At 44.2% G+C, this 71,867-nt stretch overlaps 3 protein-coding genes and 1 long non-coding RNA gene across 20 annotated transcripts; 2 read left to right on the forward strand and 2 right to left on the reverse strand.

The window, feature by feature from the left end:
• The first annotated feature begins 12,637 nt into the window (after positions 1–12,637).
• Positions 12,638–20,122, forward strand: LOC120974064 (uncharacterized). Of its 5 annotated transcripts, none has more exons than XM_073508686.1 (5): positions 12,640–13,920; positions 14,012–14,197; positions 18,543–18,624; positions 18,965–19,134; positions 19,244–20,122. In XM_073508686.1, the coding sequence occupies exons 4-5, from the start codon at positions 18,994–18,996 to the stop codon at positions 20,111–20,113; spliced, it is 1,011 nt and encodes a 336-aa protein (XP_073364787.1). In that variant the 5' UTR covers positions 12,640–13,920; positions 14,012–14,197; positions 18,543–18,624; positions 18,965–18,993; the 3' UTR covers positions 20,114–20,122. The 5 variants fall into 5 exon arrangements, with proteins under 5 accessions (XP_073364791.1, XP_073364790.1, XP_073364788.1 ...); XM_073508688.1 differs by having other exon boundaries at positions 14,031–14,197; XM_073508690.1 differs by lacking the exon at positions 18,543–18,624 and having other exon boundaries at positions 12,638–13,920.
• On the reverse strand, positions 19,800–24,077 carry LOC141041705 (uncharacterized). 8 transcript variants are annotated; one of them, XR_012202898.1, is made up of 6 exons: positions 23,698–24,076; positions 22,411–22,821; positions 22,004–22,086; positions 21,136–21,306; positions 20,753–20,915; positions 19,800–19,997 (listed from the first exon to the last, which is right to left on the reverse strand). It is a non-coding gene; the product is annotated as an uncharacterized lncRNA (long non-coding RNA). The 8 variants fall into 8 exon arrangements; XR_012202894.1 differs by lacking the exon at positions 19,800–19,997 and having other exon boundaries at positions 22,411–22,486; positions 22,572–22,821; XR_012202896.1 differs by lacking the exon at positions 19,800–19,997 and having other exon boundaries at positions 22,411–22,486; positions 22,567–22,821.
• A 16,926-nt stretch (positions 24,078–41,003) lies between these two features.
• Positions 41,004–43,209, forward strand: LOC109761257 (uncharacterized). Its single transcript, XM_073508691.1, has 7 exons — positions 41,004–41,340; positions 41,425–41,503; positions 41,579–41,714; positions 41,783–41,940; positions 42,015–42,309; positions 42,457–42,633; positions 42,707–43,209. Exons 4-7 carry the CDS (start codon positions 41,807–41,809, stop codon positions 43,097–43,099), a joined length of 999 nt encoding a protein of 332 aa, XP_073364792.1. The 5' UTR covers positions 41,004–41,340; positions 41,425–41,503; positions 41,579–41,714; positions 41,783–41,806; the 3' UTR covers positions 43,100–43,209.
• Positions 43,210–43,749: 540 nt separating this feature from the next.
• LOC109761261 (uncharacterized) lies at positions 43,750–50,296 on the reverse strand. Of its 6 annotated transcripts, none has more exons than XM_073508693.1 (9): positions 50,040–50,296; positions 48,935–49,163; positions 48,753–48,828; positions 48,346–48,425; positions 47,082–47,154; positions 44,867–44,976; positions 44,677–44,726; positions 44,531–44,559; positions 43,976–44,266 (listed from the first exon to the last, which is right to left on the reverse strand). In XM_073508693.1, coding segments are annotated over exons 2-6 (291 nt in total). In that variant the 5' UTR covers positions 48,937–49,163; positions 50,040–50,296; the 3' UTR covers positions 43,976–44,266; positions 44,531–44,559; positions 44,677–44,726; positions 44,867–44,916. The 6 variants fall into 6 exon arrangements, 5 of the variants coding, with proteins under 5 accessions (XP_073364797.1, XP_073364794.1, XP_073364795.1 ...); XM_073508694.1 differs by having other exon boundaries at positions 44,531–44,602; XM_073508696.1 differs by lacking the exon at positions 44,531–44,559 and having other exon boundaries at positions 43,750–44,266.
• Between the last annotated feature and the right edge of the window lie 21,571 nt (positions 50,297–71,867).

Consider the following 71,867-nt stretch of genomic DNA (forward strand, 5'->3'; position numbering starts at 1 on the left):
ATATAAGAATTCAGAGAAGATTCAAATAATATTCATAGATAAGCTGATCATAAATCCACAATTCATCAATCTCGACAAACACACCGCAAAAGAAGATTACATCGCATAGATCTCCAAGAACATCGAGGATAACATGGTATTGAGAATCAAAGAGAGAGAGAGAGAAGAAGCCATCTAGCTACTAGCTATGGACCCGTAGATCTGTGGTTAACTACTCACGCTTCATTGGGAGGGCAATAGGGTTGATGTAGATGCCCTCCGTGATAGAATCCCCCTCCGGTAGGATGCCGAAATAGGCCCCAAGATGGGATCTCACGGGAACAGAAGGTTACGGCGGCAGAAAACTATTTTGGTGGACACCTCTAGTGGTTTGGGAATATTTGAGAATTTATAGGCCGAAGAATAGGGTTAGAGGAGCTCCGAGGAACCCACAAGGCAGGGGGCGCACCCTGTGACGGTGTCCTGGAATAGGGGGTACTCACCACGTCGTCCCCCGATCAGGTGGATCGGGCCGAGGACCCCTATGGCGGTTCTGTAACACCCCGGATGTAACTTGCCATATTTGTAACTCCAACTCTTGCCATTTTCGGCTATGTGTTATGATATTCCCTCCGTGGTCGGGTTTTGTTTTTCGTTTTGCATTTTGTTCATGTCATGCATCTCATATCATTGTCATCATGTGCATTGCATTTGCATACGTGTTCGTCTCTTGCATCCGAGCATTTTCCCCGTTGTCCGTTTTGCAATCCGGCACTCCCACCTCCTCCGGCGCACCCCTCTTGTTACGTTTCGTGAGCGGGTGTTGAACGTTCTCGGAATGGACCGAGGCTTGCCAAGTGGCCTTGGTATACCACCGGTAGACCCCCGGTCAAGTTTCATTCCATTTGGAGGTCGTTTCGTACTCCAACGGTTAACCGGATAACCGCAAAGTCCTTTTGTGTGTTGCAGCAAAACCCCCCTCTAAACAGCCCAAAACCCATCTAAGTCTCTTCCATGCTCTAGGTCATTCGATCACGATCGTGTGGGCGAAAACTGCACTCCATTTGGAGTCTCCTAGCTCCCTCTAGCTATATATATGTGAGACCCCCCCCCCAAATTTCCGGATCCCCGAAACCCTAAATTCGCCCGCCGCCACCGGATGTGCCCACCGCCGCCGGACGAAAACCCCGCCGCCGCCGCCGCAGCCAACGGGACGCCACCACGTCAGCGCCCCGCCGCTCGTACGCCCGCGGCCCGGTGAGCCCGCAGCCGGCCCCGCGGCCCGGTCGTGCGCCCCGCCGGCCCGTCTCCTCCTCCGCGCCTCGCCACCTCGGCCGTGTGCGCCGCCGCCGTCCTTCTCTGGCGCCGCTGCGCCGCCATCTTCCTCCGGCGCCACCACGCCGCCGCCCTCCTCCCCGCGGCCGCCCGTCGCCTCCGCCGCCCTCGTCGCCGGTGCCGCCCCTCGCCGGCGTCTCCCTCCTCCTCTCCGGCGCCTCGCCGGTGCCCTCCTCCCGCCACTGCTCCGGCGAGCTTCGGCCCGAGCTCGAGCAGCCCGAGCCGATCCAGATCGGGTCAACGCCGACGGTTGACTATCTCCCCTCACTCAAATCCTCTGTCCCAGTACTTTTGCAATATATGCCCATGTTTATCGCATCATAATTCTCTGCATATAGCTTCGTTTCGTGCGTGTAATATATCGAAGTGTTCGTCTCTAGATACTCTTCATTTTGTTCCATTGCACCATGTTCATTTGAGTCCATCTTGATGCTCAAATCTCTGGTGCAAGAGTGCTAGTTGCTGTTATCTGCTGTTACTTATCAGTACTTAGGGTTTTGTTATTTTTTGTTGTATTTAATCTGTGCATCTTATGGGCATGAGCTCTACATGTGTTTTGATGTATGCCACGCCATCTTTACAGAGGTGTATGCCATGCAGTTTTGTGATCTCTGTGGTGACTAGCACAAGCATGCAAACTAGCCTTCGTGATGTTTCTGATTTCAGGGACTTGGTAAAGTCTGTGACTGCTGTTATTTTGTTGCTATGTATCCATGTGGCTACAGAGAGATCCATGCTCCTTTTGGAGATGTTCAGTAATGTCGTTTTGCAGATATGGTTGTGCTCTATCCATTCATGCTTTTGTTTTAAATTATGGAGTGCCATAGCATGACTCAATCTTGCTCTACTTTTGCTATAAAATATTTCTGACAGATTGTTAACATGATATTCAATTTTGCCAAGCTTGTTGTAGTTGTTTCATACATGATATGTACTTGCTATTGCCATGGATAGCTTCATAAACATGCCATCTTGCTGAAGGTATGCTTGTTTTCTCATGAATTGCTTTGTGGTGAGTGCATCAAGCTCACCAATATGCCTTCATAATGTTTGTTTCTGCCATGCTCTGTTTTCTGCCAAGTCTGAAACCTGTTATCGAAACTTGCTATGTTTACATGGTTGACATCATATCTTCTGATCCTTTTTGGCTTATGGTCAGTAAGGGACTTTTGTTCCATGTTTTTAGTAGATTCATTCCATGTCTTGTTTTACCATGTTAAGTTCCTGTAGCATGTTGATTTCGTGCTCTGAACATTGCTACCTGATGCTGTTTAAGGCATGTCCAGTAATTTCTCCAAGTCTGTGACCCTGATATCTTTTGCACTTTTTCCATGCTTGTTTGAACCTGCTGTGGTGTGATCTAGCCGTAGCTCAGTGTTCATCTTTTGTCAAGCATCTCCTGTAGATTACTGCCATATGCTTTGTTGCTATGGTGGAGTGATGTAGCATAGTTTCTTGATGTATTTTAAGTGCTATCATGTTGTTAATCGCAGATTCGTGTCATTCTTGTTTTGCTTGCCATTTGCAAACCGTGCATCCGTTTCCGGTGATCTTTATATCGATTTCGACCGAAATCATCTCATCTTTCCAGTGGCATGCTTGGTTTGCCAAGTTACTGCCTTGTTCACCATTTTTCTTCCGGAGCACGCATATGCATCGCATACCACATCTCGCATATCATACATGTTTTGCATCATGTTGCTTGTGCATTTCCCGTGATTGATTGTGGTTCCATTGCTTGTGTTCTTGCTGTGGGTAGAGCCGGGAGACGAGTTCGTGAACGAGGAACCTGTTGAGTACGCTTACGAGGATCAAGCTTTCGACAACTCTGAGAACCTTGCAGGCAAGATGACCATACCCTCGAAATCACTTCTATCTTTGGTTTGCTAGTTGTTCACTCTATTGCCATGCTGCGCTACCTACCACTTGCTATATCATGCCTCTCATATTGCCATGTCAAGCCTCTAACCATCCTTTCCTAGCAAACCGTTGTTTGGCTAAGTTGCCGCTTTTGCTCAGCCCTTCTTATAGCGTTGCTAGTTGCAGGTGAAGATGAAGTTTGTTCCATGTTGGAACATGGATATTTTGGAATATCACAATATCTCTTATTTAATTAATACATCTATATATTTGGTAAAGGGTGGAAGGCTCGGCCTTATGCCTGGTGTTTTGTTCCACTCTTGCCGCCCTAGTTTCCGTCATACCGGTATTATGTTCCTTGAGTTTGCGTTCCTTACGCAGTTGGGTGATTTATGGGACCCCCTCGACAGTTCGCTTTGAATAAAACTCCTCCAGCAAGGCCCACCCTTGGTTTTACCATTTGCCACCTAAGCCTTTTTCCCCCGGGTTTTCGCGAGCCCGAGGGTCATCTTTTTTTTAAACCCCCGGACCAGTGCTCCTTCGAGTGCTGGCCCAAACTGGGCGATGTCCGGCGCCCCCTGGGCAACCAGGGTCTATGCCAACTCGACATCTTGCCCATCCGGTGTGCCCTCAGAACGAGATATGTGCAGCTCCTATCGGGATTTGTCGGCACATTCGGGTGGCTTTGCTGGTCTTGTTTTACCTTTTTCGAAATGTCTTGTAAACCGGGATTCCGAGACTGATCGGGTCTTCTCGGGAGAAGGTTTATCCTTCGTTGACCGTGAGAGCTTATGATGGGCTAAGTTGGGACACCCCTGCAGGGTATTATCTTTCGAAAGCCGTGCCCGCGGTTATGAGGCAGATGGGAATTTGTTAATGTCCGGTTGTAGAGAACTTGTCACTTGACTTAATTAAAATACATCAACCGTGTGTGTAGCCGTGATGGTCTCTTCTCGGCGGAGTCCGGGAAGTGAACACGGTTTGAGTTATGCATGATCATAAGTAGTTTCAGGATCACTTCTTGATCATTACTAGCTTCGCGACCGTTGTGTTGCTTCTCTTCTCGCTCTCACTTGCGTATGTTAGCCACCATATATGCTTAGTGCCTGCTGCAGCTCCACCTCATTACACCATCCTTTCCTATAAGCTTAAATAGTCTTGATCTCGCAGGTGTGAGATTGCTGAGTCCTCGTGACTCACAGATTCTACCAAATCAGTTGCAGGTGCCGACGATGCCAGTGCAGATGACGCAACCGAGCTCAAGTGGGAGTTCGATGAGGAACGTGGTCGTTACTATGTGTCTTTTCCTGATGATCAGTAGTGGAGCCCAGTTGGGTCGATCGGGGATCTATCATTTGGGGTTATCTTATTTTCATTTGGATTTTGACCGTAGTCGGTCTATGTGTGGATTTTGGATGATGTATGAATTATATTTATGTATTGTGTGAAGTGGCGATTGTAAGCCAACTCTCGTTATCCCATTCTTGTTCATTACATGGGATTGTGTAAAGATGACCCTTCTTGCGACAAAACCACAATGCGGTTATGCCTCTAAGTCATGCCTCGACACGTGGGAGATATAGCCGCATCGTGGGCGTTACAGGTTCACTCATTGGCCACTTCGGGCGGCCCATGCCGCATACAAGGAGGTTTCCACAACACTTGGCGCACAAGCCGAGGCCTCTTCTAAAACCCTAGGCCTCTGGTTTGTTATATAAGCTGAGGCCAGGCTAGTCGATAGATATATCGTATTCATTACAACAATCTGGTGGTAGATACATGTACTATGTACTGTCCTCATATCAATACAATCAAAAACAGGATGTAGGGTATTATCTCTTCAAGAGAGCCCGAACCTGGGTAAAATCATGTGTCCATGTTACCATCGCTCCAAGACGCCTAGCTTAGGACCCCTACTACGAGATATGCGGGATTTGACACTGACACCCTGCACCCTTGCAGTCGCCTCAGGACTCTTCTGACTTGGTTTCCAAGTCCTACATGTGTCTTCTGGTCCAAGAAAAATCACCCTAAAGTTTTATTCCGTTTGGACTCCGTTTGATATTCCTTTTCTGCAAAACTCAAAAACAAGGAAAAACAAAAACTGGCACTAGGCACTAGGCTCTAGGTTAATAAGTTAGTCCCAAAAATAATATAAAATAGCATATTAATGCATAGAAAACATCCAAAACATATAATATAATAGCATGGAATAATCAAAATTTATAGATATGTTGGAGACGTATCAACCCTCACCATCCCACGTCACAAAAACCCTCACCCCGCCTGCCACCCCTTCCGGTCCCCATTCACAACTGCATGAGCTCGTTTGCGACTCTGCATGGCACCGTCTATTGCAGCGGCAACCACTTAGCTCGACACATGTCGCCGCTGCCAGGCTGCCGACAAACCCCCACCGCATTTTGCCACTTCCGCTTGCCGCCGCCTATCGCCATCGACTTTCTCGACGCTGCTCGCCATCGACCCAGCTCCGCCCGATTGGAGAATCCACGGTATTGAGGGTTTTTTCTCATGGACAACAAGGTAACTAATTTACTGAGATATTCTCTCATCTCTTATCCCAGTTCATCTGCCTCCTTTAATTACCCGTCCGAAATCGTCATGAATTCATTTTTATTCGAGCTGATTTGAGGGTTTTCTTTCATTCATAGAGTGTACAGTGCATGGACACATCAGGACTTTGCGGCCTCGGCCAGACATTCGTGGAGTTCCATCTCACCATACCAGATGACTTCAAGATGCGCACGGTATGTTCAATCTCACCCTACATTGGTTCGCATGGCCTACTTTCCTGAACATGTACTATATATTGCTACATTGGATAAAAGTTGCCACATGCAGCATATACGTCAAAGGGGATTTTTTCCTCTTCTTTCTATATTAGGCAAATTAATGATGTGTTGTTCTTTTGATTACTCTCATATTTCCATGACATCATGGTTACACCCAGTGGCGGAGCTACAGGGAAAAGGTTGGGCGGGCCGTAATAAGGAATTACACATAGTACTTGTACTTAAGGCCCAAATTTCATCTCATCCTTCCCCATTTTTGGCTGGGCTGGGCGGGTCGCGGCCCATTTGGCCTTGCCTAAGCTCCGGAAGTGGTTACACTATCTGTTTAATCATAGATTTTTATCCTTTGATTTGAACTATTGTACTATTGTTTCAATTTCGCCCATATTTGCATGTTACCATATTCTTTAACAATCCTACCATTTTCTGCCGCACGTCCTTTGCTATGCAAGGGCATCTGTAAGACAGAATCTTGCCCTTTACATAACTCAAGACTGCATGGATGTCATACTAAACACAAACCATGGATTTACAATCGTTGCTTCTGTAAGACTTGATGAACATGGTCACTCCTATTTTGGCACGGGCCTTTGGATAGAAATTTCTAAGTTTTATGTACTGAAAGCTGGCACTAAAATTGCACTGCACATAAAAGAGTCTGGTCATGAGATATATGCTAACTTCCTCGATGATATCATCCGTCCAGACTTTGTTCGAAGTAAGTGTTCTTTTCAAGTATCTGCATGTTGACTTACCCAAGAATATCAAAGGAATTGTGTAGTATTTAAGCAACTAATTGTTATTCCATTTTCTTACTCTATTCCTACCTACTAACTTCTAGTTACCAATACACTTTTCTTTTGCCCTGTTTTAACTAAATATTCCCTGTACTCCCACTTCTATCAGAAGGCGGCGCTGACGAAGAGACTCCAGAGGTGGAGAACGAGGCTGCCAACAAGCGGAGGCGGGTCGAGCAAGAACTGCAAGCGACTCTAGTAGGCCTAGACTTCATCAGCAGCCTCCCCGATGTTGTGTTGATAGTCATCGTCTCCCTCTTCCCAATCAAATATGGGGCGCGGACAACCGTCCTTTCCCGGCGGTGGCGCCTCCTATGGCACTCCACCCCTCTCGACCTCATCGATGCCCACGAGCTCTGCCATGGCTATCGCAAAAGCTTGGATGCGTTGTCCCAGATCTCGGCAGTCACCATGGCCCAATCAAAGGCCTTAGCATGGGTAAGTTCTGTTCCAACAGCAAGGACTGAGCCAAGATTAACGAGTGGTTCCGATCCCCCGCCCTAGATTAGCTCGAGGAGCTTAGTTTTAATGATGGGCATATGCGCTCGCTGCCAACGCCCGCACTCCACCTCGCGCCCATGCTGCTCCTCACCAAGTTCATGAACTTCCATTCCCCCTCCCTAAATGACGCGCCCGCTCTTTTTCTACCATGACTTAAGCACCTCGAGCTCGTCGCCGTCTGCATCCCAAAGGATGACATGGAGCGCCTGCTCCGCGGCTGTACCGCACTCGAGTACCTTTGTCTTCAGGCGGTCAATGGGTTGAGTAGCTTCCACATCACCTCCATGACTCTCCAGACTATTTATGTGTGTTGATGGTGCTGCAACAAGACATCACAAAAGGTGTACCACAGTACAGTCACTGAGGACACACCTTCACTTGAGAGATTACTTGTAGTTGATTAAGAAGTTCCAACAAGAACCAATGTCATTTTTGTGCTAAAATTGACAGTGGTGGGCTACTCGTCTGACAAATACTCCAACTTGTTATTGGATCCACACCCGTTCAGGTACAAAAGTCGCCTTCTACCTCTCCTTCTTGAAATTAACATTATTTCTAATTTTGAAGATGTATGTTCGTCTGTCATCCAGAAAATGATTCCGACAAGCTTGACCCCGAATCTGCGTACAGTGAAGGTCTTGGCACTAGAATCTATCAGCCCCAACCTGGACCAAGTTGTCAGTTTCCTGAGATGCTTTCTGCGCCTGGAGAAGCTAAATATCGAGGTGATGTTCCTTTCCTGTTAAATGTTAACCATAAGGGAGTTCAATTTTTGACACCCTTTCCCAAGTTTAAAATGACAATTTACTATGATTTCTGAAGGAACTTTGGAGAATTTCAGTACAAACATGTTCCCCCCCCCCATATTGGTTGCTTGATTCATATGGTTACAATCCATAAGCATTTCTCCTTTGGATTCATCTGTACTAGTTTTGTTAGGGAATTTTCATCCACTCCAACCTCTTGTGAAGAAGGCTACATATTTCTTAAGTGTAATCAAATGCCCATGTTAATCATGTCGGATCGAAGATGGCACGTTAGTGCATTTTACAAATCCTGCAAACCAAATAGGCATGTAGTAGTGTTCAAAACTGCGTGTAGGCACTAACACGTTTTCTTCTTTTGTAGATAATCTTAGGCTCGGTGGTGGATAATGTCATACAATATAACAATCACATCGAATGCCTAGATCTGCATCTCTTAGAAATTACTTTGAACTCCTACCGAGGGACCTTACCGGAGATTGTATTTGCCAGGTTCTTTGTCGTCAGAGCAAGGGTGCTGAAGATAATGAGGTTTGCCCTACATTTATCTCGCAAAAATGAATGGTTTGTTGATCAGCGCCGGCGGCTGCGGTAGAATGGAAAAGGCTCCAAAAAATCTGAATTTCATTTTGGAACTTCAGATGACAGAGTAATCAAAAATCATTGTGTCAACCCCATACATGACTTGTTAGTGGCTGATCCCTTTGCAGAAATGATGAGGTTTCGAAACCATCCTTACAAGTGGTAATATTAGTTTGAACCTCTCTTATATCCATGTTCAGCTGATCAGCGCAAGCGTTTGCAGCTGAATGAGCTGAATTTCATTTCTAATATCAGTTTGAACCTTGTAATCTTCGAATTTGAGCCATATAACTCTAAAATTTGAACCTTGTAATATTTCGGGCTTTTGTGGTACGATCGTTGAAATGGCATCGTATGAGACTCGTATATTGGTAGTACTATTTTGACCTTAATATGCAATGGACTTAGATTTTATTAACCATTCTCGAATGTGTTTCCCTTGTCGATCTCATAGAAAATGATCTGTATAGCTAACTCAACTACAATCTTCGACATTATTGCACATAGTTGGTTTCTTCAACCGTGTGCCTTGTAGAGCGCAAAAATAATTATCGCATTCGAGTGTCCATCATCACCCTTCTGTGTAAGTTTGACCTCATCACCACGGGTAAACTTATGATCGAAGTCATTCCACACACTTTGTTTTTGTAAAGCTTTTTGCCAATAAACGCCCATGATTTGCCCCTCTTCTAGCCGACGCGTGGCCAAACTAGGCGGGCGGAAAGCTTGCACGATTGCGCGCGGTAAACTGCGCAATTGCGCGGGAATAGGCTCACCAACGATACATTTGGCGCCTCTTCGAACCCACGAGTGGTCAAACGAAACACGTGTGGGGTGCTCAAGCATGCACTGGAATCCTCCGCTATGAACGCGGTGACAAGACCTGACGATTACAGGCCGGCCGGCCCCCATTTATTATAGCGGCCATTTAACCCTTGTGTCTCTTCAACCTTTCGATCGCGCCCCAGTATTGCAAGAAGCACACCCACCACGACAAATTCTTAGAGGGTATCCTGCGCGGCTCCAATGGCACTCCGGGCAGTTGCCGACAACGGGTGGCAGTTCACCATGCATGTCGTGGTGGACACCCACAGAAGGTTCACAAAGCTCTCGGTGGTGTACACCAACAACCCGATCTGGGTAGAGCACTCCATCCACAACATGGAGCTGTTGCTAGCTGAGGAGAAGTACAAGGTGATCGGGTTCGACCTCGAGTACACCCGCTCTCGTGTTGGGTCTCGTCTCAAGGTCGTCGTCGCCCAGATGTGCATGCGCAATCACGTCCTCGTCTACCACTACTGCCTGGCCACGCGGCCTTGCGAGCGTTTCGCCAGGTTTGTCAATAGCCCCCACTACATGTTCTCTATGATGGACATCACCAACGATGTATATGTGCTCAAGAGTTCGAGCATCGCCTGCCAGAATCTTGTCGATATCAAGGGCCAATACAAGATCTGGGGTAGCAAGAACCATGAGAAGGACTCGCTGGTTCACCTCGCCGAGGCCATCATCGACCCCTACTACAGAGACATGAAGGATTACTGTAACAAGGACAAGCGTGCCTGGCACTCGGCCTGGATGGAGAAACTTGACAAAGCTCACGTCGTGTATGCGGACAAGGAGGCGTACACGAGATACAAGATGTACGGGCGGATCGTTAACATGAGGAAGTGCCTCCTTCCCCAAAATGGCCAGGGATTCAGCCAGAAGCAAAGCAATGGCAAGCTTTGTCACAACAACATGTAGATGATTAGATGCTCGTTTCTCCTAGTTTAGTATGCACGTAATCGTTTACTTTGGTGTGTGGAAATGTTATGTGTGTAGCCACTTATGTAATTGTATGCTAAATTTGGTTATGTAGTACTATTTTTTTAAGTATATATGTTGATTCTCTGTAGACAGAGCATAGATGTTGTGCGGACAGAGCAAATCATATCGCACACGGACTAAACAATGGAACCCGTCGATGATGATTTCATCAATCACTCACAATTGTATACCAGTAATCATTTGCTCACAACACACACGTCTTGTTAACAAGAATCGTCTATGTTGTTATCGGTCTTCCCACGTATTTCCGGTTACTGACTTGTTTGCCGCGTATCACACACATCTTGTTAAGTTGAACCATTTCTGTTGTGTTGGCTCATAGCAAACAGTTCATCCGAGTGAACTATATGTCGTATATCGCACACACCCTGATCTGCCTAACTGTTTCTGTTGTATTGCCTAATCACAAATAGTTCATCCGAGTGAATTGTATGCTGTATATCGCACACACCTTCATCTGTCTGACCGTTTCTGCTGTTATGCTCATCGCAAATAGTTCATTCGAGTGAACTATATGCCACGCATCGCACACGCAACTACAATCTAAATCGTGTTTGATGTCTCTGCCATCGCAAATGTTTTGTACCTTTTTTGACGGTTTTATTACATCACCGTTTGCGATTAATGCATCGTACACAGTTTTGTCGAAGGTTCTCTGGTTGTAGTGTCGGGTTAGCAGCATCCTGAAGTAGTGTCACATCTAAGCCCCCCCTAAAACCTCCCACAAGTGGTTAGGGCGCTCATCCATGGAACATAATAGCAAGATCACGCACTAGGGTGGTTCAAGTGGAACAAAACACCAAGGCATTAGGACTGGCCTCTCAATGTTACCGTTAGCCTACCAAATTAATTTTCTCTAGAAGAATGTCACAAAGTGACCCATAGTAACAAATTAAACGTAACCCAAGTAAAGCATGGCATAAGATCTGACCTGGCAACAACCTAAGGATGCATACTGAGTAGGTAAGCAAGAGGTAACATAGAAAAACAAGTTTGCTATGAGGTGGAGGTAGAGGTTGTATCATGGCAATATAAATGGCTTGATAGTGGATAGGTAAATAGTTAACCATGAAAGCATCACAAGAAGTATTGCATGTAAAGCTAGTACAAGTATCCAAGGTAATGATCGTCCTTGCCTGACAGACCATCAGCCTAGTGATAGGTCTAATCCTATGAACTTTCCTCGTAGGTAGGCTCATACTTAACATTGGTTCCAGACTCTAGCGGAAAAAAGCAAGTACTAGAAAGACGCAAAGTATGTTAAACATACATTCATGGTTGATGCACAAATATATGCATGCATGACATGTTTAAGAGGATTTAACATGATATAAACATATAGGCAAGTTTCAACAGCATTTGGAAACAAGTGCGATGATTTCCATGTGCAAATCCATAGGCAATATTAAGTTCAAAGTGATTCTGGATAGAACAATATGTTCTAGTAGTTTATCATCCATGAACATGGCATAATCAGATTCCTTGCATTTTTCTAATAGAAATGCATATAAAATTTATTAGAAATAGATGTGTCAAGCTCAAGTTATGGTTGAAATAAGTTTTGAAATGCTTTTAAATAAAACAGAATGGAAAACCAAGAGCATTTCTTGAACCCTTACGCTAAGGTAATCAAAATGGACCTATGGTTGCAATGATTGGATAAAGGATGTTCAAGATATGAATAGAAACATTAAGAGGGTCCTTTTGCAAAAAATAGAACAGAACAGTATTTTGGATTGCCCAAACCTGAAATCCAAGTCCTGGAATGGGCTTCTCATATATTTTTGATTGAAAAAATAATAAAACTCGTTTGAATTAGAGTTATAGAACTCAAGTTATGATTTAACCAAGTTTGAAAGGACACAGAAAGTACAAATTTGAATTTAAAATCTATAGTTTAATTTTGAAAACCAAGGACAGATTTGGAATCCTCACATTTACAGATCAAAATATACCTAAAGTTTGTCAAATTTGATCAAAGGAATTTAAATATGCAAGCATTTGAAGTTTGCAAGAATTTGAAATAATCTAGAATTTGAATTAATTCGAAGAAGATTTAAACATGAAGTTTTATAACTCAGCCTAGCTAGCCATAGATACTGACTAGTGGGATCGAAGGGTGCTGATGCAATGGCAGTGCACAACATGTTTGGCACTGAATAGAGCCTTGCCAAAGTCTTTGACATATAGGGCCATACATCCACGTGTGCACTGTTAGCATTGGGCCCTAGACCCACCTGTCAGTGTCTCGCAGAAACGGAAAAGGGTGCTTATTTGCTATTGTGTCAGCTAGAGCTCAAACCCGATGCGATAGGAACGAGAGGCTCAAGCCATTAGGTTGTGTGCATTTGATCGATAAGAAGAGGGGCTCAACGCGCATTGAAGCAACTCGCAAAGCGGAGAGGGGATTTGGGTCGCAGATCTGCCAATCAGATACGTCCATTTTGCATCATGTTTTGCTACTATCTATCTATACCTATACTAATTAGCGACTCCCAAGAAATTACCACGTTAATCAGCACTTAAGAACCGTTAATCTGGTGGGACCGAGTTATTACGGTGCAGATCAACCATTTTTTTTTTTAGATATAGATCAACCATTTTTTTAGTGGTACATCAACCATATAAATCTATTAGAAATCCCAACCGCATGCTATCACGATTGCACGGTATATTTACTCCGTATATAGCCCTCAAAATTGTGAAAAAAATGCCCTCAAAATCCCTCAAAAAAGTATATCTTCTCCACGTCTCTTACTCTCCCTGTAAAAAAAACAATCGTGCGCCATAGTCTCTGCTCCTCCCCACGGTCTCCTCCTCACGTTCTCACCTCCCCATGGTCTCCTCCTCCCCAGAGAAAGGAAATAAATCATATCTCTCAAATTGGAGCAAGGAAATTAGGAAATTGATCTGGTGCGCTCACGCCATGGAATCTCTCCTCCTCCTCCCATGGAAAAAACAAACAAATCTCTCTCAAATTGGAGCAACCAAGTTGGGGAATAGATCAGTTTCGTCATTTTTTTCCTGATTTAACATTTGAATCGACCTTATCTTTTCAATTGCATTAGGATTCATGTTTTCTACTGCGTCCTTTGACAGTCCTAGGATTCAATCCTAGGTTTGCTGACGTGCGCTCTTTGCGCACTTCGTGGAGATCGCGACGGGGCAGAACCAAGCCCATGCCCTCAAAATCCCTCAAAAAAGTCTATCTTCTCCACGTCTCTTACTCTCCCTGTAAAAAAAAATCGTGCGCCATAGTCTCTCCTCCTCCCCACAGTCTCCTCCTCACGTTCTCTCCTCCCCAGAGAAAGGAAATAAATCATATCTCTCAAATTGGAGCAAGGAAATTAGGAATTTGATCTGCTGCGCTCACGCCATGGAATATCTCCTCCTCCTCCCATGGAAAAAAACAAACAAATCTCTCTCAAATTGGAGCAACCAAGTTGGGGAATAGATCAGGTTCGTCGTTTTTTTCCTGATTTAACATTTGAATCGACCTTATCTTTTCAATTGCATTAGGATTCATGTTTTCTACTGCGTCGTTTGAAAGTCCTAGGATTCAATCCTAGGTTTGCTGACGTATGCTCTTTGGGCACTTCATGGAGATCGCGACGGGGCAGAACCAAGCCCATGCCGCCATCTTATAAATTAACTGCAGCCTGAAACAAACTATCTACACATAAAGGAGGTTCCTGTCGGTCGTGAACATCGTCGCTGGTGAACCTTCTCCTGTTTGGTACGTAAGCTTCGTCGTTGCCCAGTTTTTCAGAGATTGTTTGTTTCGTTGGTTAATTCAAAATTTTCGCGACAGGGCAGAACCAAGCCCATGCCACCTGTAACACCCCGCATGTAACTTGCCATATTTGTAACTCCGACTCTTGCCATTTCCGGCTATGTGATATGTTTTTCCCTCCGTTGTTGGGTTTTGTCTTTCGTTTTGTATTTTGTCATGTCTTGCATTTTCATATCATGTCATCATGTGCATTGCATTCGCATACGTGTTCGTCTCATGCATCCGAGCATTTTCCCCGTTGTCCGTTTTCCAATCCGGCGCTCCTATCTCCTCCGGTGCACCCCTCTAGTTTTCTTTCGTGTGCGTGTGTCAAACTTTCTCGGAATGGACCGAGGCTTGTCTAAGTGACCTTAATATACCACCCGGAGTCTACCGGTCAAGTTTCGTTCCATTCGGAGGTCGTTTGGTACTCCAAGGGTTAACCGGGCATCCGCAAAGTCCATTTGAGTGTCCAGCAAAAACCCCCTCCAAAACCAGCCCAAAGCCCACCAAACTCTCTTCCATGCTCTAGGTCGTTCGATCACGATCGTGTGGGCGAAAACCGCACCTCATTTGGAGTCTCCTAGCTCCCTCTACCTATAAATGAGTGGACATCCCGAAAAACGAAATCTCAGACGAACCCTAACCCTCTCCCTCCGCGCCGCGCCGGACGCGTCCGCCCGCGCCGGACACGTCCGCCGCCGCACCCCGGCGAATCCGCTGTTGCCACGTGTCCCGCCGGCCTCTCCCTCCGCGCCGGCCCGCGAGCCCGCCGCGGGCCCGCCCGAGCCCGCCGCCGCCTCCTCCGCGCCCGCGCGCGCGCCGCCCCGCACCCGCCGGCGGACCCGCGCGCCGCCGGGCCTCCTCGCCGCCGCGCCGGGCGAGCTCGTCGCCGCCCGTCGCCACCTCCGGCGCCGCCGCCTCCCCTCCGGGCCCCGCCGCCGGACCCGCCGCCCCGGGTCCCCTCCTCCTCCGCCGACGCCCGAGACCGTCGCCCCCTCCTCTCCTAGCTCCGGCCACGGCGAGCAACCTCCGGCCAGATCCGATCCAGAGAAATCGTGCGTTGACTTTTCCCGTTCTCAAAAATCCTCCAAGTCATTTTATTTTACATTAAGTGCTCCTATTCGAGATGTCATAACTTTGTGCTTGTAGCTCCGATTCGCGCGTATAATATGTCAAATTGTTCGCCTCGTGATGCTCTTCATTTTGCTCAATTGCACCATTTTCATTAGAGGTCATCTTGATGCCCAAATCTTCGTTGGAAGAGGGCTAGTTGCTGTTAATCTCTGGTTCTTATCAGAACTTGGAGATTTGTCATTTTTGTATCATTTATTCTGTGCATCTTTTGAGCATGAGCTCTACATGTGTTTTGAAGTATGCCATGCCATATTTCCAGTGGTATAGCCCATGTATTTTTGTGATCTTTGTGGTGACTAGTACAAGCATGCAAAGTAGGTCCCGTAATAATTCTGATTTCAGGGACTTAGTGATTTCTCTAAGTCTTTGTCTGCTGTAATTTTGTTGCCATGTAAACTTGATGCTACAGAGAGATCCATGCATATTTTGGAGATGTTCAGTAAGGATGTTTTGTAGCTATAGTTGTAATTGATCCATTCCTGCAATTGTTTGCAATTTTAGAGTACCATAGCATGACTCAATCTTGCTCTACTTTTGCTATAAAATATTTCTGGCAGATTCTTAACATAATTTTCAATCTTGCCAAGCTTATTGTAGTTGATCCATACATGCTATGCAATTGTTCTTGCCATGGATAGCTTCATAAACATGCCATATTGCTGTAGGTATGCTTGGGTTGTCTTGCCTTGCTCTGTAGTGAGTGCATCAAGCTCACAAAGAGGCCTACATATTAACATTTCTGCCATGCTCTGTTTTCTGCTAAGTCTGAAAACCTGATAACGAAAATTGCTATGTTTACATGCTTGCCACCATATCTTCTAGTCCTTTTTGGCTTATGGTCAGTAAGGGACTTTTGTCATGCGCATTTAGTAGAACACTACCATGTCTTGTCTTGCTATGTTAAGTTCCTGTAGCATGTTGATTTCGTGCTCTAAACATTGCTACCTGATGATGATTTCTGCCATGTCCAGTTTTTCACTAAGTCTGTGAACCTGTAATCTTTTGCACTTTTGCCATGCTTGTTTGAGCTTGATATGTTGTGAACTAGCAGTAGCTCAGTGTTCATCTTTTGTCAAGCATCTCCTGTAGATTACTGCCATGTGCTTTGTTGCTATGTTGGGATGCTGTAGTATTGTTACTTGTTGTATTTTAAGTGCTATCTTGCTGTTTATCGCAGATTAGTGTCATTCTTGTTTTGCTTGCCATTTGCAAACCGTGCATCCGATTCCGGTGATCTTTATATCGATTTCGACCAAAATCATCTCATCTTTCCAGTGGCATGCTTGGTTTGCCAAGTTACTGCCATGTTCATCATTTTCCTTCCGGAGCACGCATATGCATCGCATATCATAACCTGCATATCATACATGTCTTGCATCATGTTGCTTGCGCATTCCTCGTTGTTGATTGTGGTTCCATTTCTTTGTATTCTTGTCTTGGGTAGAGCCGGGAGACGAGTTCGTGAACGAGGAACCTGTCGAGTACACTTACGAGGATCAAGCTTTCGACAACTCTGAGAACCTTGCAGGCAAGATGACCACCCCTCGAAATCACTTCTATCTTTGCTATGCTTTGTTTCGCTCTATTGCCATGCTCCGCTACCTATCACTTGCTATATCATGTCTCCTATTTTAGCCATGTCAGCCCCTAACCATCCTTTCCTAGCAAACCGTTGTTTGGCTATGTTACCGCTTTTGCTCAGCCCCTCTTATAGCGTTGCTAGTTGCAGGTGAAGTTGAAGTTTGTTCCATGTTGGAACATGTATATGTTGGGATATCACAATATCTCTTATTTAATTAATGCATCTATATATATTTTGGTAAAGGGTGGAAGGCTCGGCCTTATGCCTGGTGTTTTGTTCCACTCTTGCCGCCCTAGTTACTGTTATACCGGGATTATGTTCCTTGAGTTTGCGTTCCTTACACGGTCGGGTGATTTATGGGACCCCCTTGACAGTTCGCCTTGAATAAAACTCCTCCAGCATGGCCCAACCTTGGTTTTACCAGTTGCTACCTAAGCCTTTTCCCCCGGGTTTTCGCGAGCCCGAGGGTCATCTTATTTTAACCCCCCCGGGCCAGTGCTCCTTCGAGTGTTGGTCCAAACTGAGCAGACTGCGGGGCCACCTCCTGGAAACTCGAGGTCTGGTTTTACTCGTAGGATGTCTCATCCGGTGTGCCCTGAGAACGAGATATGTGCAGCTCCTATCGGGATTTGTCGGCACATTCGGGCGGCTTTGCTGGTCTTGTTTTACCATTGTCGAGATGTCTTGTAAACCGGGATTCCGAGACTGATCGGGTCTTTCCGGGAGAAGGTTTATCCTTCGTTGACCGTGAGAGCTTATGATGGGCTAAGTTGGGACACCCCTGCAGGGTAATATCTTTCGAAAGCCGTGCCCGCGGTTATGAGGCAGATGGGAATTTGTTAATGTCCGGTTTTAGATAACTTGTCTCTTGACCCAATTAAAATACACCAAGTGCGTGTGTAGCCGTGATGGTCTCTTCTCGGCGGAATCCGGGAAGTGAACACGGTCTGTGTTATGTTTGACGTAAGTAGGTGTTCAGGACCTCTTCTTGGTCATTGCTAGATGACGTCCGTTCCTTTGCTTCTCTTCTCGCTCTCATTTGCGCAAGTTAGCCACCATATATGTTTTGCCGCTGCAGCTCCACCTCTTTGCACCTCTTGTCATATAAGCTTAAATAGTCTTGATCTCGCGGGTGTGAGATTGCTGAGTCCCCGTGACTTACAGATACTTCCAACAACAGTTGCAGGTGCCGACGATGCCAGTGCAGACGATGGCGTCGATCTCAAGTGGGAGTTCGACGAGGAACGTGGTCGTTATTATGTGTCTTTTCCTGATGATCAATAGTGGAGCCCAGTTGGGACGGTCGGGGATCTAGCATTTGGGGTTGTCTTATTTTCATCTGGATTTTGACCATACTCGGTCTATATGATTGTATTTTGGATGATGTATGAATGATATTTATGTATTGTGTGAAGTGGCGATTGTAAGCCAACTCTTTATCCCATTCTTGTTCATTACATGGGATTGTGTGAAGATGACCCTTCTTACGACAAAACCACTATGCGGTTATGCCTCTAAGTCGTGCCCCGACACGTGGGAGATATAGCCGCATCGTGGGCGTTACACCACCATCTTATAAAATAACTGCAGCCTGAAACAAACTATCTACACATAAAGGAGGCTCTTGTCGGTCGTGAACATCGTCGCTGGTGAACCTTCTCCTGTTTGGCACGTAAGCTTCGTCGTTGCCCAGTTTTTCAGAGATTGTTTGCTTCGTTGGTTAATTCAAAATTTTAGTCTATTTACTTCATATTGCTTATGAACTTCACAATGGGCAAGAGAAAATCTTTCTTCGCAAGTGAAGCCTTGGATTTGCCAGAGACTAAGAAATTACTAAGCAACAAATTTATGCTTGCTTACAATTCAAATTACTTTTTGTTGCTTTCTAGCCCAGTTCTGAGAGAGATTATTTGTTTCGTTGGTTCAATCAAATTGTTAGGCTCTGGACTTCATACTACATGCAAATTGCATGACCACCAATATGTAATCTTCTGGAAATTGTGTTTTTATAGGTCAACTCCTTTTGTTTACCCTCAAAACAATGGCATACGATATGCTCCATGAGATTAGCAATCAGAAGGATTCCTGGAAAGTCAAGGTCAGAATAATTAGGCTATGGGATGCCATTAATCTCAACAACAATGAACTTATTAGCCTTGACATGATACTACTTGATGAAGAGGTTAGCTTAATGATGAAACTTTATGAATTTCCAACATAAATACACTATTGTGAGTTGTAGTAGTTACTATAATATTAATGCATCTTCTCGCTGCACTGTAATGTTTCAGGGTACTATGATACATGGCAAGGTAATGAAGCATATGGTTAACAAGTTCAGACCATTGATCCAAGAAGGTTTAGTCTACATGATAGCAAATTTTAAGGTTATGTCTGCAATGAATTTCCGTCCAGTTGAAAGCGAAAAGGTTCTAAATTTCTTGCACACGACAAAAATTCAAGAGATAAAAGGTCAAAAAAATATCAAAATAGCAGAACAAATACACAGGATTTCAGAGTTGCACCCAAGCTATATGTCAATGCAGTACCCCTTGCTTTTTCCATATGGAGAAGATGGTTTCAGACCAGAAATAGAGTATGAAAATAAAAGAGGCAGCAAAGGTAAAAGAAAGTATGTAACAATGCTGGAGTTTTATGCGTATCGCATACAACAACGTCTGAACCAAGCTTCAACATTGCAAATGAGTGGACGTTTGTTCCTGCAGTTCTTAGTTGATGCAGCAACGTGCATTGAACAGTGGAGACTAAATTGGTACAGGACAAACCAAGGTAAGTTGAGGACAGAACTGTACAGAGGACTGCATGATGCAATAGAAAATGGAGATACACGAACCGAACAAGTTGGACAAAGACTCATACTACCCTCATCATGTAATGACAGTCCAAGAAATAAGCAGCAAAACTACCAAGATGCCATGGCGATTTGTCGTTGGGCTGGCTATCCTGATCTCTTCATTACTTTTACATGCAATCCAAAATGGCTGGAAATACAAGATATGTTGGATCTGATTCCAGGCCAGAAACCTGAAGATCGTCCAGATATCGTTGCCAGAGTATTCATGTTAAAACTGAAGGAACTTATGAATGACATAAAGAACGGAAAGTGTTTTGGACAAACAATTGCAAGTAAGTTTACCTAATAAGTACATATTCACTCTTTCGTAGATGATTGTCCTAACTCATTTCTTCTCAAATTTGTTTACTTTCATAAAGTTGTCTACACTATAGAGTTCCAGAAAAGAGGCCTCCCGCATGCACACATACTGGTGTTTCTACACCCAGATGATAAAGATACAAGTCCTTCCCAGATCGACAAAATCATATCAGCCGAAATTCCTGATAAGAATAGTGATCCAGAAGGGTACGAAGCAGTGCAAAATTACATGATACATGGTCCATGTGGTCAAGCACACCCAAAATCACCATGCATGGTCGATAAAAGTTGTGCCAAACATTTCCCCAAGAAATTTTGCACTGAGACTACCATAGATGAAGATAACTATCCAGTATATAGAAGGCGAGATGATGGCAACACTGTGGACAAGAATGGAGTGAAGCTAGACAATAGATTTGTTGTGCCATACAATAGAAACCTACTGGTCAAGTATCAAGCCCACATAAATGTTGAGTGGTGCAACAGATCAAGGTCTATAAAGTATTTATTCAAATACATCCACAAAGGAGAAGATCGAACAACCGTCTTGATAGAAGCGGAAGACCAACAAAGTGAAACAAGAGCTAGCAAATTAACAAACAGGGACGACGAAATCAAGAGGTACCTTGATGCCCGGTACATATCTGGATGTGAAGCCGCATGGCGCATATTTCAGTTTCCTCTTCAGTACAGAGAGCCTGCGGTTGAAAGGTTACAATTTCACCTAGAAAATGAACATGTTGTGGTGTTGCCGGACTCAATGGATTTAGATCAAATTGTATCCCGACCTAACATAGAAAAGACAATGTTCACAGAATGGATGACAGCCAACCAGTTGCATGAAGAAGCTCGCAGTTTGACGTATGCACAGTTTCCAACCAAATGGACTTGGCATGCACAAGAGAAAGAATGGAGGAAAAGGCGTGGTGGAAAAAAAACCATAGGCAGGATTTACTATGCACAACCAACGAGCGGTGAAAAATACTACTTGAGAATGTTGTTAAATACCGTCAAAGGATGCAGATCATATGAAGAAATTTGAACAGTTGATGGGGTTGTACATCCAACATTCAAATCCGCATGTTATGCTCTTGGGCTACTTAATGACGCTAAAGAGTGGGATGACTGCATCAAGGAAGCATCCCATTAGGCCTCTGCTCCTCAAATGCGCCAACTTTTCTGCACAATACTTTTATTTTGTGAGGTGACGGATCCCGCAAAGTTGTGGCAAACAAATTGGGAGTTACTATCTGAGGATATCCAACGTCGGCAAAGAAGAATATTCAATTTTCAGGCCCTGGAACTCAACTCGGCACAAATAAAGAGCCTGCTCCTGGCAGAGATAGAACAACTATTGACTAAAGGTGGTAAGTCCCTCAAAGATTTTCCAGGAATGCCACTACCAGATAGTTCAGTTCTTCAAGATCTAAATATTAGATTAGTAAATGAGGAACTAAACTATGATAAAGATTCTTTAAGAATAGAACACATGAAGTTACTGCATAAGCTAAATCAGGACCAGAGGATGGCTTTTGATGTTATAATAGAATCAGTCAACGACAGTCTTGGAAAATTGATTTTTGTTGATGGATATGGTGGAAATGGAAAGACATTTCTGTGGAAAGCAGTCATGACAAAATTAAGATCTGAAGGAAAAATAGTTCTAGCAGTTGCTTCAAGTGGTATAGCAGCAATTCTTTTACAGGGTGGAAGAACAGCTCATTCAAGATTTCACATTCCCCAAGATCACTAACGAGTCCACATGCAACATCAAGCAAGGAGCTAATAAAGAAAACATCACTGATAATATGGGATGAAGCACCTATGACACACAAGCATTGTTTTGAGGCACTAGATAAGAGTTTGAGAGACATACTTCGATTCACATATGAGGACGCAGAGCATAGACCATTTGGAGGAATGACAGTAGTCTTGGGAGGTGACTTCAGGCAAATCCTACTAGTTATACCAAAGGGGAAAAGGGAACATATCATTTCTGCATCAATAAAGAAATCCTACCTATGGAAGAACTTTGAGGAGTACCGACTCAAAGAAAATATGCGTCTGAATTCATCCGAAGGTAGTCCAGAAGAGAAAGCAAAAACATCTGAATTCGCAAACTGGATACTAAACATAGGCGATGGCACAACGTCAACAATAGATGAAGAGGATTGGGTTAGCATCCCAGAGGACCTTATTTTACATGAAGGGGATGACCCGAAAGCATCTATTGTTAACACCACCTATCCTGACTTACACAAAAAATACACTGATAGAACATACCTTGTGGAAAGAGCGATCTTGTGCCCAGGAAACGAGACTGTTGACCAGATTAATGCCTACATCATGAGTTAAATCCCTGGAGAAGAGGTAACCTATTTCAGTTCAGATGCAACATGCAAGGCAATGTCTACGGTGGAAGATGAAGATATGTTGTACCCAACTGAGTTTCTGAATAGTCTTACATTTTCTGGAATACCAGACCATGAACTGAGGCTGAAAGTAGGATTACCAATAATGCTTATGAGGAACATCAATCAAAGTGCAGGACTTTGCAATGGGACAAGACTAATAATAACACAGCTAGGAAAGCGTTTCATTGAAGGCCAGGTCATAACATGTCCTAACGTTGGTGACAAAGTTTACATCCCACGAATTATCATGTCACCAAGTGATTCAAAATGGCCTTTCATTCTGAAAAGGAGACAATACCCAATATCAGTGTGCTTTGCTATGACTATAAACAAAAGCCAGGGGCAATCTCTCAAAAAAGTTGGACTCTACTTAGAAAGGCAAGTGTTCACACATGGACAACACTATGTTGCAATGTCAAGGGTGACCAGCAGAAATGGATTGAAGATACTCATCTCAGATGAAGAGCGTCCATCCGACAAGGTTGCAAAAAACATTGTTTACAAGGATATATTATAGATTTTGTTACAAGCATTCTGATATGACTAAATATAATGTGATGCAGACATAGCAACCTTATTTGGTTTCAAATTGATATATCTGAAATATTTTAACAGAATGAAATTTATTTACTTTTGGGTATCTTATTATATGCGTATATAGTCTATAGTCATTATTTAATTTAGTCTGATTTTAGAATTTCTAGCAAACTCAATGTTTTGATGCATCCATTTAACAAACCCAAATATAGTGTTTGTGAGCTTGGGCCCTTGACTTTTTTTATGGTGTTTCTCTGAAGATTGAACTATATTTAAGCTCTCTCTGACTGTAAGAGGACGGCCACTATACTTTATTTTCAAAATAGTGGAAATACATTCATAAGACAATGTATTCACACAGATACCTGATGGAGGGCTCACAACTGATTTGACAAAAATCAATATCAGTTATGTATGCATCACGTATGTGCTTTTATCAATTACTATAACCTTTCTTTCTTTCCTGGCAATTCAGATCTGATTTAACAAATAATAGAAAATTCCAAGAGTCTAATTGCTAGATAAAATATTAGAAACAGTAATTTGATAACCGTGCTATGCATGCCTGAAATTTATTTCATAGAGAGAGGACATGGTAAGGCAAAGGAAAGATATGCACCTGTTCGTACAAACACAGGGTCAAAGGAAAATGGGGATGGATAAGAGTCGCCGCCGCTTTTGCTGGATGTGGAAACTCCGCTCAACAACGCGGGCACCGGAGGAGATTGCAGATTCACCGGGGACGACCTACCACACGGCAAAGGGGAACGGCCGGATGGCTGCCGCTACAGCCGGCGTTGCGATGTGGTTCGTGAGGAATGACTTCCTGAGGTTACTGATGTACGTTGTCAACGAGAGCCACTGGCGCAGCCACTCTCATGGGGCGGATTAGGCGAGCAAACTAGACAGGACGCCAGCGCCGACCGCGGCCGGCGAACCCGCCGACGACCCAAACAAAAAAATCTATCACTGATAAACATGCGCACAGTAGTGTAAAGAGGAGTAATATGTTACTCCTTCTATAAGAGCGTTTAGATTATTATTTTTGAGCGAAGTTTACAGCATTTACATAGTGATCTAAACACCATTATATTTCTTTAAAGAGGAAGTACCAATTTAAATGCGGTAGCAAATTAAATTAGGTTTCATATATTAAAAAATTGTGTAATAAAATTATATGAGACCAATTTAAATTAACTTCGTACCAAATATGAGCAAAGAAAATGGGGATAATTATTTACCTTGCTTACAATTTAATCCAAATGAACATCACAATTCCCTTCAAATAAACTACTAGCTCTGTACAGTGATAAAATACAAGACGGGTTTAAAAGAAAATACTACCAAAAAATACCAATCTAAACAATACACATGTAATGGCCTCCTAGAAAAGTAACTACAAATAATAGCGAAATCTAATTGTCGAATATCCAGAACAAATGTTAATTTACATAAAAGAAATTAAATATATTAAAAGATTTTTGTGTGTCAAAAGAATAAATTTAGCGCTCTTTAGATTCAACCATTCATCTATTCAGACCCAGATACTTTAACAAATGAACTAAATAGCTGCTATTTATTGTGATGGTTTTATCCAACACAATAAATATGCTAGCCCGTGCGAATGCACGGGTTGCCGTCTAGTTATTATAATGTTTTGATCACAATAACACTTTGTTATGCAATTCTAATGCATTTTCTCTCTTAATTTGCAAGATTTACATGAAGAGGGAGATTGCCGGCAACAGGAATTCTAGACCTAAAAAAGCTATATCAGAGTTACCTATTCTGCACAACTCCAAATGACCTGAATTTCACGGAGAATTTTTATTGAATATATATAATACTAGAGCAAAGAAGTACCAGAGGGGGCCCACCAGTTGCCCACAAAGCAACATGGCACCCCTGATGCCTTGTGGGGCCCCTGGCAGGCCTCTGGCCCCCATCTTCTGCTATATTAAGGGTTTTGACCTAGAAAAAAAGAAGACTTTCCGGACGAAGCACCGCCGTCTCGAGGCAAAACCTAGGCAGGAGCACTTTAGCTCTCTCGCGGAGCGATTCCACCAAGGACACTTCCCTCCGGGAGGGGAAAATCGAAGCCATCGGCATCACCAACAACGCTCTCATCGTGGGAAGATCAATCTTCATCAACATCTTCACCAGCACCACCTCATCTTGAACCCTAGTTCATCTCTTGTATTCAATATTTTTCCCAAAACCTCATATTGGTACATGTGTGTTGCTAGTAGTGTTGATTACATCTTGTAGTTCATGCTAGTTGGTTTATTTGGTGAAAGATTATATGCTAAGATCCTTGATGATATTCAATACCCCTTTGATCTTGAACATGAATGTGATTTTTGAGTAGTTACTTTTGTTCTTGAGGACATGGGAGAAGTCTTGTTATAAGTAATCATGTGAATTTGGCATTCGTTCGATATTTGGATGAGATGTATGTTGTTGCTTCCTTTAGTGGTGTCATGTGAACGTTGACTACATGACACTTCACCGTGCTTGGGCCTAAGGGAAGACATTGTGGACTAATAAGTAGATGATGGGTTGCTAGAGTGACAGAAGTTTAAACCCTAGTTTATGCATTACTCCATAAGGGGCTGATTTGGATCCTAAGTTTCATGCGGTGATTAGATTTAGCTTAGTTCTTCTTTCGTAGTTGCGGATGCTTGCAAGAGGGGGGTAATCATAAGTGGGAGTCTTGTTCGAGTAAGAACAGCACCCAAGCACCGGTCCACCCACATATCAAATTATCAAAGTAGCGAACGTGAATCAAACAAACATGGTGAAAGTAACTTGATGATAATTCCCATTTGTCCTCGAGAACTCTTTGCTTGTTATAAGAGAACATTCTGGCCGGTCCTTAGCTATAAAAAGGATTGGGCTACTTGCTGCATCTTTGTAACCATTGTCACTTGTTGCTCATTACAAATCACCTTGCTATCAAACTATCTGTTACCGATAATTACAGTGCTTGCAGATATTACCTTGCTGAAAACCGCTTGTCATTTCCTTCTGTTCCTCGTTGGGTTCAACACTTTCAATTATCGAAAGGACTACGATTGATCCCCTATACTTGTGGGTCATCACACTCGACAATGCATAACGCATCATCATTTCTAATCATGACCATCACTAGCAGATCTGACCATCGTAACGCATCATCGTTTCTAATCGAGATTGTGGTGTGTCGGCAGTGACAAACAGAGCGGTGGAGGAACTCACATGTGTGAGCTTCTGACATGCTCTCATCATGTGCGTGTGTGCATTTGTAAGCGAGTGAAAAGCCACACGCCTAGGTGCCTCGCTGCCCCAAAAGACGATGAAGGCGTCGCCGGCGACAAGACGAGTCAGTGTGGCTCGGGTGTGCTCGGATGTAGTGCAACAAAGGGCCAAACAACGAAATAAAGAATGCAATCCATGCTACGTAGAAGAACTCAAAGATGTGCATGAAAGGAAAGGGCCAGAGGCAAGCATACCTGACGACATGACTGCGCGGCAGTGCAGCTCAGGTGCTCATGGAAGTGTGCGCGGAGGACGAAATTGACAGGGAAAAGGGCTGGGATGTTGCATATGCTCACAAAGAGGTCATCGGTGGAGCCGTAAGAGCCTAGGAAGGACGAACAACGCTCCAATTTGGTGCTGATGAGAAGTGGTCGTAGATGAGAAAGAAGAGGAGTGTCATCATTTTTGCATTCCAGTCAGACTCTCTGCACGTAGTCGACGTAAACGTACTTGTGCACCTCCTGGACACGATGGTTTGAACTCGGGAATGAAGGATAACATGGGCGCCATGCATTCTCTCTCTGGTTGCTTGGAGAATGGGGATCTCGAGAGGTGTGGGGCTTCTTGGAGGAGGGGTAAAGGGAGAGGAAAGGATGGGGGAGCGCGTCACGCGGTTGGTGGCTAAAAGGAGGAGGATAGAAGGCTCACTTGAAATCAGATGTTTTTTACGATAGTTCACTTGTGTCACCTAAAATTGATTTTCGCCGCTGAAAATGGTACGGTGACAATTTTAAGCCATCACCCCCACTATCACCGAAGTGTTGTCACAAAAAGTAAAATCTTGACGGTACCGGTTTTCTGTCACCTAAGATTGTGTCCTAGGTGACGGACACATTTTTGTCATGAATGGTCATTTTTGGTGATTGGCAAAAATGTCACCTATAATAGGCCAATTTGTCACCTAAGATTATTTTTGGTGACGATAATCCATCACCAGTAATTTCTTAGTTTGACCAGTCAAAGATTCTGACAAATGGGCCCAGCAGTTGCTGACTTGGCTGCTTTCATGTGGGTTTGACGTAGGTTTTATCACCGATGGTGCCCTTCAGTAATAAGTTAGGCATCAGTTTTGATGTCACATCCCTAGCTTTGCTATGCACTTGGACTAGTCTTGGTTGTTGCATCATGTTTAAATTTCATTCAAACTTGAAATGGGGATTTTACAAACCCTAGCACCCCTCTCAAATACTAGGGTTAACTAAAAATAATTTCAATGAATACAAAATGCCCTTCACAAAAGTTCATCATTTTTGAATGGGTTGAAAACCTCTGCCAAAAATGGTGCACATTTTTTTAGGTCATCCTAGATTTTTGAATTAAATCATCAAGTATCTGAATTTGGGAATTTAATTCTTATATTTATTTTAAATGCCCAAATAATTCTGGAAATAGTTGATGGTTGTTGGGAAATATTTCAAAAGTGCCCACAAATTATTTCAGGATTTTATGAAATAGTTTAGTATTTTTGCTAAAACAAAAATAGAAAAATAAAATAGAGAAATAGAAACAAAATAGAAAAATAAAATAGAGAAATAGAAAAAAATAGAAAGAGAGAGAGGAAACTTACCAGGCCACTTAACTGTGCCGGCCCAGCCCACCTGGGTAGTGCCAGTCGTCTTCTCCACCGCACCAGGAGGACGCAGGCGCGTGCCGGACGCGCGCACGCCAGCTCCTGCTTCCACCGCGACGCCTTGGCCCTTCTAGCCTTGCCAGCGCAATGCCCACGAGCTCCTCTTTCCTCTCCCCTTTCTCTCGGTCTCCCTCCCCTCCTCTACTCTCTCTCCCGCAACCCTCCGAGAGCACCGACTAGCGGAACTGCGGCCACCGTCCACCCCTTGCCTGACCGACGAGTCCAGAAGAACGGCAGTATCGTCTTCATCATCTACGCCGAGCGACATGTCGTCGGAGGCCGTGAAGCGTCGCCATCAAGCATAACCCCGCCGTCTCTGCTCGCAGATCACCGACAATGCCACGTCGTTGTCGGACCGTCCACGGCCTCACTGTTACCTCTGCTGGACTCGCCATGAGCCCCTGCCTCTTTCCCCTCTCTCCCCGCGGTCGTATGCGTCCTCTAACCACTACGGCCATCCAAGCTGACAGCTCCTCTCCACCAGCCATGTCGCCACCATGGTTATGGTTGTGCAAGCTCGCTTCCGAGCACACCACTGTGCTCAGCATGTCTCCAGCAGCCCGCAGACACAACCAGCTCGGCCAGAGATGCCCCATAGCGCCAATCCGACACGCCCGTAGCTCCGGCCGCCGCATACCTCATCGGAAATTGAAATCCATATCTAGGCATTTTTATGTGCATAATTCAAATTTGAACTACATGCACATTCTCCAGTGCATATAAATTGGTTGAAAAATCAAATCAAAGTTGTACTCCAATGTGGAGGCCCACCGAGAAGCGTGCGAGCTGTATGCCGTGTAGGCTCACCGGGAAGCGAGCCCTTTGACTTCCATGGCCGCCTGCCTTGCTTGCATCCTCTTCATTAATGGCGCCCAAGACGCAGTTTAATACGGTTTTTAAAAACACCCATCGCAAACGTTTTAGTTAGAACACCTGTATGCAAACCGACAATTTCCCTAGGAAGCCAAGGGAAAATGTGCCGAGCAGGATTTGTGCAGCTCTTAATCGCAAACGTTTTAGTTAGAACACCCGTATGCAAACCAACAGCTTCCCCAGGAAGCCAAGAGAAAATGTGCCGAGCAGGATTTCTGCAGCTCTTGACCGCAAACGTTTTAGATAGAACACCCGTATGCAAAGTGAGAGCTATGGTCTTCCCCCTTAAGTCAAGGGAAAATTCGCAGCGTAGGATTTGTGCATCCCTTCAACGCAAACGGTTGTTTTGGATGACCCGTGTGCAACCACGTACAAATAATTTTGTAAGATTTGCATCTGTCATATTGGGTATGTTCCATTTGTGAAACTGGAAAGATTGACATTTGTTGATCTAGTAACATTGCCATTTGTCATTCCTTGTAACATTGTGATTTGTCAAAATATGCAGCTTAAACTCACTAGCACTATCTAATTTTTGCAACTGAAATTCAGTAATTAAGCATAGATTTCATTCATAGATTAAGCAGTCGTTCTTAATTTATACAAACAATTCAACTGGACAGCTGAACCGACCAAACGTTTCTCCAATTGTTGCCAACCACGTACTGAAATAGCTAGTTCAACTATATACTAGCTAATTGTAAGTACGTCGTACAGTGCCACCACATCTATAGTCAGATGAACTAAACAAAATAGCCCCTAAATACTACTACTATGGAGGGGCTTTGTGCTACTTCCGACGGCCTCTCTTCTGCCGAGCGTGCTCAGTAAGAGGCATAGGAGGAGGACGAGCCTACCGACGAGCTGGACAACTGCAATACGGCACCTACCGCTGCTGCACGTTCAGCGACGCTTGCCAGCTCGAACGCCCACTACTGCTCCAAACGACCCCTCTCGAAGCGGCCGTACTGCTCGTATATCTCCTGATTCCTCGCCTCTGCGTCGGTGTGTGCTGTAGCCACGACTGCGGTAAGGCACTTTGCGTGCTCGACGAGGCGCTCCTCCTCCACCCGCAGGAACTCGATGTAGCATGCAAGGTTGCTGACGCACGTGCGGGCCTCCACCTCTGCCTCCCTTCTTCGGGCGGCGGTGGCGGAGCGGGTGATGATCCCGACAGTCGACGCCGGGCTGGCGGCAACGACGGCCACCTCCCGTCTTCGGGCCGCGGTGGCGGAGCGGGTGATGGTGGCTGGCAGTGGGGTGGCGGCCACGACGGCCACCTCCCTCCTTCGTGCCGCTGTGGCGGAGCGGGTGGAGGCCGGTAGTGGGGTGGCGGCCACGACGGCCACCTCCCGCCTTCGGGCCATGGCGGCGGAGTGGGCGATGGCCCTGGCTTTCGACGGTGCTGTGGCGGCAATGGCGGCCGGCAACAGCTGCTGACGGGCACCGGCGGCGGAGCGTGTGGTGGGTGTTCCATGCACACCCAACAGGGATGCCACGCGCACTACACTACGCTGGGGACTGCGCTGCCGCCGCGGTGTAGCCTCCCAGCTGGAGCTGTCCTCTGATGACGACGGAGTAGCTGAGTGACGACGACGGACCGGTGCCATTGGCGATTGTGGGAGAAGCAGACGAGATAAGCTACAGGGAGGGAGGGGAAAATGCAATGCGGGACTCGCCGGCCGTGAGGGTTTATATAGCAGGCCAGTAAGCATTGGGATTTTGGGGGATTTCACCGAGTCGGGCGGGAAGCTTGCGCGGGAACCTACGAGGTTGCGTGGGAACGGGCTCACCGACGATTCATTGGCGCCACTTCGAGCTACCGTTTGGTCAAAAGAACGCCCCCGCACGCTGTGCAAGCTTGTGCTGTAAGCCGTCTGCAGCAGCGGGGTGACAAGACGTGCGAGAGGAGGACGAAAGAACACGTACACATACGGTTAATACAAAAAAACGTTTGTGATTTAATTACCTACTATACCCCCGTCCTGGTTTATAAGTAGGATTTAACTAATAAAATATGAATGCATGTCGCCAAAGATTATATCATTGGATTCGTATTTGAACATAGTTTCCAGTTATACAATTTTTGTAACATGCATTAACACTTTTTTGGTTAAATTTAACGTTATATACCAGCAAGTGTTTGCCCACAACACACATGGCTTATTCCATCACAAACATCTCGGATGGATCAACTGTATGCCATGTATCGCACACACAACTCTAATCTAATTCATGCTTGATGTCTCTGACATCGCTCGCACAGTTCGTCTTATTTGCCACGTATCACTATGCTGGCCTCTGCTTGCTGTTAGGCGCCGCGGCGTGCTCTGCTCGTGTCCGTCGGCGCGCTCTGCTCGCATCTGTCGGCGCGCTCGGCTTGTGGATAGCTTTTCCTTGCGTGTTCAACTATTATATGCATATATATGGTTGCCCTCCGTTGAGGCGACCGCGGAGCGCTCTTCTCGCGTCCCTCTGCGCGCGCTCTGCCAGCGGATGGGCGTGCGCACGATCACATCGGGGCCCCATATGCATGCGGTTCCGCCGCGCGTGTTACCACGCGATGCAGTTATGTGCGACACGATGGAGTTGCCGCTGCAAATTAGAATCACCAATAGGGCCTGCCGATATTCCAGGCCGTCCGGCTTCCCCTTTAATTCCCGTGGCCATTATAACCTTAGTCTCTTCAACCTTTCGATCGCGCCCCACAAAACAACAAGCACACCCACGACGACACATAGAGAGGGGATGTCTTGCGGCGCTCCAATGGAGTTCAGCGAGCATAAAGTGGAGACCCACATGAGGAAGACGGATCTCTCGGTGGTGTACACCATTGACCTGGCCGTGGTGGATGACTACATCAACACCGTTGAGCAGTTGCTTGCTCGAGACAAGTACAAGGTGGTCGGCATCGACCTCCAGTACACCATCGGCTGTCCCAACATAGATCAGAAGGTTTCCAACGCCTAGTTGTGCATGGGCCATCATGTCCTCATCTACCACTACTGCATGGCCACAGAGCCTTGCGACCGTTTCACCAGGTTTGTCAACAGCATCGACTACAAGTTCGCCACGGTGGAAACCACCAACGATGTAAAAGCGCTGAGGGTAACGGGCTTGGCCTGCAAGAACCTTGTCGAAATCCGTGAGCACTACAGGGTCTGGGGCAGCACGAAGAAGGACTCCCTGGTTGAACTCGCCTCAGCCATCATCGACCCATACTACGAAGAGATGAAGCAGGATGCCAACAAAACATGTCCCGTATCCTGGCACGGGGCCTGGATGAGGCAACTGGATGAACCTCACCTCAGGTTCACGGCCAAGAGCGTGTACACATGCTACGAGATGCACAGGTGGATTGTTGACATGAGGAAGTGCCTTGTTACAGAGATCGAGGAGGCCGGATCGAGCCACAACCAGAGCAAGCGTCACAAGAAGTAGATGATGATCAGATGATCATTTATCCTAGTTAATCATGCATGTAATATATAGTTTACTTTGGTGTGTGGAAATGTTATGTGTGTAGTAGCCACCTATGTAATTATGCATGTAATAATTTACTTTGGTGTGTGCAAATGCCATGGTTGTAGTAGCCACCTATGTAAGTGGATATTTAATTTGGTTATGCAACCATGTCCTTATAAATGTGTGTGTCTATATATATATATATATATATATATATATATATATATATATATATATATATATATATATAGGGTAGCACTATTCTGATCCTGGGATCAGAATAGTTATTTGGATAGCCGATCCGATATTGCTGAACTCCCGAACCCGGTGGAACGAAGAAGAAAAAACACGACCGCCGGTCCCCCACCTCCCGCACTCCGTCCATCCCCAACTCCCGCACTCCAACTCCTCGGCGCCCCCACCCACCAGGCACCAGCCCCCGGAACCGCCGCCGCCGTCGCCTGTAACCTCGCGCGCGCACCCTGCGGGCCGGGATCCGTCCGCCCAAGCATCCGCCCATGGCCTCCGCCCGCTGCTCCCCGTCGATCTCCGCGCGCTGCCGCCCCACCTTCCCGGCCATCCCCTCCACGCGCTGTCGCCCCACCTCGCCTTCCCCGCGCAACGCCGCTGCCCTCCCTACCTTCCCCGTGCGATTCCGCCGCCCCACCGCGCCCCCAACCGGCGCTACAACCCCGGCGCCGCCCGGCCCCCACCTGCCCCAACTGGCGAGGCCGCCATCGCCTTGCCCCAATCGGCACCGCCGCCGCAGCCCCACCCCAACCTTGCGCATCGCCAACGGCCGCACCACATCGCCGGTGCCGGAGGACAGCACGACGCCTTCACCTCCTCCGTCGACGGAGGCCACCGACCACCGGCTCTCGCAGCGCCTCACTCCCACGGCATGTCTCCACGTGCAGCAACATCAGCATTCCTTTCTCGCGACTGTTTTCTTTTCTGAATTTTTGCTAGTACGGACACCCACAGAGGAAGAGAAGCACCTCTGAATCTGAAGTTTACATGAAACTGAACTTCTACCTCTTTGCTACAGGAGGGGTCATTAGAGTCCTTAATCGCTTCCACTACTTGCTTTTAGCATCTTGTCCATGGAGTCAAGGCGATGTGTGGTGTGCGATCTCCTTTTTGGATGGGGCGCATAAATCTCGCTTTTTGCACCTGTAGCAGAAATCTCGCTTCCCTGCTGCTGTTATGACCATGTATTGTTTCAAAATGAACTTTTGTCTGAAGTTCAGTAGTATCTATTGGTGCAAAAGAGTTGCTTCAGTTTCATGTGCCCTTCAAAAAATGAATGGGAAAAAGGATTTTTCTTCTCCAAAATGCATCACCGCTCTGAAGTGCTAATTCTTCTTGTGTGCTTCTATCGAGGCTTGTGTTTCATGGAGAGAGAGACATAGAAATTGTGGAAATCGTTAATGTGTCCTTTCTGTCTATGTACTTCGGAAGCATTTTGTGTGAGAAAAAAAGGTTAATGGCACATTCTTTTGAGAGATACAGAGTGCTTTGGGATCCAATGTTTTTCTACACAAAATTATGCATTTGTGTCTCGCCAATGTAGCTGGCAACACATACTTTGTACAATAAAAACATTAGTTTCATGTGAGAAGTTCAAATATAAAATAAGGACAAGTTTACGTATAGTAAAATTAGTGCAAATAATAAAAAAATGTAGTGAGCCATGTGTTGTTGATATTTTTTAAACAAAAATTAAAATTAAAATAACAAAGGTGTTTGATGTTGTAACAAAGGTACTTGTGGCATATTATTTGTTATAACTGCGGCTGCTCTACTTGTTTCTGCCCAACATCTCCTTGGTTGCTGTGATGTTGCTTCGTTTTGGTTGTAAAATATGTGCGGTCTAATGTTTGTTATATGTTTGAAAGATAGTGCAAATCTGGGTGGGGGTGTTCCTCACATATGTATGTTCTCGACATAGTTGAAGCTTCATAGGAATTTTTCCTTTTCAAATGTCAGAAGTTCACTTGTGCAAAAAAGGTTCCTTAACCTCATTTACATGAGAGAGTACACATAAATCCCGAGGTTCAAAATTTTAAACTACAATTGTTTGTGTCTGAAAGAACAAGTGCACTCAAGTTCAGAATTGGTAAAAATAGAACAAACATAAACACTAAGGAAACCTTCAAAAAAAGTTTGTTGAAAAAACTCCCCCCCCTTATTTTGAAAGTTAGCGCTAAAAAATCCATGAAGTTCAAATAAGGTTAAATTAAAATAATAGACAACAACTCATATTTACAAAAAGAAGGATGTTCTATTTTTAAAAAATAGAAAAGGAGCCTCAAATTACAAAAGGCGAGCAGTTCAATGTTAATATAACAATAAGATTTTTCTCGTGTCTAAAACTTGAAACCAAGAATACTTTTTATGGATTTAAAGCCTGGAGGTTCAAATTTAAAAATACGAAGAAGTTCAATGTTTATTAGAAACCATAAGAAGATCAATTGAAAAAAGCATCTCAAACAATTTCATATGAAAAGGGATTGTCTCTGTTAAAAAAAGTTCGAAGTTTATTTTTAAAATACGGAATAGGTCGATGTTTATTAAGAAACTAGGATTTTTTTTCCGTTACTAAAAGAAATAACACCAAGTCCAAATTGAAAAAACCAAGAAGTTCAATTTTTAAAAATAGAAAAGTTTAATGTATATGAAAACACAGATATTCCTCGTTAGTAAATAATAATCCAAGAAGTTCAATTTCGAAAAGTGGAGCGGTTTGATATTTTTTACAAATACTCGAATTTTTCCTGTTACTAACAAAAATATTCTCCTCCCCGTAGTTGTTATGCATCTACTACAGAAAAAATACATCGACTGTAGAAGTTCACATATAGCTGGGAAGGAACAACTATAGCTCTCTTTGTGCACATGTTGTGTTTGGAGAGGCATGGTTTTGATTTTGATTTTGGCTTGGATGTACAAGGTGTATGATGAAGGTGAGACAACTAAGTGAAGTTCATTTGGACATGTGAAATTCAGTAAGCCGTATGAAAGGGAATAAGATCGTTTGTTTATTTGGCCCCCATTTGTACATCGGGTTATCTAATTTCTTGTTTTGTATTGTTTCATGAAGTTCAATAGTATGCATTGATGCAAAAATGTGCTTTTAGTATGTTGGTTTAATGTAAAAAAACTATAAAAAACATGAAGCCCCGAACAAGTTAAAAAACTTCGACACAGAGACGTCCAAAACAGCGAGAAGTTCAACTACTACATGAAATGCGTTTCAAATGAGAATAAAAAAATTAGAGCGGTTCGATGTCTATAAAAACTCAAATTTTTTACGTTACTAAAGAGAAGCAGAGAGAAGTTCAAATTGATAAGAGCCAGAAGTTCACGTACTACACGGTGTGAATTTTGTATTTAAAAATAATGAAAAAGAAAATGGTAAAAAATTTGTTGCTAGAAGTTCAAGTGCTCTACCCGAGAAAGTTTAAAAATTCTTGTGAGAGAGGTTGAACGAAAATACATGACATAAGTTCAAGGTGAAAACAGCGGGAAGTTCAACTACTTTTCATAAGAGAATAAAAGAATACAAAACTAAAAGCCTAAAAGGTTTGTTGCACGAAATTCACGTGCTCCACCCTGCACGATTCAAAAATTGTATTTACGAGACGTCCGTCGTTCATTTACATCTTGTTTTGAAAAGCAAAAAACAACGTTGTTTTGCCATTTTAAAAACTGCTCTCAAACGGCAACGAATTTGTAACACATGTCTACATGAAAAACTTGCTGTGATGCATAAGCTTTCCACCGGGTATATTATGTGCCACATTTCGATGAACGGTTTAAAATTTTCATGTATACCATTTAAAACACGTTTTGATGTATTCAAAAAATTCTTACCTGTTGAAAGAAGTTCATAGTGAAAACAACAAGAAGTTCAAGTACTACAAGGAATGCATTTCAGGTGAGAATAAAATTATAGAAAAATAAAAGCTTAAAAGGTTTGTTGAAAGAAGTTCAAGTGCGCTGTCCGGGGAGGTTCAAAAATCCTTGCGAGAGAGGTTCACCTTTTATTTCCATGCTTGATTTTTTCGTATAAAAATCGAATACAATTCTTTAATCAAAATATAAAAAGGTGAAGTTCAAATTGAAATACACACAGAAGTTTGGAGTTTATTAAAATCTAGGATTTACCTGTTCAAAAAATAAAAACACAACGCCATTTTTTGCACTTTTAAAAACAACTCATAAACGGAAAAAAATGGTTGCTAGAAGTTCAAGTGCTCGGTGAGGAAAAGTTCAAAAAATTCTTGTGAGAGAGGTTCACCATGTATTTAGATGTCCAAAATACATAAAAATGTGGTTTTTTGTGTTTTAAAATAATTCTCTCAAACCAGAGAGAAGTTCAATGTGATAACAACCGGAAGTTCACATACTACACGGTGTGTATTTCATATAAGAAAAATACAATAAAGTGAAACAGAGTGAAGTTCAAACAGACATGCCCCAGAAGTTCAACTACTTCACGCAGTGCAAAAAACAGCACGTCAAAAAATAGCATGTCAAAAATAGAGTGAAGTTCAAACAGACATGCCCCAGAAGTTCAACTACTTTATGCAGCGCAAAAAACAGCACGTCAAAAAATAGCACGTAAAAAACAGAGTGAAGTTCAAACAGACATGCCCCAGAAGTTCAACTACTTCACGCAGTGCATTTCCGTTCGCGATGAACGCAGAAATCATGATCTCGCCATTTTCTAATTTACCTCAAAACGACAGGAATATCATTTGTGTAAGTTCAAGTCCTCGGTCGGAGAAAGTTAAAAAAATGATTGTGAGAGACGTTTGTACAAAAGGAATATTATTTGTGTAACATTGACGAATGGATGAGAAAATTACAAACAAAAATACGTCACAGAAGTTCAACGTGAAAACAGCAGGAAGTTCAACTACTATGCTGAATGAATTTTAGATGAAAAACTTTTAAAATCGTCGCGAGTATGGAAAAATGATCAACACGGGAAAGTTGCGTGTTTACAGCAGCTTTCCATCGGTATATCACCTGCTCAATTCCGGTGAATGGATGGAGAGATACTAGCAGTGGATGGAGATCTACGAGCAAAAAACACACATGAAAAACAGAGTGAAGTTCAGGTAGACATGCCGAGAAGTTCAAGTTCTTCACGCGGTGCATTTTCGAAGAATTCGTTTCGCGATAAAGGAAGAACGCATGATCTCGCTGTTTTGAAAATTACTTAAAAACGGCTAGGAATCAGAGAAAACCATCAACATGAAAAAGTTTCGCATTTTCTGTAGTTTTTCAGCGGTATATTATTTTCCCCATTCCAATAAAGTTTGTAGAAATTACGGCAAAAATACATTTTTAGCCATTTTCAAAATCGACTTAAAACAGTAAGGAATTGAGAGAAACAATATATACAAAACAGTTTCGCATTTCCTCATGCTTTCCAATGCTGTATCATTTGTTGCATTCGGACGTACGGTAAAAAAATTATCTTGAAAATACAAACTCGATGGAACTTGTACCGTTTTCTAAGTTACTTTTAAACCGTTCAAAATTAGAAAAAACTTTGAACATGAAAAAGTAGCGCATTTTCACAAGCTTTCCAACGCCATATCATTTGCCTCAATTGGATTAGCCGTTTAGAAATTACATTGAAAATACCAACTCGGCTGTTCGGTTTGCAAAATTTTACGATTTTCCAAATTACTCTTTATCTATAGGGAATTAGAGAAAAATTTCAACATGTCAAAGGAGCGGTTTTATAGCAGCTTTCCAACGCCATATTATTACCTCATTCTGATAAACGGTTTAGAAATGCGATCGAAAATACGATTCACGTTTTTTGTAGGCGCACCAGGCAGACCAGGGTCGTGTCGTGGTGGTCGCGTGTGTTGGACGGACGCTTAGCACCCAGCCACCCACCCCCTCCCTCCCTCCCCCCTCCCCCCAAAAAAAGGACGACGACAAAATAAGTTCGCGCTTCCACATTTCGGATTGAAATATCTGGCGGCCCCAATTCCAGCCCTACAAAATCTCCCTTCTCCACCGTCCTCTTCCGCGCCCAGATTGCTCAAATCCCTAATTCGCCGCCAATCCAAGCAAAGTTCGAATCGCCCCTCGTCTTGTCTCTTTCCCCACCTCTGTGCCGGACGACGACGACGAAGACGACGGTCGCGCTTCACCACCGCACCGGAGCTACCTCATCTATGCCCTCATCCACCGCACCGGGTGGTCCACCGACAACGTCGGCCGCCGCAACCGACGTGTCTCACAGACACCGACTTCTACCGCATCAGGTGTGCTTCACCGACGCCGTCTCCCAGCTCACCGGGGCTACTTCACCAAGCACACCGTCGCACCTCCACCCCCCGAGGCCGCTGGGGCTTCACCAACGGTCTCGTCCACCGCATCGTAGCGCTCTGCTGCCATTCAAGATCTGCATCCGTGCGCGGCCAGCCAGCGCATCACCCTCAACGGCTCTGAAGTGACCCGCACTCTAGCTAGGCGAGCATGCCCAAACACTGGCCCGAACTAGGTATCCACACATCACTCCCTTGTGCACTGTTCCGACGATGTTTGGATATCCTTTAACTGGTCTCGTAGCTTACACGCCTATCCAACTCTGACTCTGACTCTTATTTCTTCTGGAGATATCATCTGAAACAAGCAAATCCATTTTTTAGCGAAGCATGACGGCGCTACGGGATCTGGTACACATCCTGCACACCCGTATAACCTTGTAAGTATCTGTCCTCCGGTACAACAACAAGGTCGATTCCTCTTATTTGATCAACCATTCGCCGTGTCAAAAATGCAGAGGGGGATGCAAGGAGCACAAGGCCTGCACATCCAAGCAAGTGGTAACATGGACTTGTACATGGAACATCCCAAGCGCAAGCAGAGCTGCGGTGAGCCTGTACAACGAGCTAGCGTAAGTCCCTGCATCTATACCTATACTAATTAGCGACTCCCAAGAAATTACCACGTTAATCAATAATTAGGAACCGTTAATCTGGTGGGACCATGTTATTACGGTGCAGATCAACCATATTTTTTTAGATACAGATCAACCATTTTTTTAGTGGTACATCAACCATATAAATCTATTAGAAATCCCAACCGCATGCTATCACGATTGCACGATATATCTACTTCGTATATAGCCCTCAAAATTGTGAAAAAATGCCCTCAAAATCCCTCAAAAAAGTCTATCTTCTCCACGTCTCTTACTCTCCCAGTAAAAAACAATCGTGCGCCATAGTCTCTCCTCCTCCCCACGGTCTCCTCCTCACGTTCTCTCCTCCCCATGGTCTCCTCCTCCCCAGAGTAAGGAAATCAATCATATCTCTCAAATTGGAGCAAGGAAATTAGGAAATTGATCTGGTGCGCTCACGCCATGGAATCTCTCCTCCTCCTCCCATGGAAAAAACAAACAAGTCTCTCTCAAATTGGAGCAACCAAGTTGGGGAATAGATCAGGTTCGTCATTTTTTTCCTGATTTAACATTTGAATCGACCTTATCTTTTCAATTGCATTAGGATTCATGTTTTCTACTGCGTCCTTTGACAGTCCTAGGATTCAATCCTAGGTTTGCTGACGTACGCTCTTTGGGCACTTCGTGGAGATCGCGACGGGGCAGAACCAAGCCCATGTCGCCATCTTATAAATTAACTGCAGCCTGAAACAAACTATCTACACATAAAGGAGGCTCCTGTCGGTCGTGAACATCGTCGCTGGTGAACCTTCTCCTGTTTGGTACGTAAGCTTCGTCGTTGCCCAGTTTTTCAGAGATTGTTTGTTTCATTGGTTAATTCAAAATTTTAGTCTATTTACTTCATATTGCTTATGAACTTCACAATGGGCAAGAGAAAATCTTTCTTCGCAAGTGAAGCCTTGGATTTGCCAGAGACTAAGAAATTACTAAGCAACAAAATTATGCTTGCTTACAATTCAAATTACTTTTTGTTGCTTTCTAGCCCAGTTCTGAGAGAGATTATTTGTTTCGTTGGTTCAATCAAATTGTTAGGCTCTGGACTTCATACTACATGCAAATTGCATGACCACCAATATGTAATCTTCTGGAAATTGTGTTTTTATAGGTCAACTCCTTTTGTTTACCCTCAAAACAATGGCACACGATATGCTCCATGAGATTAGCAATCAGAAGGACTCCTGGAAAGTCAAGGTCAGAATAATTAGGCTATGGGATGCCATTAATCTCAGCAACAATGAACTTATTAGCCTTGACATGATAATACTTGATGAAGAGGTTAGCTTAATGATGAAACTTTATGAATTTCCAACATAAATACACTATTGTGAGTTGTAGTAGTTACTATAATATTGATGCATCTTCTCGCTACACTGTAATGTTTCAGGGTACTATGATACATGGCAAGGTAATGAAGCATATGGTTAACAAGTTCAGACCATTGATCCAAGAAGGTTTAGTCTACATGATAGCAAATTTTAAGGTTATGTCTGCAATGAATTTCCGTCCAGTTGAAAGCGAAAAGGTTCTAAATTTCTTGCACACGACAAAAATTCAAGAGATAAAAGGTCAAAAAAATATCAAAATAGCAGAACAAAGCTTCACGTTTTGTACTGTTGAAGTTCTTTCCACAAGAGACAGCCAAAATATTTACTTATCTGGTATAATATATTTGTTTCAATTATTAACTTCCATGTATTATGCATATTAATACCACTTTATTAGCAGATGTCATTGGCATAGCAAGTTACATAGGACATATTGAAGAAACACAGACAACCCACGGGATTTCAAAGATTCGAGATATTGTGCTTCGAATTGATTGAGTACACTAAAAACAATTAGACAAGTACAATTATCGTGGGTGCTAATAGGTATTTCTCTTGGAATATACAGGGATCAAAAAATTAATATTAGACTATGGGGTAATAAGGTTAGTCAAATTGATGAAGATTCTTTGGGGCGTGTGGTCATAGTAACATCAACTACTGTTAGAAAACTGAAAGGTTTGTATTCGTATTAACAATGGGCAAGTATTTCTAGGCGTGTCTTTTTTATATACATAATCAAATATATCAAAGTGCATGCAGAGTACTCGCTGTCATCTACATGTGCGACAAGATTTTATATCGATTTGGATATCCCTAAAACAAATGTGCTTCAAACGAGGTGAAACAGATTTTCTGCAGTAATATGAAAAACATGTTCTACTACATACATGGATACTTATCTCATGCAAAACAGGTATTGCTTGCAAGATGATATGGTAGAAGAAATAGAGCCGGAAGCCCACTTGCAAGGCACAATTCAAGAACAGATGCTCTATAACAGAAGAACCCTAAAAGAAATAACTGAAATTACATATGAATCTGAAAAATAGGTATTTATAGTTAGTATTATATTCTTTTCTCATAAATTTTATGTGCTAATTTAACCTGTAATGGACAGGAAAAGTTCTATACTACAGAAGCAATGATTAAGTCAATTAATACATCAGATGAGTGGTACTACATAGGATGCCGCAAATGCAACAAAAAGGTACAGAAACAAGGGAACCACTTCTACTATCCGAAATGTCAAAAAGAACCTGAAAAGATATGTCCAAGGTGAATTTCATACTATCTCATTCTTTAGTTAGTAATTTATCCTGCACTAACCACATGTTCCATTTTATTACTAGGTACAAACTGAAACCAAAGATATGTGATCTCAGTGCAACAACAACTTGCACCATGTTTGAGGCAGAAGCAAAAAAATTGATTAAGCAATCTGCAAGTTTTTTGATAGAGAGGGATGATTGTGATATCCATGAACAGACAAAACAAATCCAGAAAATATGTGGGCAGAGATTGATTTTTCAATTCAGATTGAATGACTATAATTTGAAGTACGGTTATCAAGAATACACTGTTCATAGAATCTTTTTCATAGATTCTGAAAAAGATACATCAGTACATCATTCAAATGTTGAGCAGGTATCATCTATTTCTACTACAATGCTCTATATTATTTTGTATCTGCATGCCATATTTTATAATGATGAATGTTGATGGCACTTTACCCAAATTGAAATGTTTTGGTACAAGCCTCTTACTGACACACCCAATGTCTTGAATGGGCAGATGGAGGATGATAAACCCATTCTAACAGACACTAAAAAGACTAGGAGGACTAGGAACACACGTCATGTTGTACATTCTGATGAAGAATCAGAAAATATGAATAGTCAAGAGAAAGATGAACCCATATCTGTTGTTGATAAGAAATCTAAGAAAAAGGGAATTCAAAAAGATAGCCATGTAAGTTTTTTGCTGCATTTGCTTATTCTTTCATAGTTCTACAAGTCACTAATTGTTCCAAATGTTTTGGCAGGAGCAAGCGGACAAGTTATCAGTTATGAAAACTATAAAGCAAGAACCAGAGGATGATGAACCCACTATTAACCGGACTAAAAGGGGTAGGAGAAGTAGCACAACTCATGTTGTACACCTTGACGAAGAACCAAAAACTGAAGGTAGTCAGGAAATAATGAAATCAAAATCTATGGAAGCAGGCCCCAAGAGGAAACGCGCCGTAACTCGCAAATGTGCTGGTATTGATAGCAAACAAGTAAACAATCACCATGAAGAAGAATCAAAACAGGCAGGTACTCAGGAGCACAATGATTCAAGGCCTAGGACAAGGCGTAGTTGTGCCAATAAAGAATTGATGAACAAAGACATTCAGAAGTGTGGTGTATCAAGAACTCAAAAGTCAAATCGTTGATTAGTGGAAATCCAGTTATTTAGCATGTAATAGAACATATAGGATCATCAGATTTGTACTTTATATGAACATCATTGTTTAAGATTGGTTTTAATAAATGTAAATGCGTACCTTCATGTTAGTAAAGTCATTAGCACATGGGATGGTACATCAGTTACAAAAAAACATTGTCATTTATTGTACACACATTAGCGATTTTCACATGTTCATCCGCTACAGAATAGGCCTCTCGACGACATACAAATTTTCACATGTTGAGACACTACAGAAAAAGCATATGACAGCCAAACAATCAACAATGTGCACATCATCATCTGTTCTCGCCAAGAGCCCATTGTGCGTGGAACTAACGACCACTGAAACTGAAGTGCACCACTTAGTAATCTGCATTGCCAATCAATAGGTCATTCCATCTTGCCATCTAGACATATCATGCGTGACCAGCCATGACTCAGATTTTAATTGGAATTAAATAGGTTAAATATTAAAATTCTTTAAAGAAAAACAATTCTGTCGAGATAAGGAGTCGTGTGTGTACCATACAATTCTCTGAAGAAAAACAATGGGTAGACAAGACGTGTAAGAAACAGAGACGTGCATATATTTTAGTATACATGGAAACTGACTTCAAGTAGGAGCCATCTATCTGGTGACACAAAATAATAACGGCTCAGATATTGTATAGGTTTAAAACGTACAGATGACAAACTCCAACCTACAAACTCTAGCCTTAACTACGCTTCTTTACAAATAAGAATTCTATATCGACTCAATTCGTACACATCAAGGCAAGACATCGCCCCTGATCTCATCCTTCATCACATACATGCAATAATTAGTCCTCTCGACAGCAACAAGGAGCAGACAGGGTGTGTGACAGTACTTGCAGGTAATGTTCATTATCTCCTTCCACAAATAATACATGCATGTCTCCTTACAATGATTAATATATGCATTAACTCTCCGATCTCATTACACATGCTTTGTATTAACTTGACAGAGAGGAAGCGCCGATAAACTTGGGATTCAGATCACCAATTACAGAGCGTGCACATCCCGGCAAGACATTGCCCTCCTCTCGCAAGCAGCAAGGAGCAGACAGGTTGCGTGGCAGTACTTGCAGCCAATGTTCATTATCTCCTTCCACAAATAATATATGCATGTCTCCTGCAATGATTAATATATACATCAACTCTCCGATCTCATTACACATGCTATGTATTAACTTGAATTACACAGAGAAAGTGGCGATAAACTTGAGATTCAGATCACCAATTACAGAGCATATACGTCCTCTCATTGGAAGGTGACAACACAAGTATCCTTCTTTCACAATAGAATAATGATTTTAGAAGATTTAAAAGCCTTTGTTGTAAAACAATCCATACGAAAAAGAATCTTATCAGGAAACTATCTGTTCCATACAAATACCTTCAGCATCCTTGCAAACAATGTGGTGCCTGACATGTTTACATTAAATTTATCTTCAGCAATTCTGAATTTCTGGACAAATAAAATCAGCTACGTATAAGATGCCCTCACTTATATCTCAGAATAAAATCAGTTACACTTTTTACCTCATTATTTCAGGATTCACTAGCCGCAGTCAACATGCGTCGAACACGCACTAGAGCAAATCAAAACAATGGAAGGTATTCATTACCACAGTACCAAAAATAATCATATAAATATTAATTTACCTGGATTATTAAAATGATAACAAAATAAAATGCAGGAATATGTGGCATCATCAAGGAATCCAAATACCTGAGCAAGCGGCCTCTAAACTAGCAACACTCGAATCTAATGATAGTCAATCAGACATCATTAGAGCAGCAGCAAAGGAAGCTAGGCAGAAAAGGAAAGAGATCCTCCAGCTGAAAAAGGCAAGCAAACGACTAAGGACAGAAAAGGACAATGACTGTGAAGTATCTAATGTAGCGAAGGATGTCACTCAAGTTTCATATCTGGGAAAACCAAATTGTGTTTGTGAATTTTGCAATGCCATTATGTGGCATGGAGAGAGAAGCACAAGCACAGGTAACATCACAGTTCCAAAATTTGGTCTCTGCTGCAAGGAAGGGAAAGTTAAATTACCACCACTGAAGCAAGCTCCGCTGTATCTCCGACAGCTACTACGTTACAATGAAAGAGGAGAATCATCAAATTTCCGCCAGAACATCAGGTTGTACAACTCGATGTTCGCATTCACTTCAATGGGAGGAAAGGTTGATTATGAAATTAATAAGCAGGCATCTGGACCGTATGTTTTCCGTTTGAATGGCCAGAATTACCATCAGATTGGCACTTTACTTCCTAAGGATGACGTGACGAAACCAAAATTTCCCCAATTGTACATACATGACACAGAAAATGAAGTGCGGAATAGGATTAATGCATCTGCTTCAACGGAGAGTAAGACACAGCCAGATGAAAACATTGTCAAAGGACTACTGGAAATGCTTGATGAGCACAATGTTTTAGTCAAATCATTTCGTATGGCAAGGGACAGATTCCAAAACCGACGTATTAAAGATGTAAGACTAAGATTGATCAACAAAAGGTCGAAAGATGGACGGCAATACAACCTACCATCTGCCTCAGAAGTGCAGCACTAATTATTGGGGAACAAGATGGAGAAAACAATGAATTTGATATAATATTTGAGACCAAAGACAGAATGTTACAGAGGATTTTAGAGTTGCACCCAAGCTATATGTCAATGCAGTACCCCTTGCTTTTTCCATATGGAGAAGATGGTTTCAGACCAGAAATAGAGTATGAAAATAAAAGAGGCAGCAAAGGTAAAAGAAAGTATGTAACAATGCTGGAGTTTTATGCGTATCGCATACAACAACGTCTGAACGAAGCTTCAACATTGCAAATGAGTGGACGTTTGTTCCTGCAGTTCTTAGTTGATGCAGCAACGTGCATTGAACAGTGGAGACTAAATTGGTACAGGACAAACCAAGGTAAGTTGAGGACAGAACTGTACAGAGGACTGCATGATGCAATAGAAAATGGAGATACACGAACCGAACAAGTTGGACAAAGACTCGTACTACCCTCATCATGTAATGACAGTCCAAGAAATAAGCAGCAAAACTACCAAGATGCCATGGCGATATGTCGTTGGGCTGGCTATCCTGATCTCTTCATTACTTTTACGTGCAATCCAAAATGGCTGGAAATACAAGATATGTTGGATCTGATTCCAGGCCAAAAACCTGAAGATCGTCCAGATATCGTTGCCAGAGTATTCATGTTAAAACTGAAGGAACTTATGAATGACATAAAGAACGGAAAGTGTTTTGGACAAACAATTGCAAGTAAGTTTACCTAATAAGTACATATTCACTCTTTCCTAGATGATTGTCCTAATTCATTTCTTCTCAAATTTGTTTACTTTCATAAAGTTGTCTACACTATAGAGTTCCAGAAAAGAGGCCTCCCGCATGCACACATACTGGTGTTTCTACACCCAGATGATAAAGATCCAAGTCCTTCCCAGATCGACAAAATCATATCAGCCGAAATTCCTGATAAGAATAGTGATCCAGAAGGGTACGAAACAGTGCAAAATTACATGATACATGGTCCATGTGGTCAAGCACACCCAAAATCACCATGCATGGTCGATCAAAGTTGTGCCAAACATTTCCCCAAGAAATTTTGCACTGAGACTACCATAGATGAAGATAACTATCCAGTATATAGAAGGCGAGATGATGGCAACACTGTGGACAAGAATGGAGTGAAGCTAGACAATAGATTTGTTGTGCCATACAATAGAAACCTACTGGTCAAGTATCAAGCCCACATAAATGTTGAGTGGTGCAACAGATCAAGGTCTATAAAGTATTTATTCAAATACATCCACAAAGGAGAAGATCGAACAACCGTCTTGATAGAAGCGGAAGACCAACAAAGTGAAACCAGAGCTAGCAAACTAACAAACAGGGACGACGAAATCAAGAGGTACCTTGATGCCCGGTACATATCTGGATGTGAAGCCGTATGGCGCATATTTCAGTTTCCTCTTCAGTACAGAGAGCCTGCGGTTGAAAGGTTACAATTTCACCTAGAAAATGAACATGTTGTGGTGTTCCGGACTCAATGGATTTAGATCAAATTGTATCCCGGCCTAACATAGAAAAGACAATGTTCACAGAATGGATGACAGCCAACCAGTTGCATGAAGAAGCTCGCAGTTTGACGTATGCACAGTTTCCAACCAAATGGACTTGGCATGCACAAGAGAAAGAATGCAGGAAAAGGCGTGGTGGAAAAAAACCATAGGCAGGATTTACTATGCACAACCAACGAGCGGTGAAAAATACTACTTGAGAATGCTGTTAAATACCGTCAAAGGATGCAGATCATATGAAGAAATTCGAACAGTTGATGGGGTTGTACATCCAACATTCAAATCCGCATGTTATTCTCTTGGGCTACTTAATGATGACAAAGAGTGGGATGACTGCATCAAGGAAGTATCCCATTAGGCCTCTGCTCCTCAAATGCGCCAACTTTTCTGCACAATACTTTTATTTTGTGAGGTGACGGATCCCGCAAAGTTGTGGCAAACAAATTGGGAGTTACTATATGAGGATATCCAACGTCGGCAAAGAAGAATATTCAATTTTCAGGCCCTGGACTCAACTCGGCAAAAATAAAGAGCCTGCTCCTGGCAGAGATAGAACAACTATTGACTAAAGGTGGTAAGTCCCTCAAAGATTTTCCAGGAATGCCACTACCAGATAGTTCAGTTCTTCAAGATCTAAATAATAGATTAGTAAATGAGGAACTAAACTATGATAAAGATTCTTTAAGAATAGAACACATGAAGTTACTGCATAAGCTAAATCAGGATCAGAGGATGGCTTTTGACGTTATAATAGAATCAGTCAACGACAGTCTTGGAAAATTGATTTTTGTTGACGGATATGGCGGAACTGGAAAGACGTTTCTGTGGAAAGCAGTCATGACAAAATTAAGATCTGAAGGAAAAATAGTTCTAGCAGTTGCTTCAAGTGGTATAGCAGCACTTCTTTTACAGGGTGGAAGAACAGCTCATTCAAGATTTCACATTCCCCTCAAGATCACTAACGAGTCCACATGCAACATTAAGCAAGGAACATTTCTTGCAGAGCTAATAAAGAAAACGTCACTGATAATATGGGATGAAGCACCTAAGACACACAAGCACTGTTTTGAGGCACTAGATAAGAGTTTGAGAGACATACTTCGATTCACATATGAGGACGCAGAGCATAGACCATTTGGAGGAATGACAGTAGTCTTGGGAGGTGACTTCAGGCAAATCCTACCAGTTATACCACAGGGGAAAAGGGAACATATCATTTCTGCATCAATAAAGAGATCCTACCTATGGAAGAACTTTGAGGAGTACCGACTCAAAGAAAATATGCGTCTGAATTCATCCGAAGGTAGTCCAGAAGAGAAAGCAAAAACAGCTGAATTCGCAAACTTTATACTAAACATAGGCGATGGCACAACGTCAACAATAGATGAAGAGGATTGGGTTAGCATCCTAGAGGACCTTATTTTACATGAAGGGGATGACGCGAAAGCATCTATTGTTAACACCACCTATCCTGACTTACACAGAAAATACACTGATAGAACATACCTTGGGGAAAGAGCGATCTTGTGCCCAAGAAACGAGACTGTTGACCAGATTAATGCCTGCATCATGAGTCAAATCCCTGGAGAAGAGGTGACCTATTTCAGTTCAGATACAACATGCAAGGCAATGTCTACGGTGGAAGATGAAGATATGTTGTACCCAACTGAGTTTCTGAATAGTCTTACATTTTCTGGAATACCAGACCATGAACTGAGGCTGAAAGTAGGATTACCAATAATGCTTATGAGGAACATCAATCAAAGTGCAGGACTTTGCAATGGGACAAGACTAACAATAACACAGCTAGGAAAGCGTTTCATTGAAGGCCAGGTCATAACAGGTCCTAACGTTGGTGACAAAGTTTACATCCCACGAATTATCCTGTCACCAAGTGATTCAAAATGGCCTTTCATTCTGAAAAGGAGACAATACCCAATATCAGTGTGCTTTGCTATGACTACAAACAAAAGCCAGGGGCAATCTCTCAAAAAAGTTGGACTCTACTTAGAAAGGTAAGTGTTCACACATGGACAACTCTATGTTGCAATGTCAAGGGTGACCAGCAGAAATGGATTGAAGATAGTCATCTCAGATGAAGAGCGTCCATCCGACAAGGTTGCAAAAAACATTGTTTACAAGGATATATTATAGATTTTGTTACAAGCATTCTGATATGACTAAATATAATGTGATGCAGACATAGCAGCCTTATTTGGTTTCAAATTGATATATCTGAAATATTTTAACAGAACGAAATTTATTTACTTTTGGGTATCTTATTATATGCGTATATAGTCTATAGTCATTATTTAATTTAGTCTGATTTTAGAATTTCTAGCAAATTCAATGTTTTGATGCATCCATTTAACAAACCCAAATATAGTGTTTGTGAGCTTGGGCCCTTGACTTTTTTTATGGTGTTTCTCTGAAGATTGAACTATATTTAAGCTCTCTCTGACTGTAAGAGGACGGCCACTATACTTTATTTTCAAAATAGTGGAAATACATTCATAAGACAATGTATTCACACAGATACCTGATGGAGGGCTCACAACTGATTTGACAAAAATCAATATCAGTTATGTATGCATCACGTATGTGCTTTTATCAATTACTATAACCTTTCTTTCTTCCCTGGCAATTTAGATCTGATTTAACAAATATTAGAAAATTCCAAGAGTCTAATTGCTTGATAAAATATTAGAAACAGTAATTTGATAACCGTGCTATGCATGCCTGAAATTTATTTCATAGAGAGAGGACATGGTAAGGCAAAGGAAAGATATGCACCTGTTCGTACAAACACAGGGTCAAGGGAAAATGGGGATGGATAAGAGTCGCCGCCGCTTTTGCTGGATGCGGAAACTCCACTCAACAACGCGGGCATCGGAGGAGATTGCAGATTCACCGGGGACGACCTACCACACGGCAAAGGGGAACGGCCGGATGGCTGCCGCTACAGCCGGCGTTGCGATGTGGTTCGCGAGGAACGACTTCCTGAGGTTACTGATGTACGTTGTCAACGAGAGCCACAGGCGCAGCCACTCTCATGGGGCCGATCAGGCGAGCAAACTAGACAGGACGCCAGCGCCGACCGCGGCCGGCGAACCCGCCGACGACCCAAGCAAAAAAATCTATCACTGATAAACATGCGCACAGTAGTGTAAAGAGGAGTAATATGTTACTCCTTCTATAAGAGCGTTTAGATTATTATTTTTGAGCGAAGTTTACAGTATTTACATAGTGATCTAAACGCATTTATATTTCTTTAGAGAGGAAGTACCAATTTAAATGCGGTAGCAAATTAAATTAGGTTTCATATATTAAAAAATTGTGTAATAAAATTATATGAGACCAATTTAAATTAACTTCGTACCAAATATGAGCAAAGAAAATGGGGATAATTATTTACCTTGCTTACAATTTAATCCAAATGAACATCACAATTCCCTTCAAATAAACTACTAGCTCTGTACAGTGATAAAATACAAGATGGGTTTAACAGAAAATACTACCAAAAAATACCAATCTAAATAATACACATGTAATGGCCTCCTAGAAAAGTAACTACAAATCATAGCGAAATCTAATTGTTGAATATCCAGAACAAATGTTAATTTACATATAAGAAATTAAATATATTAAAAGATTTTTGTTTGTCAAAAGAATAAATTTAGCGCTCTTTAGATTCAACCATTCATCTATCCAGACACAGATACTTTAACAAATGAACTAAATATCTGCTATTTATTGTGATGGTTTTATCCAAGACAATAAATATGCTAGCCCGTGCAAATGCACGGGTTGACGTCTAGTTACTTATAATGTTTTGATCACTATAACACTTTGTTATGCAATTCTAATGCATTTTCTCTCTTAATTTGCAAGATTTACATGAAGAGGGAGATTGCCGGCAATAGGAATTCTAGACCTAAAAAAGCTATATCAGAGTTACCTATTCTGCACAACTCCAAATGACCTGAAATTTCACGGAGAATTTTTATTGAATATATATAATACTGGAGCAAAGAAGTACCAGAGGGGGCCCACCAGTTGCCCACAAAGCAACATGGCACCCCTGATGCCTTGTGGGGCCCCTGGCAGGCCTCTGGCCCCCATCTTCTGCTATATTAAGGGTTTTGACCTAGAAAAAAAAGAGGACTTTCCGGACGAAGCGCCGCCGTCTCGAGGCAGAACCTGGGCAGGAGCACTTTAGCTCTCCCGCGGAGCGATTCCACCGAGGACACTTCCCTCCGGGAGGGGAAAATCGAAGCCATCGACATCACCAACTACGCTCTCATCGTGGGAGGGTCAATCTTCATCAACATCTTCACCAGCACCACCTCATCTTGAACCCTAGTTCATCTCTTGTATTCAATATTTTTCCCAAAACCTCATATTGGTACCTGTGTGTTGCTAGTAGTGTTGATTACATCTTGTAGTTCATGCAAGTTGGTTTATTTGGTGGAAGATTATATGTTAAGATCCTTGATGATCTTCAATACCCCTTTGATCTTGAACATGAATGTGATTTTTGAGTAGTTACTTTTGTTCTTGAGGACATGGGAGCAGTCTTGTTATAAGTAATCATGTGAATTTGGCATTCGTTCGATATTTTGATGATATGTATGTTGTTGCTTCCTTTAGTGCTGTCATGTGAACGTTGACTACATGACACTTCACCGTGCTTGGGCCTAAGGGAAGACATTGTGGACTAATAAGTAGATGATGGGTTGCTAGAGTGACAGAAGTTTAAACCCTAGTTTATGCATTACTCCATAAGGGGCTGATTTGGATCCTAAGTTTCATGCGATGATTAGATTTAGCTTAGTTCTTCTTTCGTAGTTGCGGATGCATGCGAGAGGGGGTAATCATAAGTGGGAGGCTTGTTCGAGTAAGAACAGCACCCAAGCACCGGTCCACCCACATATCAAATTATCAAAGTAGCGAACGTGAATCAAACAAACATGGTGAAAGTAACTTGATGATAATTCCCATGTGTCCTCGAGAACTCTTTGCTTGTTATAAGAGAACATTCTGGCCGGTCCTTTGCTATAAAAAGGATTGGGCTACTTGCTGCATCTTTGTTACCATTGTCACTTGTTGCTCGTTACAAATCACCTTGCTATCAAACTATCTGTTACCGATAATTACAGTGCTTGCAGATATTACCTTGCTGAAAACTGCTTGTCATTTCCTTCTGTTCCTCGTTGGGTTCAACACTTTCAATTATCGAAAGGACTACGATTGATCCCCTATACTTGTGGGTCATCACACTCGACAATGCATAACGCATCATCATTTCTAATCATGACCATCACTAGCAGATCTGACCATCGTAACGCATCATCGTTTCTAATCGAGATTGTGGTGTGTCGGCAGTGACAAACAGAGCGGTGGAGGAACTCACATGTGTGAGCTTCTGACATGCTCTCATCATGTGCGTGTGTGCATTTGTAAGCGAGTGAAAAGCCACACGCCTAAGTGCCTCGCCTGCCCCAAAACACGACGAAGGCGTCGCCGGCGACAAGACGAGTCAGTGTGGCTCGGGTGTGCTCGGATGTAGTGCAACAAAGGGCCAAACAACGAAATAAAGAATGCAATCCATGCTACGTAGAAGAACTCAAAGATGTGCATGAAAGGAAAGGGCCAGAGGCAAGCATACCTGACGACATGACTGCACGGCAGTGCAGCTCAGGTGCTCATGGAAGTGTGCGCGGAGGACGAAATTGACGGGGAAAAGGGCTGGGATGTTGCATATGCTCACAAGGAGGTCATCGGTGGAGCCGTAAGAGCCTAGGAAGGACGAACAACGCTCCAATTTGGTGCTGATGAGAAGTGGTCGTAGATGAGAAAGAAGAGGAGTGTCATCATTTTTGCATTCCAGTCAGACTCTGTGCACGTAGTCGACGTAAACGTACTTGCGCACCTCCTGGACACGATGGTTTGAACTCGGGAATGAAGGATAACATGGGCGCCATGCATTCTCTCTCTGCTCTCTCTGGTTGCTTGGAGAATGGGGATCTCGAGAGGTGTGGGGCTTCTTGGAGGAGGGGTAAAGGGAGAGGAAAGGATGGGGGAGCGCGTCACGCGGTTGGTGGCTAAATGGAGGAGGATAGAAGGCTCACTTGAAATCGGATGTTTTTTTACGATAGTTCACTTGTGTCACCTAAAATCGATTTTCGTCGCTGAAAATGGTACGGTGACAATGTTAAGCCATCACCCCCACTATCACCGAAGTGTTGTCACAAAAAGTAAAATCTTGACGGTACCAGTTTTCTGTCACCAAAGATTGTGTCAGGTGACGGACACATTTTTGTCATGAATGGTCATTTTTGGTGATGGTCAAAACTATCACCTATAATAGGCCAATTTGTCACCTAAGATTATTTTTGGTGACGATAGTCCATCACCAGTAATTTGTTAGTTTGACCAGTCAAAGATTCTGACAAATTGGCCCAGCAGTAGCTGACTTGGCTGCTTTCATGTGGGTTTGACGTAGGTTTTATCACCGATGGAGCCCTTCAGTAATAAGTTAGGCATCAGTTTTGATGTCACATCCCTAGCTTTGCTATGCACTTGGACTAGTCTTGGTTGTTGCATCATGTTTAAATTTCATTTAAACTTGAAATGGGGATTTTACAAACCCTAGCACCCCTCTCAAATACTAGGGTCAACTAAAAATAATTTCAATGAATCCAAAATGCCCTTCACAAAAGTTCATCATTTTTGAATGGGTTGAAAACCTCTGCCAAAAATGGTGCACATTTTTTTAGGTCATCCTAGATTTTTGAATTAAATCATCAAGTAACTAAATTTGGGAATTTAATTCTTATATTTATTTTAAATGCCCAAATAATTCTGGAAATAGTTGATGGCTGTTGGGAAATATTTCAAAAGTGCCCACAAATTATTTCAGGATTTTATGAAATAGTTTAGTATTTTTGCTAAATCAAAAATAGAAAAATAAAATAGAGAAATAGAAACCAAATAGAAAAAGAGAGAGAGGAAACTTACCAGGCCACTTACCTGTGCCGGCCCAGCCCACCTGGCTAGTGCCAGTCGTCTTCTCCACCGCACTAGGAGGACGCAGGCGCATGCCGGACGCGCGCACGCCAGCTCCTGCTTCCACCGCGACGCCTTGGCCCTTCTAGCCTTGCCAGCGCAATGCCCACGAGCTCCTCGTTCCTCTCCCCTTTCTCTCGGTCTCCCTCCCCTCCTCTGCTCTCTCTCCCGCAACCCTCCGAGAGCACCGACTAGCGGAACTGCGGTCACCGTCCACCCCTTGCCTGACCGACGAGTCCAGAAGAACCGCAGTATCGTCTTCATCATCTACGCCGAGCGACATGTTGCCGGAGGCCGTGAAGCGTTGCCATTAAGCATAACCCCGCCGTCTATGCACGGAGATCACCGACAATGCCACGTCGTTGTCGGACCGTCCACGGCCTCACTGTTGCCTCTGCTGGACTCGCCGTGAGCCCCTGCCTCTTTCCCCTCTCTCCCCGCGGTCATATGCGTCCTCTAACCACTACGGCCATCCGAGCTGACAGCTCCTCTCCACCGGCCATGTCGCCACCATGGTTATGGTTGTGCAAGCTCGCTTCCGAGCACACCACCATGCTCAGCATGTCTCCAGCAACCCGCAGACACAACCAGCTCGGCCAGAGATGCCCCGTAGCGCCAATCCGACATGCCCGTAGCTCCGGCCGCCGCATACCTCATCGGAAATTGAAATCCATATCTAGCATTTTATGTGCATAATTCAAATTTGAACTACATGCACATTCTCCAGTGCATATAAATTGGTTGAAAAATCAAATCAAAGTTGTACTCCAATGTGGAGGCCCACCGGGAAGCGTGCGAGCTGTATGCCATGCAGGCTCACCGGAAGCGAGCCCTTTGACTTCCATGGCCGCCTGCCTTGCTTGCATCTTCTCCATTAATGGCGCCCAAGACGCAGTTTAATATGGTTTTTAAAAACACTCATCGCAAACGTTTTAGTTAGAACACCTGTATGCAAACCGACAATTTCCCCAGGAAGCCAAGGGAAAATGTGCCGAGCAGGATTTGTGCAGCTCTTAATCGCAAACGTTTTAGTTAGAACACCCGTATGCAAACCGACAGCTTCCCCAGGAAGCCAAGAGAAAATGTGCCGAGCAGGATTTCTGCAGCTCTTGACCGCAAACGTTTTAGATAGAACACCCGTATGCAAAGTGAGAGCTATGGTCTTCCCCCCTTAAGTCAAGGGAAAATTCGCAGCGCAGGATTTGTGCATCCCTTCAACGCAAACGGTTGTTTTGGATGACCCGTGTGCAACCACGTACAAATAATTTTGTAAGATTTGCATCTGTCATATTGGGTATGTTCCATTTGTGAAACTGGAAAGATTGACATTTGTTGATCTAGTAACATTGCCATTTGTCATTCCTTGTAACACTGTGATTTGTCAAAATATGCAGCTTAAACTCACTAGCACTATCTAATTTTTGCAACTGAAATTCAGTAATTAAGCATAGATTTCATTCATAGATTAAGCAGTCGTTCTTAATTTTTACAAACAATTCAACTGGACAGCTGAACCGACCAAACTTTTCTCCAATTGTTGCCAACCACGTACTGAAATAGCTAGTTCAACTATATACTAGCTAATTTTAAGTACGTCGTACAGTGCCACCACATCTATTGTCAGATGAACTAAACAAAATAGCCCCTAAATACTACTACTACGGAGGGGCTTTGTGCTACTTCCGAGGGCCTCTCCTCTGCCGAGCGTGCTCAGTAAGAGGCATAGGAGGAGGACGAGCCTACCGACGAGCTGGACAACTGCAATACGGCGCCTACCGCTGCTGCATGTTCAGCGACGCTCGCCAGCTCGAATGCCCACTACCGCTCCAGACGACCCCTCTCGAAGCGGCCGTACTGCTCGTATATCTCCTGATTCCTCGCCTCTGCGTCGGCGTGTGCTGCAGCCACGGCTGCGGTAAGGCACTTTGCATGCTCGACGAGGCGCTCCTCCTCCTCCCGCAGGAACTCGATGTAGCGTGCAAGGTTGCTGACGCACGTGCGGGCCTCCACCTCTGCCTTCCTCCTTCGGGCGGCGGTGGCGGAGCGGGTGATGATCCCGGCAGTCGACGGTGGGCTGGCGGCCAGGACGGCCACCTCCCGCCTTCGGGCCGCGGTGGCGGAGCGGGTGATGGTGGCTGGCAGTGGGGTGGCGGCCATGACGGCCACCTCCCTCCTTCGTGCCGCTGTGGCGGAGCGGGTGGTGGCCGGTAGTGGGGTGGTGGCCACGGCGGCCACCTCCCGCCTTCGGGCCGTGGCGGCGGAGTGGGCGATGGCCCTGGCTTTCGACAGTGCTGTGGCGGTAACGGCGGCCGGCAACAGCTGCTGACGGGCACCGGCGGCGGAGCGTGTGGTGGGTGTTCCACGCACACCCAACAGGGATGCCAGGCGCACTACACTACGCTGGGGACAGCGCCACCGCCGCGATGTGGCCTCCCATCTGGAGCTGTCCTCTGATGACGACGGAGTGGCTGAGCGACGACGACGGACCGGTGCCATTGACGATTGTGGGAGAAGCAGATGAGATAAGCTACAGGGAGGGAGGGGAAAATGCAACGCGGGACTCGCCGGCCGTGAGGGTTTATATAGCAGGCCAGTAAGCATTGGGATTTTGGGGGATTTCACCGAGTCGGGCGGGAAGCTTGTGCGGGAACCTACGAGGTTGCGTGGGAATGGGCTCACCGACAATTCATTGGCGCCACTTCGAGCTACCGTTTGGTCAAAAGAACGCCCCCGCACGCTGCACAAGCTTGTGCTGTAAGCCGTCTGTAGCAGCGGGGTGACAAGACGTGCGAGAGGAGGACGAAAGAACACGTACACATACGGTTAATACAAAAAAAACATTTGTGATTTAATTACCTACTATACCCCCGTCCTAGTTTATAAGTAGGATTTAACTAATAAAATACGAATGCATGTCGCCAAAGATTATATCGTTGGATTCGTATTTGAACATAGTTTCTAGTTATACAATTTTTGTAACATGCATTAACACTTTTTTGGTTAAATTTAACGTTATATACCAGCAAGTGTTTGCCCGCAACACACACGGCTTATTCCATCACAAACATCTCAGATGGATCAACTGTATGCCATGTATCACACACACAACTCTAATCTAATTCATGCTTGATGTCTCTGACATCGCTCGCACAGTTCGTATTATTTGCCACGTATCACTATGCCGGTCTCTGCTCGCGTCCCTCGGCAAGCTCTGCTCGCCGTTAGGCGCCGCAGCGCGCTCTGCTCGCCGTTAGGCGCAGCAGTGCGCTCTGCTCGCTGTTAGGCACCGCGGCGTGCTCTGCTCGTGTCCGTCGGCGCGCTCTGCTCGCGTCTGTCGGCGCGCTCTGCTCGCGTCTGTCGGCGCGCTCGGCTTGTGGATAGCTTTTCCTTGCGTGTTCAACTGTTATATGCATATATATGGTTGCCCGCCGTTGAGGCGACCGCGAAGCGCTCTTCTCGCGTCCCTCCGTGCGCACTCTGCCAGCGGTTGGGCATGCGCACGATCACATCAGGGCCCCATATGCATGTGGTTCAGCCGCGCGTGTTACCACGCGATGCAGTTACGTGCGGCACGATGGAGTTACCGCTGCAAATTAGAACCGCCAATAGGGCCTGCCGATATTCCAGGCCGTCCGGCTTCCCCTTTAATTCCCGTGGCCATTATAACCTTAGTCTCTTCAACCTTTCGATCGCACCCCACAACACAACAAGCACACCCACAATGATACATAGAGAGGGGATGTCTAGTGGCGCTCCAATGGAGTTCAGCGAGCATAAAGTGGAGACCCACATGAGGGAGACGGATCTCTCGGTGGTGTACACCATTGACCTGGCCATGTTGAACGACTACATCAACACCGTTGAGCAGTTGCTTGCTCGAGACAAGTACAAGGTGGTCGGCATCGACCTCCAGTACACCATCAGCCGTCCCAACATAGATCAGAAGGTTGCCAACGCCCAATTGTGCATGGGCCATCATGTCCTCATCTACCACTACTGCATGGCCACAGAGCCTTGCGACCGTTTCACCAGGTTTGTCAACAGCACCGACTACAAGTTCGCCACGGTGGAAACCACCAACGATGTAAAAGCGCTGAGGGTAACGGGCTTGGCCTGCAAGAACCTTGTCGAAATCTGTGAGCACTACAGGGTCTGGGGCAGCACGAAGAAGGACTCCCTGGTTGAACTCGCCTCAGCCATCATCGACCCATACTACGAACAGATGAAGCAGGATGCCAACAAAACACGTCCCGTATCCTAGCACGGGGCCTGGATGAGGCAACTGGATGAACCTCACCTCAGGTTCGCGGCCAAGAGCGTGTACACATGCTACGAGATGCACAGGTGGATCGTTGACATGAGGAAGTGCCTTGTTACAGAGATCGAGGAGGCCGGATCGAGCCACAACCAGATCAAGCGTCACAAGAAGTAGATGATGATCAGATGATCATTTATCCTAGTTAATCATGCATGTAATATATAGTTTACTTTGGTGTGTGGAAATGTTATGTGTGTAGTAGCCACCTATGTAATTATGCATGTAATAATTTACTTTGGTGTGTGCAAATGCCATGGTTGTAGTAGCCACCTATGTAAGTGGATGTTTAATTTGGTTCAAATTTAAAAATACGAAGAAGTTCAATGTTTATTAGAAACCGTAAGAAGATCAATTAAAAAAAGCATCTCAAACAATTTCATATGAAAAGGGATTGTCCCTGTTAAAAAAACTTCGAAGTTTATATTTAAAATACGGAATAGGTCGATGTTTATTAAGAAACTAGGATTTTTTCCGTTACTAAAAGAAATAACACCAAGTCCAAATTGAAAAAACCAAGAAGTTCAATTTTTAAAAATAGAAAACTTTAATGTATATGAAAACGCAGATTTTCCTCGTTAGTAAATAATAATCCAAGAAGTTCAATTTCGAAAAGTGGAGCGGTTTGATATTTATTACAAATACTCGAATTTTTCCCGTTACTAACAAAAAGATTCTCCTCCCCGTAGTTGTTATGCATCTACTACAGAAAAAATGCATCGACCGTAGAAGTTCACATATAGCTGGGAAGGAACAACTATAGCTCTCTTTGTGCACATGTTGTGTTTGGAGAGGCATGGTTTTGATTTTGATTTTGGCTTGGATGTACAAGGTGTATGATGAAGGTGAGACAACTAAGTGAAGTTCATTTAGACATGTGAAATTCAGTGAGCCGTATGAAAGGGAATAAGATCGTTTGTTTATTTGGCCTCCATTTGTACATCGGGTTATCTAATTTCTTGTTTTGTATTGTTTCATGAAGTTCAATAGTATGCATTGATGCAAAAATGTGCTTTTAGTATGTTGGTTTAATGTAAAAAAATATAAAAACGTGGAGCCCCGAACAAGTTAAAAAACTAAAACACAGAGACGTCCAAAACAGCGAGAAGTTCAACTACTAGATGAAATGCGTTTCAAATGAGAATAAAAAATTAGAGCGGTTCGATGTCTATAAAAACTCAAATTTTTTACGTTACTAAAGAGAAGCAGAGAGAAGTTCAAATTGATAAGAGCCAGAAGTTCACGTACTACACGGTGTGAATTTTGTATTAAAAAAGAATGAAAAAGAAAATGGTAAAAAATTTGTTGCTAGAAGTTCAAGTGCTCTACCCGAGAAAGTTTAAAAATTCTTGTGAGAGAGGTTGAACGAAAAATGACATAAGTTCAAGGTGAAAACAGCGGGAAGTTCAACTACTTCATTTCATAAGAGAATAAAAGAATACAAAACTAAAAGCCTAAAAGGTTTGTTGCTCGAAATTCACATGCTCCACCCTGCATGATTCAAAAATTATATTTACGAGACGTCCGTCGTTCATTTACATCTTGTTTGGAAAAGCAAAAAACAACGTTGTTTTGCCATTTTAAAAACTGCTCTCAAACGGCAACGAATTTGTAACACATGTCTACATGAAAAACTTGCTACGATGCATAAGCTTTCCACCGGGTATATTATGTGCCACATTTCGATGAACGGTTTAAAATTTTCATGTATACCATTTAAAACACGTTTTGATGTATTCAAAAAATTCTTACCAGTTGAAAGAAGTTCATAGTGAAAACAACAAGAAGTTCAAGTACTACAAGGAATGCATTTCAGGTGAGAATAAAAGTATAGAAAAATAAAAGCTTAAAAGGTTTCTTGAAAGAACTTCAAGTGCTCTGTCCGGGGAGGTTCAAAAATCCTTGCGAGAGAGGTTCACCTTTTATTTCCATTCTCGATTTTTTCGTATAAAAATCGAATACAATTCTTTAATCAAAATATAAAAAGGTGAAGTTCAAATTGAAATAACACCGAAGTTCGGAGTTTATTAAAACCTAGGATTTACCTGTTCAAAAAATAAAAAAACACAACGCCATTTTTTGCACTTTTAAAAACAACTCATAAACGGAAAAAAATGGTTGCTAGAAGTTCAAGTGCTCGGCGAGGAAAAGTTCAAAAAATTCTTGTGAGAGAGGTTCACCATGTATTTAGATGTCCAAAATACATAAAAATGTAGTTTTTTGTGTTTTAAAATAATTCTCTCAAACCAGAGAGAAGTTCAAAGTGATAACAACCGGAAGTTCACGTACTACACGGTGTGTATTTCATATAAGAAAAATACAATAAAGTGAAACAGAGTGAAGTTCAAACAGACATGCCCCAGAAGTTCAACTACTTCACGCAGTGCAAAAAACAGCACGTCAAAAACAGAGTGAAGTTCAAACAGACATGCCCTAGAAGTTCAACTACTTCATGCAGTGCAAAAAACAGCACGTCAAAAAATAGCATGTCAAAAATAGAGTGAAGTTCAAACAGACATGCCCCAGAAGTTCAACTACTTCACGCAGTGCATTTCCGTTCGCGATGAACGCAGAAATCATGATCTCGCCATTTTCTAATTTACCTCAAAACGACAGGAATATCATTTGTGTAAGTTCAAGTCCTCGGTCGGAGAAAGTTAAAAAAATGATTGTGAGAGACGTTTGTACAAAAGGAATATTATTTGTGTAACATTGACGAATGGATGAGAAAATTACAAACAAAAATACGTCACAGAAGTTCAACGTGAAAACAGCAGGAAGTTCAACTACTATGCTGAATGAATTTTAGATGAAAAACTTTTAAAATCGTCGCGAGTATGGAAAAATGATCAACACAGGAAAGTTGCGTGTTTACAGCAGCTTTCCATCGGTATATCACCTGCTCAATTCCGGTGAATGGATGGAGAGATACTAGCAGTGGATGGAGATCTACGAGCAAAAAACACACATGAAAAACAGAGTGAAGTTCAGGTAGACATGCCGAGAAGTTCAAGTTCTTCACGCGGTGCATTTTCGAAGAATTCGTTTCGCGATAAAGGAAGAACGCATGATCTCGCTGTTTTGAAAATTACTTAAAAACGGCTAGGAATCAGAGAAAACCATCAACATGAAAAAGTTTCGCATTTTCCGTAGTTTTACAGCGGTATATTATTTTCCCCCATTCCAATAAAGTTTGTAGAAATTACGGCAAAAATACATTTTTAGCCATTTTCAAAATCGACTTAAAACAGTAAGGAATTGAGAGAAACAATATATACAAAACAGTTTCGCATTTCCTCGTGATTTCCAATGCCGTATCATTTGTTGCATTCGGACGTACGGTAAAAAAATTAGCTTGAAAATACAAACTTGATGGAACTTGTACCGTTTTCTAAGTTACTTTTAAACCGTTCAAAATTAGAAAAAACTTTCAACATGAAAAAGTAGCGCATTTTCACAAGCTTTCCAACGCCATATCATTTGCCTCAATTGGATTAGCCGTTTAGAAATTACATTGAAAATACCAACTCGGCTGTTCGGTTTGCAAAACTTTACGATTTTCCAAATTACTCTTTATCTATAGGGAATTAGAGAAAACTTTAAATACGTCGAAGGAGCGGTTTTGTAGCAGCTTTCCAACGCCATATTATTTACCTCATTCCGATAAACGGTTTAGAAATGCGATCGAAAATACGATTCACATTTTTTGTACGAAGAAAAAACGGTTTTCAAAACTGCTCTTAAACCGCTTACATTTTGCCAAAAAATTTAATTTGGGTCATGATACTGGTGTCTATAGCTTTCCAATGGTATATCGCAAGTCCCATTTGGACACCTTTTTGCTGAAGTTCAACCTAGTACTCGGGGAAGGTCAGGCGCGTTACTCGGGAAGTTTGTGTTGCGATCAGAATATTATTCTGATCCCGTGATCAGAATAGTGTTTATGTATATATATATATATATATATACATGTTGTTGTTCTGTATGCAATCCCATCGCACAACACACACGTCTTGTTAGCAGCAATCATCTGTGTTATTATTAGTCTTCGCACACATTTCTGATTACAGACCTGTTTGCCGCGTATCACACACATCTTGTTATATTGAACCGTTTCTGTTCTCTTGTCTCAACGCAAACAGTTTAGCCGAGTGAACCGGATGCCGGATATCGCACACACCTTGATCTGGCTAACCGTTTCTTTTGTGTTGCCAAATCACAAACAGTTCACCCGAGTGAATCGTATGATGTATATCGCACACACCTTCATCTGGCTGCCTGTTTCTTTTGTTACTTCTCATCGCAAACAGTTAATTGAACTGAACCATATGCCCTGCATCGCACACGCAACTAAAATCTGAACCGTGTATGATGCATCTGTCATCGCAAATGTTTCGCACCTTTTTGACGGGTTTTTTACACCATCGTTTGCGATTATTGCATCGCACATAGTTTCGTCGAAGGGTCTTTGATCGGAGTGTCGCGTTAGCAGCATCCTGCAGTAGTGAGTGATCCACGCAGGGCTTCGCCTAAGCACTACGGAGATATGACCGAGGGTGTAATCTGTGGAGGGAGGCACCACACACAGCTAACAGATGTTGTTGTGTGTTCTAGGCGCCTCCCCCCTCATATATATAGGTGGGAGGGAGAGGGGGCAACCAAGGGGGCGCCCAAGTAGGAGGAATCCTACTTGGGGCCTGAGGGAGCCCTGGACTAAGGGGTCCTCGAGCGTCCGGTCTGTTATCCATGGGCCGGACTGATGGGCTGTGAAGACATGAAGACCGGAGACCGTACCTGTGTTCGGATTGGACTTTCCTTGGCGTGGAAGGCAAGCTAGGCGATCAACTATGAAGATTCCTTCTTATGTAACCGACCCCATGTAACCCTAGATCTCTCCGGTGTTTATATAAACCGGAGGGCATAGTCCGGATAGGACACATTCATTACCATATACACATAGGCTAGACTTCTAGGGTTTAGCCATTACGATCTCGTGGTAGATCAACTCTTGTAATACTCATATTCATCAAGATCAATCAAGCAGGAAGTAGGGTATTACCTCCATAGAGAGGGCCCGAACCTGGGTAAACATCATGTCCCCCGTCTCCTGTTACCATCGATCCTAGACGCACAGTTTGGGACCCCTACCCGAGATCCGTGGGTTTTGACACCGACATTGGTGCTTTCATTGAGAGTTCCACTGTGCCGTCGCCAAGAGGGTTGATGGCTCGCCTTGTTCTCAAGGATAATATCATCTCCGGAGGAACCCTGGCCCCAGGCCAAACCCTCCAGCTGGGCGGCTTCGTCATGACCGCCGGATCGGCCCTTAAGCCGACAATGGCCTCTCAAGTCATCGAAAATCGCCTTCGTGTTGATCCCGAATACTCCGCCCGGATGGATCCAACGAAGTTTTCTTCATTAAACGAACTCCTGGATCGCATGGCCGCCTTGGGGGTTGCTACAGACTACGATCGGGTCGAGCTTAAACCCGACCAGAGAGAAATTAAAACTCCGCCGATCACCCACCAGATAGCGGTAGTCGAGGAGCGGAGCAACTCTTCTACTATACTAAAGACGAACTATGTCCGGATCTCCGATATTGAAGGGCCGGACATTCTCCGGCCGAAGGGCATGCCCTGTCCCCCGAACATGGAGTTGGACGATGAGCCTAAAAAACCAGTCGATATCCCGGAACCCGAACTGCCAGGGCCGGTAGATCTTCAAACTCCGGATCCAAAATCGGGTCAGGGTTCGGATTTTGTTCCACCCACCCACCCGGACACAGAGGCTCTGATGAGCATAAAGCAGCAGTCTCAGGAAAAGGTCCACCACTTCTGGGCCAGGTTCCTCCTTGTCAAAGACAAGGTAAAAGATTGCCCTGACGAGGACGCAGTATCGGCGTTCTGCAAAAATTGCGCGGATGAAGGAATCCTCAACGCCATCAATCGCCGCCGCATACTGAAATTTGTTGACTTAGCAATCATCGTACAAAAATACTGCGCGATGGAAAGCGCCTGGGAAACTCGGGCAACTCGCTGGGAACCACCAGCCCCAACCCAACTCCCCCTACAGGCGAAAAGGGCGTACCCTCGTGGCACGCCCAGTCCCACAGTCAAAAAACACAAAACCTCCATACGGCACGGCACCGTTCTGGAAGGGTGGCTCGATGGCCCATGCAAAATACATGCAACAACAGATACCGTGGCAACCCACAGCCTTAGAGCATGTTCGATACTACGACAGGTAGCCAAGAGCGGCGAGGACATCCTTATAAAGGACGCCCCGGAACAATACCCCCCAGAAGATGACAACCCAAGAGTACTGACAGTCTTTGAGACATTCGCTTCAAATAGCAAGCGCAAAAGGGCACTTCGTGAGCTCAACGAAGTTTGCCAAATTGCTGTGATAAACCCATGGAACGACACGGCTATAACATTCAACGCCGGTGATGAACCAAAGTACAGAACAATACGAGCACCAGCCACATTAGTCCTCAGCCCCATCGTGGATGGGTTTCGACTCACTAAGGTCCTCATGGACGGTGGCAGCGGACTAAATCTCATTTATGAGGACACACTCCATAAAATGGAAATAGACAGGAGCCGCATCAAACAAACTAACACAACCTTCCGGGGAATTATTCCTAGTCGGGAGGCGCGGTGCGTGGGCAAAATCACACTTGACGTGGTATTCGGCACGCCGGAGAATTATCGGTCCGAAGAAATAACCTTCCAAGTGGCCCCTTTCAGCAGCGGATATCACGCCTTATTGGGGCGGGATGCTTTCACACGCTTCCAAGCTATACCTCACTATGGATATATGAAGCTCAAAATGCCTGGACCAAACGGTATAATCACTCTCGCTAGTGATCCGGACATAGCACTGCGCGCTGAAAACAAAACCGCATCCCTGGCCCTGGAAGCGCTATCTGAAGCCCTCGCGGCCGAAGAATTAACTGCACTACGCTCCACAGTGGACAGGGACGATGTGATCCTCGACAAACGCCCCAAATCCACCTCATTCAAACCAGCAGAAGAAATAGTAAAATTCCAGGTCCACCCAATGGACCCCAAGAAGACAGCTTCTATCGGAGCTCAACTGACACCAACAGTTGACGCTGCACTGCGAGAGTTCCTGCACGAAAACTGGGACATATTTGCCCGGCACCCTTCAGATATGCCAGGGATCCCACGCAAGTTGGCCGAACATAGCCTCAACATATTAAAAGGATTTAAACCAGACAAGCAAACACTGCGGCGCTTTTCCGAATCCAAGTGACAAGCCATGGGGGAGGAGCTGGCCAAGCTCATCGAGGCCGGATTCATTAGAGAAATCAAGCATCCGGACTGGCTGGCAAACCTAGTGATGGTACCAAAGAAAGATAAATCCTGGCGCCTGTGTGTCGATTTCAAGGATCTTAACAAGGCTTGCCCTAAGGATCCTTTTCCCCTTCCCCGCATTGATCAAATCATTGACGCCACCGAAGGACACGACTCGCTGTGCTTCCTCGATGCATATTCCGGATACCATCAAATCAAAATGAAGGAATCCGATCAAGCTGCAACAGCATTTATTACCCCATACGGGCCATTCTGCTTCAACACCATGCCCTTTGGGCTCAAGAACGCCGGCCCCACCTACCAGCGCATGATCCAAACATGCCTTGAGAAACAGATCGGCAAGACGGTAGAAGCTTACATTGATGATGTCGTCATTAAGACCAGGCACGTCGAAACACTAATAGACGACTTACGTCTCACGTTTGACAACCTCCGGGCATATGACATTAAGCTCAACCCGGAGAAGTGCGTCTTCGGCGTCCCCGCTGGAAAACTGGTGGGCTTCATAGTTTCCAATAGAGGAATCAAAGCAAATCCGGCTAAAATCCGAGCTCTGTCACAGTTAGCTACACCAACAGACCTGAAACAGGTCAAAAAACTGGCAGGATGCATGGCAGCACTAAGCCGCTTTATCTCTAGACTAGGAGAAAAGGCACTCCTGCTCTATCGCCTCTTATAGCGCACGGATAACTTCGAATGGACAGACGCGGCGACTGCCGGACTGGAGGAAATAAAGACCCTCCTAGCAAGCAATCCAATCCTGGCTGCACCAAACGCAGGCAAACCCATGTTGCTATACATATCGGCAACACATCAAGTGGTGAGCGCCGTGCTCATCGTCGAACAAGAACAGGACGGATACAAATTTCTGCTCCAAAAGCCGGTATACTACGTATCCACCGTCCTCACACCATGCAAATCCCGGTACCCTCACTATCAAAAGATAGCATATGCAGTCTTCATGGCATCTCAAAAATTGCAACACTACTTTCAGGAGTGCTCGATCACGGTGGCTTCCGAAGTGCCCCTCAATGATATAACCAATAACCGGGATGCAACGGGCCGGATTGCCAAATGGGCCATTGAGCTCCTGCCATTCGACATCACGTACAAACCACATCGAGCCATCAAATCCCAGGTACTGGCTGACTTCGTCGCTGAATGGACAGAGGCCGAACTCCCTAAAGAGTACGGCGCATATTCCAACTGGGTGATGCATTTTGACGGCTCCAAAATGTTGGCAGGGCTCGGGGCGGGCATCGTATTAACGTCCCCCACAGGAGATATCGTCCAGTACGTACTCCAAATATTATACACAGACTCCAACAACGCAGCCGAATACGAGGCCTTGCTACATGGCCTTCGGATGGCCGTATCAATGGGCATACAACGCCTGGAGGTGCGCGAGGACTCAAACCTCGCAATATCCCAAATTAATGGAGACTTTGATGCCAAAGATCCAAAGATGGCAGCTTATCGCAATGCCGTCTTAAAGATGTCGAGTCGATTCGAGGGACTCGAATTCCATCACGTCGCCCTTGAAAGTAATCAGGCGGCAGACGTCCTTGCTCGCATCGGCGCTAAGCGCGACCCCGTCCCACCAAACATCTTCCTCGAAAGGCTCTTTAAGCCATCTGTGGTGTGGCAAGGGGGAGACAGCAACGACAGTCCCGTTCCGAACATAAACACAGATAGCGAACACGCCGATATCATCGGAGGCTCAGCCACCGAAATAACACCATTGGCCCACCTCATCATGGCAGTAATTGCCCCATGGACCGAACCATTCTTGGCCTACCTTAATAGGAAGGAGCTCCCAGAAGATCAGAACGAGGCTCGCCGCATTGTCCGGCGTTCAAAGGCCTATAAAGTTCATGAGGGAGAGCTCTACAAGAAAAGCACCACCGGAGTCCTTCAAAGGTGTATCTCCGAGGAGGAGGGGCGGCAACTCTTGGCAGAAATTCACGCCGGTCTCGGTGGGCACCACGCCGCAGCCCGGGCACTTGTCAGCAAGGCCTTCTGGACAGGATTTTATTGGCCTACGGCCCGGGCAGACGCACAGGACCTCGTCCAGCGCTGCGTTGGATGCCAACTCTTCGCCAACAAAAGCCATATGCCCCCAACCGGCCTACAAACAATCCCCATTACATGGCCCTTTGTGGTCTGGGGCTTGGACATGGTTGGACCCCTTAAAGGGGGAAGCCATAAGAAAAAATATCTGCTGGTCATGGTGGACAAATTCACCAAGTGGGTAGAGGCTAGACCAATCAAAACGGCCGAGTCCGAACCAGTGATCGCATTTATATCCGATGTGGTGCACCGTTATGGTGTACCGCACAGCATCATCACTAATAACGGTTCCAATTTCATAGCTAATGAGGTGAAAACCTGGTGTGCTAATCTGGGCATTAAGCTCGATTACGCCTATGTCTACCACCCACAAACAAACGGTCAAGTCGAACGAGCTAACGGTCTTATTATGAGCGGCATCAAACCCAGGCTAGTGCGGTCTTAGAAAGAATCAGACAAACACTGGGTCGAGGAGCTTGACTCCGTACTCTGGGGGCTGCGGACCACGCCCAACCGTACTACCGGATACACACCTTTCTTCATGGTGTATGGCGCAGAGGCTGTACTGCCCTGCGATATTATACATGACTCACCTCGAGTGCGTATGTACGAAGAGAAAGAGGCCGAGTTGGATCGGCAGGACAACCTAGATGCCCTGGAGGAGGAGCGCGACGTCGCCAAAGCCCGTTCAGCATTTTATCAGCAGCAGGCTCGAAGATATCAAAGCAGAGAAGTACGGGCCAAGACTTACAATGTTGGCGAACTCGTTCTACGCTTGCCGGAGAAGAAAAAGGACAAACTCAAGCCCAAATGGGAGGTTCCCTTCATAATTGACAAAGTTCTTACCGAAGGAGCGTACCATCTTCGTGACGCATCAAACAATCGCCTAGAGCCGAACCCCTGGAACGCGGCCAGACTCCGAAGGTTCTATGCCTAGCGCCGAACTCTTTGTTAGTCTCCTTCTCCCCTATAGTTTCCATTCCTTTTTCTCCCCAAAGCTCTCATTCGGCTCAACCGAAATCTGCTGACGTACACATTCTTACATATGTACGCCCATCATACCTGGGGGCTTCTTTAACAGAAGCTTGTTCATACTATTTTTCCGAGCATCAAGCTCATCATACATATGCGTTCTTCCCGTATGTCTTTTATTCACCATTATATGCATCGATATGACTTAAGTTTTTGCCAAGCTGGGTTGCCTGGCTCCTGTGCTTACCCCTACGTTCCCGATTGTTCGGCTAGGTGGTAAAGGGAGCACCTCTGCGATTGTTACAGCCGGGTTACCCGGATGTGTACCTCAGACTGGGTGAAGCCGAAAGCTAGCGTTCTTAAGAGAATATTCGGTCGGTGGATGAAAAATACTCTTTGCACTCACTCTATTGTGAACCCCCAGAAGCTATACATACTGTGATTTTTACATCACAACTCAGACATGTCTACTAATGCATGCACACCCAGGGAAAGGAACCCTTAACGGAACTATTCTCCCAGGAAGATGTTTCTTACAATTTCAATGTAATATAACATAACTAGCCGGATACAACTTGTCTGTTCAAGCAACTATGACCCCTACGCCTAGCTTTCCAAGCATACCCCGGTCTATTCGGCCGCGAGGGTATTCGGAAACACTCCGCACCATCGAGTCTGGAGGTTGAAGCGAAAAGTTCTGCCATGAAAAATGCTATACAATTCAGCTAGAATTACATAGGGTAAGGAAAGTACATAGTCATTGGGAATCAAACACTTCCTTCTCTATACCGTCCAACATGCGGTCTAATTTACAATGCTGTTGGGAATATTTGGCGGCCACCTCTACTTGGTCATACACTAAACTAACGGGAATTTCTTCCCCATCTGACCCTAGCGATCCGACCCACGCCATGTGATTAGGATCAAGCTTGGTATACCGAGTTTTCACCATGGCCCAAGCTTCTCGCGCACCCTCTCGACAGGCCGATATCTTCCATAATCGGATACGCCGCCGCGCTCCTTTGAACAGCTCTACAAGCTCCACCATACTTCCTGGAGGGGAGGCGGATGGCCATAAGGCCTTGGCAACGCTCCGCATGGCCAGCCGAGCATGCTCGTGCACCTGCGACAGTCTTTGCAGCAGATCATCAGCTGATCCGGACACCTCCTCTTCAGGACGGCCCGTCAATATACCTGCAATCATAATTATATCAGTTCTATTTATCTCCGAACTACTTTAACAATAGTTCAGACACATACTAAATATGCCGCCCCGCAGCTTCTTGTTCTCCTTCACGGAATCGGCTAGCTGGGCCCGCACATCCTTCAACTCTTCACCCAGCTGGGTTTTGCAATCCTGGAGCTGGTTTTTCTCAACAATGGCCTGCTTCAGCAGACGGTCACCCGTAGCATGTAGCTTCTTGGCTTCTTGTTCATTTGCTTGCGCGACTTCAAGCGCCTTTTTGAGTTCCTCTGACAATCATGTCATGATATAGGCAGGACTATTAACATTAACGGCATATGATTATATTTTCTCGATGGAGGGGAAAAATTACCAGGCGACGCCTTTTTGGACTTCTTCAAGTCTCCCAATTCGGCGGTAACAGCTCTCAGCTGCGTCCGACACTGCTCCAGCTCTTGGGCTAGCAGACCATTCTTCTCTGCGAGGACCTGGTTGTTCAACAATCCTTAAATCAGTCGTGCCAACTGCTTTCAGTCTTGGGGGCTATGGGTATATGGCTATCCTTTTTTGACAAAGAAAACTTACCTGCACATCTGTCAGATATTGCCTCGTGGCTTTTCTAAACCCGTCTCGAGCAGCTCGGATGTATGCGTCGCCCGAGCTAAAGGCATTCAAAGCCTCATCCGAGAACTTCGGGTCTCGTAAAACAGCTCTGCAGCGCCGATGATTCATTGCGCTCTCCACTTCCGAGTTGGTAATAGACATATTGTCCGAACCCTCGGCCGAGGGGCGGTCCGGCTTTGTTCCTACATCGGCCCCCGTCTCCCTGACCGGGTCCACATCTTGGTTGTTGGGAGCACGGCCGGCCGGACCCCCGGACACAGTCCGGCGAACCTTTTTCTTGTAATCAAACAGGCGCATAGGTCACAGTTGGATATAGCCACTGAAAAACATATTAATCCGTACCTCCTCGATGAAGGCCCGGCGGTGCCTTCAACGGCCCCCCTCTTCGAAGGCCTGCCCGATGCTGGAACCGATTTCCTCGGTATCGTCGACCGCCTCCCATGTAGAACGCGCGACAATGTGGCGGTTGAGGCAGAATGGGCGCACACTTTCAGAGAAGGTGTTTCTTGATTAACTTACCTGTGAAGCAGGAAGAAGACCAGGGTAGTCGGCAACAATGGCCACCTCTGTGCCATCATAGCTCGTCTGGTAAAACACCCCCTCCGCGAGCACCACAAATATATCCGGGTCCTCTTCGAACCCGGGATCAAGCTCCCGGTTGTGGTCCTCCGGCTGTGGGGCGGGACTATAAAATCCCTCGGTGACTTTTCGCCAGTGCTGTCATAAGCAAACGAACTAGAAATTTATCAAAGGTAATTCGGAGATGGAAGGAGTAAAAACAGAGGGGTGGGACCTTACCCAACTGGGAGGGTTATACATATAGTACCCGTCTCTGAATTTGATGCGGAGAAATTCCTTTTCCTCCCCTTTAAACAGTTCGACTAATATCTTAGCCAAAGCGGCGGGGGTATCCGGACCTTTTCGGCCGCAGCGAGAGGCGTCATCCTCCCCATTGTAGTGCCACATTGGAAGCCCTCTGTACTAGAGCGGCTGAACCCCTCGCGCTATGGAGATCGCCATGACCTCGATTACTGTGAGTCCGGACTGAG

Source organism: Aegilops tauschii, chromosome 2 (genome assembly GCF_002575655.3).
Source record: "Aegilops tauschii subsp. strangulata cultivar AL8/78 chromosome 2, Aet v6.0, whole genome shotgun sequence".
In the NCBI taxonomy this organism is placed as follows: Eukaryota; Viridiplantae; Streptophyta; class Magnoliopsida; order Poales; family Poaceae; genus Aegilops; species Aegilops tauschii.

Coding starts and splice junctions, on each gene's coding strand:
- LOC109761257 (XM_073508691.1), top strand. CDS start 41,807: ATGATTAAGTCAATTAATACATCAGATGAGTGGTACTACATAGGATGC. Junction 41,941..42,014: donor CCTGAAAAGATATGTCCAAG/GTGAATTTCATA, acceptor TTTTATTACTAG/GTACAAACTGAAACCAAAGA. Junction 42,634..42,706: donor GAATTCAAAAAGATAGCCAT/GTAAGTTTTTTG, acceptor ATGTTTTGGCAG/GAGCAAGCGGACAAGTTATC.
- LOC120974064 (XM_073508689.1), top strand. CDS start 18,994: ATGGCATACGATATGCTCCATGAGATTAGCAATCAGAAGGATTCCTGG. Junction 19,135..19,243: donor TGATACTACTTGATGAAGAG/GTTAGCTTAATG, acceptor GTAATGTTTCAG/GGTACTATGATACATGGCAA.
- LOC109761261 (XM_073508692.1), bottom strand. Junction 48,426..48,752: donor AAGATCGCTCTTTCCCCAAG/GTATGTTCTATC, acceptor TATAACTGGTAG/GATTTGCCTGAAGTCACCTC. Junction 44,267..47,081: donor GATATGTACCGGGCATCAAG/GTACCTCTTGAT, acceptor TAATCATTGCAG/GAGACATGCATATATTATTT.